This window comes from Apium graveolens, chromosome 6 (assembly GCF_009905375.1).
Source record: "Apium graveolens cultivar Ventura chromosome 6, ASM990537v1, whole genome shotgun sequence".
NCBI classification, from domain to species: domain Eukaryota; kingdom Viridiplantae; phylum Streptophyta; class Magnoliopsida; order Apiales; family Apiaceae; genus Apium; species Apium graveolens.
In genome coordinates, this window is record NC_133652.1 from 12,971,270 (window position 1) to 13,034,851 (window position 63,582).

At 34.5% G+C, this 63,582-nt stretch overlaps 6 protein-coding genes across 9 annotated transcripts; 5 read left to right on the forward strand and 1 right to left on the reverse strand.

The window, feature by feature from the left end:
* Positions 1-4,871: 4,871 nt before the first annotated feature.
* LOC141664177 (uncharacterized) lies at positions 4,872-11,734 on the forward strand. Its single transcript, XM_074470076.1, has 7 exons — positions 4,872-5,109; positions 8,637-8,882; positions 8,978-9,145; positions 9,435-9,651; positions 10,639-10,866; positions 10,938-11,062; positions 11,227-11,734. Exons 2-7 carry the CDS (start codon positions 8,720-8,722, stop codon positions 11,292-11,294), a joined length of 969 nt encoding a protein of 322 aa, XP_074326177.1. The 5' UTR covers positions 4,872-5,109; positions 8,637-8,719; the 3' UTR covers positions 11,295-11,734.
* An 820-nt stretch (positions 11,735-12,554) lies between these two features.
* Positions 12,555-18,372, reverse strand: LOC141663790 (protein root UVB sensitive 3). Of its 2 annotated transcripts, XM_074469613.1 has the most exons (15): positions 18,190-18,372; positions 17,785-17,844; positions 17,660-17,698; positions 17,503-17,565; positions 17,340-17,396; positions 17,085-17,148; positions 16,840-16,923; positions 16,618-16,671; positions 16,179-16,261; positions 15,878-16,007; positions 15,339-15,431; positions 14,649-14,787; positions 14,272-14,312; positions 14,005-14,189; positions 12,555-12,966 (listed from the first exon to the last, which is right to left on the reverse strand). In XM_074469613.1, the coding sequence occupies exons 1-15, from the start codon at positions 18,370-18,372 to the stop codon at positions 12,868-12,870; spliced, it is 1,374 nt and encodes a 457-aa protein (XP_074325714.1). In that variant the 3' UTR covers positions 12,555-12,867. The 2 variants fall into 2 exon arrangements, with proteins under 2 accessions (XP_074325714.1, XP_074325715.1); XM_074469614.1 differs by lacking the exon at positions 16,618-16,671.
* Positions 18,373-18,500: 128 nt separating this feature from the next.
* LOC141663789 (pentatricopeptide repeat-containing protein At1g69290) lies at positions 18,501-20,856 on the forward strand. The gene has a single exon (XM_074469612.1). The coding sequence runs from the start codon at positions 18,501-18,503 to the stop codon at positions 20,502-20,504; it is 2,004 nt and encodes a 667-aa protein (XP_074325713.1). The 3' UTR covers positions 20,505-20,856.
* Positions 20,857-24,331: 3,475 nt separating this feature from the next.
* On the forward strand, positions 24,332-28,077 carry LOC141667606 (LRR receptor-like serine/threonine-protein kinase RPK2). Its single transcript, XM_074474155.1, has one exon. The coding sequence runs from the start codon at positions 24,501-24,503 to the stop codon at positions 27,822-27,824; it is 3,324 nt and encodes a 1,107-aa protein (XP_074330256.1). The 5' UTR covers positions 24,332-24,500; the 3' UTR covers positions 27,825-28,077.
* Positions 28,078-37,358: 9,281 nt separating this feature from the next.
* LOC141667119 (pre-mRNA-splicing factor ATP-dependent RNA helicase DEAH10) lies at positions 37,359-44,361 on the forward strand. 2 transcript variants are annotated; one of them, XR_012552511.1, is made up of 13 exons: positions 37,359-37,578; positions 37,791-37,871; positions 37,971-38,187; positions 38,593-39,010; positions 39,428-39,631; positions 40,114-40,274; positions 41,053-41,238; positions 42,162-42,393; positions 42,525-42,724; positions 42,937-43,071; positions 43,344-43,549; positions 43,788-43,911; positions 44,015-44,361. XR_012552511.1 is itself a non-coding variant. In XM_074473487.1 (12 exons), exons 1-11 carry the CDS (start codon positions 37,482-37,484, stop codon positions 43,525-43,527), a joined length of 2,115 nt encoding a protein of 704 aa, XP_074329588.1. In that variant the 5' UTR covers positions 37,359-37,481; the 3' UTR covers positions 43,528-43,549; positions 43,788-44,361. The 2 variants fall into 2 exon arrangements, 1 of the variants encoding a protein (XP_074329588.1); XM_074473487.1 differs by having other exon boundaries at positions 43,788-44,361.
* A 3,301-nt stretch (positions 44,362-47,662) lies between these two features.
* On the forward strand, positions 47,663-49,495 carry LOC141667331 (protein SPIRAL1-like 1). 2 transcript variants are annotated; one of them, XM_074473771.1, is made up of 3 exons: positions 47,663-47,820; positions 48,794-49,065; positions 49,248-49,495. In XM_074473771.1, the coding sequence occupies exons 2-3, from the start codon at positions 48,829-48,831 to the stop codon at positions 49,326-49,328; spliced, it is 318 nt and encodes a 105-aa protein (XP_074329872.1). In that variant the 5' UTR covers positions 47,663-47,820; positions 48,794-48,828; the 3' UTR covers positions 49,329-49,495. The 2 variants fall into 2 exon arrangements, with proteins under 2 accessions (XP_074329872.1, XP_074329873.1); XM_074473772.1 differs by having other exon boundaries at positions 47,783-47,932.
* The last annotated feature ends 14,087 nt before the right edge of the window (positions 49,496-63,582 follow it).

Here is a 63,582-nt window from a genome sequence, read left to right on the forward strand (position 1 = left end):
TTTCTTTTCACCATCAGCTTTGTCAGGCTTCTTAGACTAGGACTAAGGCTGTTGATGTTAAGAATCTTAGACTAGGACTATCTTGTAATTTTTGCATGTAATCGATAAATTTTATGAAATGTACTCATTTGATATATTAATGAAATTTCCTTTAATTGCAAGATTCAGTCTCTGTTTCTCAAATTATGTGACTGTGCATGTTTTAATTGCAATTTGTTAATCTTTACTTAATCTATTTTTAACTTTATTCTATGATGAATGTTTTGATTACAATTATGGTCAATAATAAATTTTGTTAATTTGAGGATGAAATATTTGAAGCACAGGTTCCTGCATCAGAACATGTGATAAATGAAGCTGAGAATGTTACTTCTCAGAAAGAAACAACAGCTCAAAGTTCTGATACTTTGACAAAGAAATTTGTAAATTCTGATGCTTCAACAACAACTTCTTCTTTGGCAAGGAGATTGAAGAAAATGAAGGCTATGAGGTATTTGGCTAAATCTTCATCAGAAGATAATGAAGAAGCAGAGGAAGGGGATCAGGAATCTCCGATCTCACAAGAACCAATCATTATTGAAGCTCTGATTTTTCCAGCTCAAGCCACATACACTGCTACTGATACAGTGGTAACACCTCATGACTCTCCAATAAAAGCTACAGATGATGCTAAAGAACAAACTGACAACTCTGAGATAGATATTAACAATTTGAATATACCTCAAGTTCTTTATCTGGAAGCTCCAACTACTGAAGCTCAGCCATCTACAGTCAAATCTCCAATCTTAGATGCTGAGATACCATCTACATCAAAGAGACCAGCTCTGGAGATAAATTCTGATGATCAAAATTTAGATGATGTTATTCTTGAATCTCCAGTTGCATCACACACTCTTGTACTGTCAGAAAATGATGATACTTCCTCAAGTTCTGGAGACAGTATTTTTTTGAAACTCCGGTTCCTTTTCTGGGAAAGGAAGCTTTGGTGAAGAAATTTGTTAGACAGGATGCTCCTGTACCTTGGGAAGAAACTCACAGGGGGGTTGCGTGGACCAAGAAGTGGAATGAATCAGATTTTATTACATGCACCAAAATTCTGACAGAGCATGTATCAAAAGCTGATGAGTTATTATCAAATTCTGATTTCAAGACTCAACTCAAGGTTACAGCTATGAGTACAAGAAGTCTTCATGGTCTACATTCTATTACTCATGCTAAGGTTGATACACTAAAGGAACAAGCTGATAAGCTAGATCTACAGCTCAAGCTTGACAAGAATAGGTATGCCAGACCTACTCTTGAGAAAATTGAAGCCATTGAGAAGGTTCAAGAGGAGCAACAAGCCCAAATTGTTGAGGTTCTGGTTAATCAAGCTTCTCAGAAAGCTCAATTTGATGAAATCCAATCTTCAGTTGAACTTCTTCTTCTCTCTCTCTCTCTCTTACTTCCCGATGATGCCAAAAAGGGGGAGAAAGTAGTTAAGTCCAAATGCTCACCTACTCAAGTACTGAAGAAGAATGATGATAAAGGTGATGACCAGGGAAACTCTGAAAAGAACAGAGGTCAAAGAAAAGTTCAAAGAAAATCTTCTATACAGAACAAGTCAAGTTCTGATGCTGTGAATGCTCAAAGTCTGAAGTCAAGTGCTGATAAATAAAGTCTGATGTCAAGTTCTGATATTCTGATTCAGTCAGGATCAAAAGACTCTCAGAATTCTATGCAAACTCTGAAGCTAAAAGGGAAGCAGACTACTGTTTATTACAAAGATCCTAAAATCCAGACACTTGATGAGGAGATAGCAAGAAGATTATTTCTGAAACACAATCCAGGAATGGATTTAGAAGCTCTCAAGGAGGAAGAAGCTAGATTTGCAACTGAGAAGATAAATCTTAAGTCTAAAGCTTCTGATGCAAAGAAACCTCCAAGGCCTAAGAAAAAAGGCATTATGATCAAGGAAAAGTCAAATTCTGAAATATCAAAGTTCAAGACTAGATCACAGACTGAGAGTGATCCCAAAGACAAAGGGAAAGGAAAAGTTGATGAACCAACCAAGTCACTAGAGATGAAAATTCCTCAAGTTCTAATGAAACCAGTGTACAAAATGGTTCAAGTAACTGATGATAATCTTGTTGAAGATGAAACTGTTCAAATTATGAAAAGAAGAAAGATAATTGAAGAATCTAAAACAACCTCTGACACTGCTCAAGTTGTTCAGAATGAAGGACAACAAGTTATAGAAGAAACAACAAATTCTGATCAAGCTATCAAGACATCAACTACTGACAATGTTCAAGTTGATTTGAATAAAATGACAATTGCTGATAAGAAGAAGCTGATATGGAAGAAAGCTACTCCAGTTGAACCAAAATCCAATCTCATGATTAATCAACTCGTAACATTTGGGTTGAGAGCCAAACAACCTAGAGATAGAGCTGGATTAGGTGCCGACGAAGAGAAGATTCAAACAGGAGTAGAAGTTACTCTAAGAGATCTTTTCATGTTGACAGACAAACCATATGAATAAATCAAACAAAAGCACCTTGACAAAGTGTTGTCTGCTCAAGTTGTGATAGATGCTCATGATAAGGAGAATCTAAAAGATAAATTGATCTTATTTCTCAATGATGGAAGGACTTATACACTAGCTGATACTGATGTACTAAAGAAGTCTGTCAGAGAACTTCAACATATTCACTATCTTCTGGAAGTAAAATCTGATGTTACAAGAAGATGGTCAGAATACATTTTGAAGGCTATAAGAGATCTACTCAGAATCTCTGGTACAAAGACTTCTCATTACAGTCCAATGATTAATGAAGATGATGGAAGAGAAATTCCTATGCTGAAGAATTCTGCCAAGGTGGAAGTTATTCTGAAAGGAAGATGCTTATGTTATAATGAAAACTCTTCACATCCTAGAGTTATCAGACTTGGTGATGGACTTGAAAGAACATCCATTCAAGCTCTCAGAACAGCCATTTATCAGATTGGTGATAGTAAAGAAGAAGAACTGATGCAGTTCAAAGCACAGTTAGTTGAAGTTCTGAGGAAAGCTGAAGACAAGCTGGTAAAAGATTTTGTTAAGAATCATTATGGATTCAGATTGATCCAGTGATGTTGGTAAAGCTGGATGTTCTGTAAGTTGTAATTGATAGTCTTATTAAACTCTTATTGCATTTGAAATTAAATGTTTTTGACATCATCAAATCTATTAACTTGTATATTCTTGCATAATTTACAAGTTGGGGGAGATTGTTGGATATATTTGAGATGTCATGTCTAATGTGTTTCATATTTAGTTTTCAGATCTTAATAAACAGGAAATATCAGTTCTTACTGGAATCAGTACTTACTAGAAGTCAGGACTTAATGTCATATCAGGACTTAAGATCATATCAGAACTTAAGTACGGGAGGACTAATAGTTAAGAAAGGAAGCTGATTAACAGTAGAAAATCGAGACTAATACAGAAGAAGATATGCAAGGAAATAGTTAGAGGACTAGAAGAATTATATAAGATATCTGATTGATATATTTTAGGAGACAGAATTATATTCTATATCAATTAGAAGTTATCTTGTAACTGTGTACTATATAAACACAGACATAGGTTTACACTATATGTGTTATCATTATCGAGAAGATCATACATTGTAACCTAGCAGCTCTCGTGATATTTGTTCATCACTGAGAGAGAACAGTTCCATTGTAACAGAGTTTATTATATCGAATACATCTGTTTTCTGTTACTTGTGTTCTAAAATCGATTTGATTTTATTAAACACTGTATTCAACCCCCTCCTACAATGTTGTGTGACCTAACATATTTATTACATAATTTAAATTTTTGAATAATTATAAATATATGTTATTTAAGTAATCAATTGTCTCACTAGATGTTAATAATGATTATAGATGTACATAAATCAGATATTTAGTATATAAATAAGTGAAACCTTCATAATTTACTAAGAAATGTAACATACGATAATTTACATGTTAACAGACACACATATAACTTAATCTTACTTTACTAACAATAGTGTAAATAAAAAAAAACTAACATTTTTCCATACATACATATGTTGAACTTCAAAAAACTAACATTTTTCATTAAAATCAACTTTTATATAATTTTATATTATTGTATATTATGATTGCAAGTCATTCTTACTTCAGTTATGCATTTTTTATCTTTTTAAATTGAGTATGTTAATTGTAAGTTAGTAGTGAACTTAGTAATAATATAGACCAATAAATTATTGTTCATATTCAATAATTATGTTAAATAAGTGTTTTAAAAATAATAAATAAAAGATGAATATTATTGTCCCGATTTTATATTTTGACAATTAACAATTTATTTAACATGATTGAACAAAATTTAAATTTTGATTGATGAATAAAAAAATCGGGACGGAATAACAAAATTTTCAAAATTAATTTTTTTAGTTATGATGCAAGTTCGAATCCTACTTGGTAATATAATTTAAATAAAATATGTGATTTAAACTTTGAGAGCAAATAGCTTAGCTCATAAATTTTGTAAATTTGAAAACCAGATCAAAAGTTGAAATTCTCAATTGATCAATTATTCATGCTCACCTCAATATAAAAATAATCTTTATTTCTATACTTTAATATTAAAGTTAGTTTAATTATAAAAAATGTTGCAAAATATAACAAATCATAAAAAAGTTGTGTTAATAATAACATTACAAATTTACAGTACAATAAAATGCAAACAAAATGTGCAGAAAACCAAGACAACCATATCATATCACACTCACACACCATGACCAAAACTAATGTAGAACATATGAACGGAACCGAGAAATACATGGCATTTTTTTTTTAAAATAAATACATGGCATTTTAATTTAATTACATTGTGTGTATACATGTAACTAATTTATGTCGTTGTATTCCTTATTTATCTCTTGTCTTAAATTAAACAAAGACAAATCACCTATTTTATTTCTCTTTTTGTTACGAGTCTTTTCAGTTTCTTCATACAAGTCAAAAACAGTGAGGTGAAAAAAGTGAATACTTTTAATTTTTCTCTGGCAATCCACGCAAAAATATTTATTTGCCCTTTTGGATGATTGGGTATGTCATTTATTTTTTGATTTTTTTTTTGTAATTAATTCTTGTGGGGTTTTAAAAGCCATTTTTCATGTTTTAATGGTTCTTGAGTTCTTGATTTTGAGTTATTTAGTGTAATGTTGGGCTATAAATTGGAATGCACATCATGATCACTATGGATATGCTATATATGTATTTACCTAATGATCATGTAGAAGTTATTGATTTTCTTGAAAAATATGCATTTGATCTTTACCATGTGAAAGTCTGTATAATTATTTTATAAGTTCTTTGAATTCATATGTTGAAGGCGGAAGTGGTAAATTTGAAAGGCGTTAGGGTTTATCCCTGAAGATATAATTTGATTTCTTATGTCAAGTGCCACTTAAATTAATTTAGGGAGTTTTAAGATTTAGTATACTATAACAATCTTCGCGTATATCAGGTTCCTAGTGAAAAAGTTCGAACATGATCACTATAACTATCAGATGAAGGAAAAAGGAGAAGAATTTATTATGTATATAATCAAATTATATACCCCTCAAGTGTCTACCGATAGAGCCCTAGGATTGACCTCCAGGTTCAAGCTAGTCCTTAGTTCCTTAATCTTATGTCTCCCGACAGATGCTATGTCTATAGCTTTTTGCTGCCAAGACTTACACTTAATTTTTTTGTAATCAGATATATATTTTATTCCAAAAAGCCGTGTTCTTCAATCACGATAATTCACAGTTTTTGTTCTCCTATTTCATGTGCTGCTAACAGAAGATACGAGTGTGTGTAATGCTTTTGGTGTAATGGTGTAATGATGTAATCTCTGGTTAGATACATTGTGAAGCTTGACAGTACATGTGCACCTAGGAAGCATGGGTGCAGTGGCGGACCCAGAGAGTTTAAGCGAGGGCCAAAAGCCATTAAGATTTTTTTTCCTGCCTGAGGCTTTTTGATTGCTATAAATTTTTCGGACTTCAATTTTCTCAGCACAAAGTAGAGAACAGAGACTTTACCTTTGTTTCTCTGTGTGTTTTAAGCAGTGGAGAATAGATGCAATCATATTGTAGTAATTAGTAACAAAGCGAAGTACTAATGAAGTAGATGGCTTAGGCTGTGTAAGCAATGGCCTGAGCTGTGACTTTTGGACTTCGATACGGTAATATAAAAAATAAGTTCCAGGCCCAAAAAATTGAGCATGGGCCAAGACATACTATGGCCATGTTGGTCCGCTACGACATGGGTGTGAGTGCGCGGTATAGGGATACAAGAATTCGGGTGCGGGGATACTATGTAAATGTCTATGGAAAATATTAAGATATGATAAATATATATTAGTCATATAATTCAAGAGTTACATTTAATTAAACTAAAAAGTCCATCATTTCAATTGAGATGATGAAAAATCATTTCATATATTTAGTTGGAACTTTACTTTTAAGTTGGAACTTTAGGCGGTTCTCTAAAAAAGATAGCGAAAAAAATTATACCTAGAATCGACTGTCGAGACTAAGAGGAATGTATAGATGTCTAGTAAATAACGAGCTGGTGGGAAAGAGTCGGAGATCATGAAAAGCATTTCCACACAAGGAGGCAGGCGGCTCCATAGTTCTCTTTGTAGCCATACTTATGAGATCCCTAAGATAAGAAAAGGAGAAGGCGCTTAATGATATAAAGACCTAATATTAAACATAATGAATTCAATAATCTTGAACGGGAGCGCCGTACTTTGACGGGGACGGGAGCTGAACCAGTCGTCTCCTTTGTAATTAGGGCAAATCTTCAATAAGGGAAAGTCTTCGTATATGTAAATCCCGTTTTTTTAATATTGTAAGCACAATTAAACTTGTTTCTTATGCTCCCCTCAAACCCATCACTAAAATACTGTGTCAGGGGCCCACCCTGGCGCGCCCCTGCACTACATGGTACTGAAATGAAGAATCCATGCTTCCTAGTAGTGCACATATTTGTGAAATTTGTGCCTTTTTGTATATTGTTCTTGTTGTATTTCACGATCTTGAAAATTGGCATCTGAAAAGATGTTACCGAAGGGATCTATCGGTAGACATTTGAGGGGTATATAATTGGATTTAAATAGTATAAAACATATATTTTGGGGGACACGTAATGTTGCTTTTAGACATATATATTGATTGGAGTAAGCCATTGTTGTCACGGCAGTAAGTAAAGCCGATTCGATGGAGGTCCAGCTAGTCGACAAATTAATAATAATAGCAACAAGTTATATAATATATACTGTATAATTATATGTTCTATAAATCTAGTTTTTAAGACTTACCAGCATTCCACATTGTTGTGCAATTCTGTTTTGGTATTCAAGTAATTAATCTGCTTTACATTCACATTTCTGTCCATAATAGCAACTTACCTCAATGCAGAAAACAAGAAGCCATAAATAGGGATATAAACGAACATAGCTGAGCCGAGTTTTGCCCGAGTAGAGCCGAATTTGATTTTTTTTTAAAAACGAGCTGAATGGAGCTTTCTAGTCGAACGAAAAGTGATGTTCAAGATCGGTTCGTTAATAGACGAGCTGAGCACGAGCTTGATCACAAACATTTCGAGTCGAGTTGAATGTGAACCGAATTTGAGCGGAGTTGTTCACTACTAGTTCACACATTTTTGTACTCAACCAAATTCAATTTTTAAAATAACTTACACGATCCACATTCTCGCACACAAGTCACATTTTTAAATCACACTATTTACATGAAAATCACATTCACTTACTTTTTTCTACAGATTTGAAGAAAACAGAATGCAAAATGCAGGATGCATTCTACAGATTAATGCCATGAAAAATGTGTCCTGCAGATTTATAACATGCACAATGCAGAATGCAGAATGCAGAATTGTAACATGCAGAGTGCAGATTTGTACTAATTTAGTATAATGGAATGTGAATGAAGATTGCATAAATTAAATTTAAATGAATAATAAATTATATTACCCAAAAGGATTTGAGTTAAATCAAAATAAGTAGTTTCTGTGGAATTCCACAGAGTATCATGTTGAAATTGAATCTGGAAGTCTTTATTAATTGTTCTGCCGAGGAATGTTTTCTATTTGCTATATTTAGTTAATGAACTATTATTTAACATTTTTTTGCTAAATTCTTCAATTATGTTTGTCTGCGGTGCTGTTAATGTTATATTTGTACATTCCATGTGTTGGACTTGGGATGTTTATTTTTGGAGTCAAAAATCTGACTTTGCCATCTTTAACAACTTTGTGTGTGGTTCCAAGTTCTAACAAATGTAGATTTTTGAACTGAGATTATGCTGTCACATGTGTCTTGTATCTTGTTAATTGAGAAATTTCTTATATTTATGGACTATTTAGAAACAATTATTAGATTTTGGTAACTTTTTGAATCACATGTTGCATCCTCCTTATATCTGTCATGTGTTTCCTGTGTTTTTTATATAAAACTGTGTACCAAATTATCCTCCTAATGTACTTTCTTGCATTGCAAATATGTACATACATGTGTGTGTGTTATTGTCTTGTTCTTAAATTGTTCATTTCCTCTTTTTCAGGAATATCATAATAGCGATTCAAAGGGCATTGCACTAGCGTGGAAACAGATAGAGCCTGAAATTTCACAACTTAAACAATTTCCATGGTTAACCAATCAATGTCAACTCGCAAACGAGTTCAGGACTGTTTGCCTATAAAACCCACATTGAAGAAAAGATCAACCACTGAAGTATCAGAAGATAGACCCCGCAAGCGTGTTTCATTTTCTGTTCAGTTGACAGAACCATCAAAAAGTCATCACGATGGTTAGACACTGGATAATAATCAATCACAGATTCTGTGTTTTTTTTATCTTGTTTTTTTTTTCTTGATCATAGTGATGGTGTTTTCCACTATGCAGGAATTGAAGTCTCAATCTGTAGACAGGAGTCATGTGATACAGTTATTGAACATGGAAATAAAAATGATGTTCATTCACTGGTCTTGGAAGCATCATTGAGTATAACCAACAACAGAGAAAAAAGTTCATCATTGCCATTCTTGAAGGCTTTGCCTATTTATTCAAGAGGTTTTACATCTGTATAATTTTTGTATAATTTCTCTTCTTTGTTCTTGTACTAGTATGGGTCAATCAACATAACCTTTTATTAAATAGTTTATGAAAATGTCTCTTTGTCTTTAAGATACTCTTCACTAAGCTTTATACATAACACTAGGTGCATATAATATATAGTTTTGAGGTCTACAAATATCCTAATTTTAAAGTTCATTTTTTTTGTGAAGAGTTTCCTAGATGGTTGTACAAAAATTCTGTCTTTAAAAACAGTACACTAATTCCTGCATGGTTGATTGATTAGGAGTCAAATCTCAAGCTCAGTTCAATCATGACAGTACTAAGAGTGCGGAAGGTGTCAGATCTCGACGTGACTTCAATCATGACAGTATTAAGAGTGCAGAATCTGTCAAATCTCAAACTGAGTTCAATTATGACAGTAAGATTACAAATGGCAGGCAGCAAAGGGTTTTGCTTACTCCATGCCACAAGAATGGTCCCGTAAAAGATATTACATGGAGGTGAATTTTAGTAAATAACGCATACCATGGGCATTATGCTTTGCATTCTCTATATCGCAATACATTTAAGCAACTCTTCTATGTCTTTGCTTCTTAACTCAAGTTTTGCTTCGCTAGTCATCTTAATGAAACCATTTTTGTTATGTCTATATGCCAATGTATATTCTGCACATATGCTCCTCAGAAAAACATGGGTGCTTGATCAGACCATTAAAATTTACTCTCAAGTAACACATGTTTACCATTGGCCGTTAAGGAACCAAGCTGCTGATAGACATGTCTACCCAGACTTTAGTTTGGTTGTTAAGGAACAAGGTGCCAATTAACACGTCTAGCCAGACTTTTGTTCGCATCATGAGTCGACTGCAATCAAAAAATTGTAAATTGCATACATAATCAAGTCTGTCCAGTTCTGTCAGACTTGGCAGCAGTTTGACATCTTGTTATGTACAATTTATATTGTACTTCAGTTGGTTTAACAAAATTGTGATATAAAAAGAAAGAAGAAAGGCATTTATATATCCGAACTCAACTTCGCTTGAGACTGATCCGGCTTGGTATCAAATTTTCAGCTTCCCCTGTATTGCTCGAGATAATTCTTATACCTTAAAGCTTGTTTACTTCTTGATCCACCTCAAACTTGAATATACAGAAAATGCATCATTAGGCGAAACAGGCTTTTACTTGATTCTATGTATTTAGGGAAAGGGGGAAGCATAAAAAGGAAATTAGGAGGGAAATTGAAAGTCATGGTTTGACAGATCAAGTTGCAAAAAAGTACAAAAATAACTGCCTAACTAGTAAAAATTTAAAGCACTATAGGCATATACATTCACTTAGGTGACTTGTGGGATGTTTAACAAAGATCAGAAGCAAACCAGACTGTGATGGTTTAGCAAGTTCTGTTTCTGTGCTGCCCATGCTTGTTTTATAATATTCACTTGTGATTGAGTATGAATGCCATGTGCAATTTTTTGTTCTTTGTAGGGGCACTGTTGAGGTAGTTGACTGTGGTAAAATAAGAATGTGTGAAGAAATGATAGCTCACCTATCTGCCAAAGTTTCCCGGAAAGCTTTGGCATTCTCAAAGAAGATCGATTTAGAGCTGCAATTTAAGCTGTTACCTCGAAGTGATTTGTATCCAAAAATCTTTCAGGATGCATGCCCTGACAGGGATGACATTGCACTATATTTTTATCCCACCATAGCTGAGAGGTAAATTTGGACTTATATGTAAAATTCTAGCAGAATGTTCCAACAATTTAAGTTGTTTCTTCTGATTGTAGGTCAAGGAAGCATTATTCTCGACTGGTAAAAGACATGGAACTTAAGGATTTAATGATGTGGACTCAAATTGATGGTAGAGAGCTGCTAGTGTATCCTTCTACAATCCTGCCACCAGATTCCCAGAGTGAGCTATTTTAATTTTTGTAATACTATTATGTGCCAATTCTGATGTATTAGTTTAGCAACTGATTATTACAATTTTTCCAATCCCTGCCTAATTTGTCGTTCCTTTAAATTATAGTATATAATGCTTTTACGCACCTGATAATGTGTATAAATACATGACAGAGTTGGAAAATAGTTACTTCATGTGGGGCGTCTTTGGTCGTAGAAAGAGTGAAGTCGATTTCTGGTAATCAGCAGGGTACATCAAAGTTACTGAAGACAGATGCGGGAGATGTTAACAGTTGATGTTAAAGAGTAGTTCTTACCTGACAAATAGATCAACCTCTCTCGCTTAGGTAGCATAGAATACCCGAACTATTGCATCATGGAGATTTAATGCAAGAATAAGATGAATGATTAGGTAGAAGTTGGCAGCATAAGAAAATTATGTGTACCATTTATGCTGTACTTTTTAGTTTTTCAAAGTTGCTTGTATTAGTGGCATTTCTTTCATCTGGGCAAAGTAAACTAGATGTACCTGTGTCATCTCATATGCAATAAGCGAGGGTTAGATTATGGGCATGTTTGGCTGCACAAAATAAATTACTTATTAGCTTATAAGCCTGTAAATACTTATCGACGAGTGTTTGTCTACCCGGCTCTTAAGTCGAATTTATAACTTATAAGCTTATAAGGTCTCGTTAGCAAGATATACTTTTTTTCAACTTTTTTTTTTATTTTTTGCTTTTTTATTAATTTTTATTTTTAATTTTATGTTTTTACATGTCTTATTGATTTAAAATTTACGAATTAAGATAATTGTATTTTAAATTTATTTATTATAGATCAGTTAAGTAAAAAATATTCTAACATTTAACCAAACACTTATTTAACTTATATAAATATTATTTATTTATCACTAATAAGTCCCTTATTCATTTTAAGATATTTTAAATGAAAGATTGGGCGAAAACATTTTTTAAAAATAATGAAGAGATGACGAACATAAATAGGATGGGTGATGGGATAAAATTTCAGTATCGAAATAAAATATATGCAGGTTAAAAGAACTAATGGCCCGTTCGGCAAACTGGATTTCATTTGAAATTCTGGATTTGATTAAACAAGCTGTTTAGGAATTTGGATTTCATTTGAGAAATCCAGAACATTCAAATATTAGTATAAACATGAGAATTTGAAGTGACAACTCAAATCATGTCGTTTGAAATGAAATGACAGTTTTCAAACACCGTCTAAATTAATTCAAGTGCCATTGTCTAAGAATGTAGGCCATGTTTTTATAGCTTTTTCTACAACAACCTGTTCTATTGGGTAGCTGAATTTTAAATTGTTAAATGGTGTTTTTTTACTTCAAAACTTGAGAGAGCAAGAGATAATTATAATTTGTTTGGTTACTAGTAGGAATTGACTTCCATCGGAGCATCCTGGGAAGTACAGAATCATGTTTTGTTAATCTGAAAAGATGATTGAATCAATTTAGAGAACTCCTCTACATAAAAACAAAGGATTATCTTAACGAATACATTGACATTTAAGTGGAATCATAAGAAGGCGCCAAGTCAGTTAAGACTGCATTGACATTTAAGTGGAATCATAAGAAGCCGCCAAGTCAGTTAAGTCTGCCTCTCCATCTCCAAAACTTTTCTATTTAGCTTCTAGTGTAATCCTGTCTGTAACGATCTCTTTACATCAATCATACAAGATTAAGAATTTTCGGTTTCCTTGTATAGCTGTTTGATCAGCTTCTAATTCCATTGGAGATGGCTGCAGCGGCAGTCTGGACTATAACTTGACACACTTTTTTTAGTCAACCTTTTTATCCAAAGAATCATGTGTCCAGTTCGCTCTCCATATAATCGATGGTGTCAAAAGACGCTCCGATTTCCAGCCTGATGATTGTAGCTGCCAAATGAAAATTGCATGATACATATTTAAGCACAAATGCACTTGTTGAAAGATACAAAGCATCTGATAGATTCATACCGTCATTAAATTTTTCTAGTAGAGAAGATACAGTAGTCAAGTGTAAGGTACTAAATTTAGGTTTCATACCGTCATTAAATTTTCAAATTTACTATAAAGCTATGTTACTCGGACTCGCCTAAAAGTGTCCGCCACGGATACATGTCCAAGTATCGGATGCGGCAACATTATGAAAATGATACATGTTTTTAGCTTAAAATAAGTGTCCTAGTCCAAGTGTCATGGTGTCCGACTCGGGTACTCGACGGTAAAATAAAAAGTCCGAGTAACATAGCCTAAAAGATTTACAAGATCACATAGCCATATAGTTTCAAGCTTTGTGATTATACAGAAATCTGACTCGGTAGGAATATCCAGGTGCATTAGTTCACTGCATATGGGGCCACATACTATACATGTCTTTAATGTTGTGAAAATGGTGAATAAATCGTGGTACAAGTATTTGGGAGAAAAGCATCAGCAAAACAATGCAAAACAAATTAGTTACCAGTTCATACAACTGTTTAATCATATTATCCATACTTTTCAGGTTTTATCCTTTATGTGACTTATATTTCTCTTACCAGCACTACAGCCTGCTTTTCTACCATCATTTATCTAATGTAGCTGTAAATGAATAAAGGCCCCTCACCTTGTGCTATCGACTACAGTTATCCTAGAATATTAATACTCAACAAAGATTGTTCATAAAACTAATGTTTGAGCTACGAACAGATTCACCATTCAGTCCCTAAAGTAGGCACTGCTAGAGTTGCAGCATTTCGGGGTTAGTCATTAGCTACTCCCTGTTTCATTTACTCACACACATCTGGGATATATATTACATATTGAACCCCTAATTCTCCAACAAGATAACTGCTTAAGTTGAGAGAGATAAACTGTAGATAAAGTATGCTTGGTGATGGACGAACCACATATCTTCATATATCCAAAGTTATGTGTGTATTAATGAGGTACCTGCAAGGAAAACTCTTTGTAATGTTTATCCACCCATGACTGACTCTCCAAGTGAACAGAGCTTTTGTCAACAAGATTTGCCATGACAAGTGCATGAATGTATGCCTGCAAGACATCTCCAGCGGTCGAGTCTTTATGCATATATATTCTAATGAATCCTTTCTTTTCATGCAGCAAGTACTTGGCTGAAAAGTCCAGGAAAGAAAGGTTTAATATTCTAAGTTTGTTGATTGTATATTAATGCACAAGAACATATAAAATTCCAACCATTCTTGTAATGCGACCCAGCTGCTTGTATAATCTCTTGCCTGTTTTACGTAAAAAAAGGTTATTTATTCAGCCAATACAAACAAATAAAATTGATATGGTATACTGACTGACAGAGGAACCAGCTCAGATTAATTAGGCAAGAGAATCAACCCAAAAGTTGAGATATCTATTCTAAACAGTATGCTTTCTGGTGACGTATGAAGGATTTGTGACATGCAGAACTACAATCCAACAGCTCCAAACACGTTAGGTTACTGCTTACTTATTAAACTATTAAATGACTATAATCCCCATAGAAGTAAATTATGATATATCTATGTCTTGGAGGTCTATGACTATCAAAGGGACAGAATTGACAGGAATTGGAAACTTACAATTCAATGCCGTCAACAGAGGAGATCCTGGCACCTAAGTATACGCGCGTGTACAAGTGGGTAGCTTTCCTTGATGTCCAGGAGGTGATCCATAGTGGTAAAACATGCTCTGTGATTGATACCTGTTTTGGAGTAAGAACTGACAACCAGTTCACATAGCTGCATTCAGTATCTTGTATCCAATTGAAAGAAAACAATATATAGAGATGTTATACGTTGCTCTTTTTATTACTGTGGATGTTTGATGTTGTATGACGGAAATTGTAAAGCATATGTGTACAAAGTAGACGATAATAACAAACTATAATTATAAAGGAACAGGCTTTCAATTACCAAACAACAGTAACAAAAATATCTCAATGTTTGCAGAGAAATTTCAAAGTACCAAAAAAAGAATAGAAGTTGCTTTATTCATACAAGGTATCCAATTTACCCCAAAATCAGATGAGATATAGACCATCTGAATGTAAGCAATGCTGATATTCTAAAATGCTGGAAATGCTAAAAGCAGATTTGACTATTGCAGCCATCAGAATTTAGACACCAATGATTGGTTGGTTTGCCATGGGTGCGGTGAAATATTCATCTGAATTATATTAAGCTTTAATAGTGCTACTGTATAAACGACTATACATTGGACCAGCGAATAAAAAAACAAAGAACACTATAAAGTAAAGAAAGTGTACTAACTTTGCCCCGTCTCCATATAATGTAGTAGAAGAATTGAGCTTCTTTCACAATTTAATGTAGTTAGTGACAGGCACCTGACAGCCTTGTAGTTTGCTGTAATAGGCAGAGGAATATTATAAAAAAAGAAGTACAGAGAATATATGATTAAAAAAACAGTGGCCAGTTCGGACCCTGAAATTTAAAAGCGTGCACTAAAGAGCGAGTCTATTATTTTTAGGTATAAGCATGTGAAAGTTTTTTTTATATTGGAGGAGACCAGCATGCATTTCATTATGGCATACTAGTAAAGAAAAGGAATTTTTGAATAAGGGACATAATCGTGAAAATTGAGAACACTAATACATACTTGAGGGACACACTTGCAGTTTGCGGTATATTAAATGTCCTGTTAGGACTTTATGTGCATAAATAATTTTCAAAACATATAGAAAAATATTCCCAAACCAAAAATAATGATGGAAGTGGAACCCGTACTGACCATACATATGGAACACGGTAAGAGACAAAAAAGAAAACCATATAGCTATTGAGTTACTGACCATACATATGGAACACGGTAAGAGACAAAAAAGAAAACCATATAGCTATTGAGTGTCCCATTGTAATGTGGGCAAGGAGCATTCCTAAAGCCATCCCAACCATCGTCGCAACTGTTTCTTGGCTTCCTTCCTGTCAATAATCACAAGTAGGAGGGTCAACAACAGAAAAATTAAGATATTGTATTGATGAATTTCCCTTTGTCCTTCCTAACATATATAGATTACAGACAGTGTGGAGTGAGGGTGTGAGAGAGCGGGGCGGGGAATGAATGGAGTTCTCTTTCAAACAGAAATAACATACCTTGGCAGATATATCTGCTGCATTATTCTGGAGGGCGAAATGCTGGGTTAAAGCAGCCCGAGTTGCTCCACTCGCAACACCAGCTAAAATTAAACATATCAGAACTATGAACCATTATAGAAAAATACGAAGATGATCATCATCTTTTTTTAGAAGAGGGGATAATACATTATACGACTACATTCTAACCTTTTTATGGATGTTGACAAGAAAAGGGAAAGGAGACTTGAGACTTAAGAGAAAATTGGGGACAATCAAAAATTGGCCTAACATGTTCAGCTATTAGATTACTAAATGCAGATCAATGATACAATTTTATAGTCTACAAGAGGTTGAAATCTTGCAAAATCAAAGTTTTATGACCATGGTGTATCAGTTCCCCACGTGAAAGATATCACTATAGTTATTTAGTTCACACCAGTGCTGGATGAATACCTACAGTTATTCAGTTCCCAGCAGCGAGGTAGTCTGGTAGATCTTGTGACATTTGTACCTAAAGGATCATGGGTAGGTTGCTTGTCACTTGTAAAAATAGTCCATTTATGTATGCATGATTGGTTTTAGGATTCAAACTTTGAAATGGAAAAATTCCCCTTCAGCCAATCAAATGTTCACCGAAAAAGTAACTTCCAGAATTTATTATCTGAATGTAATAACTTACTGAATGATCTTGATAAGCTCCCTATGCAGACAATAAAAACAAAAGCCGAAGGAAATAGAGGAGAAACAAGATCCATCAACATTCCTGCACCAATTCCAGGGTTCCATATCATTCCATAGAATTGGCATTTATTGTTCATGCAATGAGAACTGCTGCAGAGAGTCGTTCTCTGAGAACTATAAAGCGGCATTAATGTGTGTAATGTGTGTGTGTGAGAGAGAGATGGTTATAATGTAGACTAGTACCAAGGTCATTCATGAGATCTGCAACCAAACGCCACATCTTGGCATTGCTATCCAAGTTAGAACCCTGAAGAAAGTAGTAAAAACAAAAAACCAACTTGTAAGAAGCAATGATTGGACTATTCCACTCAATCACAATCTAAGGATGAAAGCTCTATAGCCCATAAAATAAGTCAGGATATAAATGGTAAGTATACTGCATAAATTTTCCGTAAACTAAACATTGCCAGAAAAATAAATTAATACAGAACAGCAGACCTGATAGAATGTGAATAAGATACCTCCAAGCATTCCACTTAAATCCCTTAAAAACCACTGGAAAAATTTTAGAAGCTCATAAGATTTGTGCCCATGTAAATTACAGGATGACATCAATACTAGTTGCTCTGTATCCTACGTATGAGTAGATAGTCTGATTCACCTGAAACGTGGCCCCTAATACGGTAGCCGTTTTTTCACCAACTCCAATAGCACTCAAAAGAGCCTATAGCATTGAAACAGCATAACATTTACCAAATCATATCCATCAACTCCAAATTAACAAAGGGGATAAACTGATGCACTTAATATAGACCTACTTGCGTAGAAAGCATTGTCCTCACATAAGTTGAAAGACCCTGTCAAATACATTGTGAATTTCGACAATTAAGAATAACAAATCATTTCAATGGCAAATTAACAAATATGATTTCAACTTACGAACCTGTAACAAATCCCAAACTTGAAAAGGCACATAATCAGGTGTCACACTGCTTGGAAACCCCTGCATTACATTTCAGCTAACAGTAATTACATGCCTAAATCGAAAACATGAAGAGGGACATTTTATTAAATACTCCAATCTTGCCTCTCTCTTTTTCTCTCAGTTTCATGATCAAGCTAAGTCGCCTTTAACAATGCAATCAGAACTACAATCTCTCTCTCTCTCTCTCTCTCTCTCTCTCTCTCACACACACACACACTCCCACTCTCTCTCCTCTCTCTCTCTCTCTCTCTCTCTCTCTCTCTCTCTCTCCCTCTCTCCCTCTTTCTCTTTCTCACAGACACACAAAAACACACATGAAGTGAACTATCATGGGGAGGGGAAATTGAAAAGATCAAAAATTACCTCAGGGACAAAAGCTTGAATAAACCTCTTGGAAACCTGATCAAATTGAGACCCATGTCTACTAATTGTAAACTGAGCAGAAGAAACGGCTGTAATAGTAGCAGTTTTCGAGAGCTTAGACGACGCCGTTCCACTCCATTCCTCCACTACAATCTTCGATGGAGCTTCCATTTTCACAGCCATCAAGTCAAGAAGTGACCTGGGTTTTGACTATTTTATTCTTTAAGCCCACAAAAAAACTTAAATATAACACTACTGTATTTCTTTATTTTAGGCAAAAAAAAACTTTTTAATACTATATACACAGTCTTATGTTCACTGTAGTATGTAACAAGTTTAGCAAGAAAATGTGGAGAAGAGGGTTTTTTGCAGCAAGAAAATTCTCATCATCATCATCATCTGAAATCCCAAAATTATATTCATTTCTACAACCATCAATTTTTGCTCTAAAAAGGCCTGACCCAGCATCTGTAGAGCTACCAAAAGCCCAAGATCAAAACCCTTGTAGAACTTTGAGCCAAGATTCTCAAGCCACTCTTGAATCTACTCTTCAAAAATCACTTCTTTCAAACAATACAGATGAGGCCTGGAAGTCTTTTAAGGCACTTACTAATGGTTCTGCTTACCCAAGTAAGGTTCTTGCTAATTCTTTAATTACCCATTTGTGTTTGATTAGTGATACTCATAATCTTAAAAGGGCTTTTGCTTCTATTGTGTTTTTGTTGGAGAAAAACCCAAGATTGGTAGATTGTAAAAGTGTTGAAGCCCTTTTGAATTCGATGAAAGTTGCGAATACTGCTGCCCCGGCTTTTGAGTTGATTAAATGTATGTTTAAGAATAGGTATTTTGTGCCGTGTGAGGTGTGGAGTAATGTGCTTATTGATATTAGTAGGAAAAATGGTAGCTTTAAGGCGTTTGTTAAGGTTTTTAATGAGAATTGTAGGATTGCCAAGGAGGAGAAGTTGGATTTTATGACACCGGATTTGGTTGCTTGTAATGCTGCTTTGGAGGGGTGCTGTCGTCATCTTGAATCTGTGGTTGATGCTGACAATGTTGTTGAGACGATGTCGGTTTTTAGAGTTCGTCCTGATGAAACTAGTTTTGGATTTCTTGCTTATGTATATGCTCTAAAGGGACTTGATAAAAAGATTGCTGAAATTGAGGGTTTGGTCTCTGGGTTTGGTTTTAGTGACAGGAGAGTGTTTTTTAGTAATTTGATAAGTGGGTATGTGAAATGTGGTCATATGGAATCTGTTTCACAGGCTTTCCTTCGATTTTTAAGAGAAGGGAATGGAAAAGATTCAAACTTTGCCCAAGAAACATACTGTGAGGTGGTGCAAGGATTTCTTAAGCATGGAGGGATAAAAGATTTAGCAACTTTGATAATTGAAGCTCAAAAGTTGGAATCTTCTGTTATCACAATGGAGCATTCTGTTGGATATGGCATTGTAAGTGCTTGTGTTAGTCTTGGGTTATTGGATAGGGCGCATATCATTCTCGATGAAATGAATGCACAAGGAGGTTCTGTGGGGCTTGGAGTCTATGTATCAATCTTAAAGGCTTACTGCAAAGAGCAGCGTACAGCTGAAGCTGCACAATTGGTTACTGAAATTAGTAGTTCTGGGCTCCAACTGGATAGTGGTAGCTTTGATTCCCTAATAGATGCATCCATGTCATGCCAGGATTTTCAGTCAGCTTTTTCCCTTTTCAGAGACATGCGAGAAGCAAGAGCACATGATTTGATGGGGAGTTATTTAACCATAATGACTGGTCTAACAGAGAATCATCGTCCTGAGCTTATGGCAGCATTCTTAGATGAGGTTGTCGAGGATCCCCGAATCGAAGTTGGCACCCACGACTGGAATTCTATTATCCACTCCTTTTGTAAAGCTGGACGGCTGGAAGATGCTAGGAGGACTTTTAGAAGGATGACCTTTCTCCAATTTGAACCGAATGAGCAAACTTATTTATCTCTCATTAATGGGTATGCAACGGCACAGCAGTACTTCAGCATATTAATGTTGTGGAATGAGGTTAAGAGAAAGGTTTCAGTTGATGGACCACAAAGGTTAAGGTTTGATACTAGCCTAGTTGATGCTTTCTTGTACACACTGGTGAAAGGAGGCTTCTTTGATGCCGTAATGCAAGTAGTGGAAAAATCTCAAGAGATGAAAATCTTTGTTGACAAATGGAGGTACAAGCAAGCATTCATGGAAAATCACAAGAAGCTTAAAGTTGCTAAATTAAGAAAGAGAAACTATAAGAAAATGGAAGCCCTCATTGCTTTTAGAAATTGGGCTGGTCTCAATACGTAATGCAACTTGAATCAAAAAAATTACATTATGCATATCTTTCACTTCAGCTGTCCTAGTAGTTGCTGATCATGTTGGTTGGCCAATAGCTGCTCAGTTTATACTGGGCTTCTACATTATGTAAATACGTCAGCTTCCAGTCCTCTCTTTGGCATTTTTTTTAGCATCTCTTTTTATAGAATTAGAAGCTGATGTGTTTTGCATTACTGGACACGCCCCTATTTGTAATAAACATATAAGGGTGGCATTCCTTCCTGGCAACAAGGGGAGAAATGGCTGTGTGGTCTAAATACCGAATATGTGTATTTAAAATTTTGTTTTTGTTTATTTTACCAAAATAGTTTTAACTGCTCAACTTTTATATTAACATTTCATACTACATGTGATGATCTAGCTTTAAGAACAAAGTATCTTGATCCACAATCTGTAGCATTTTGCTTACTTTTTGAAATCAAATGTGTGTCAAACTAAACGCGAAGCGAGCTAAAAAGTGATAGTTATATGGAAGATGAAAATATTTACTACAAATGTGTGTAAGCCTTCTGTCTATTAGATTCAATTTGTTCCCCAAAACCCTAGTATTTCGGGATTTGAGCTTGATTCATCTTCAAAAGCAAATCAAGTTTCAGTTGCGCTCTTCCCTGAAGTCAATCCAAGGTAAAAAGATTCATATTAGACCTTACACCAATTTTCTATAAATTAAGAGTATTAGTACATGACTTTATTGAAGTTTTGTTTTATAATGTGTAGGTGAAGGGTGGTAAAAGGCTCTGTTGCTCCATATTGGCTCCAGGGAAGAAAGGTTATGAAGGTTCATACTAGGCAAGGTTTATAACTACTATCTAGTTCCTTGTTTGTAGCGTAATATAAACCATATGAATCCGACCATTACTTGCAATTGCAAATAAAAGTTATTTCATTAATATGTTTTAAAGAAACTTGTTAATGTATTAAAACTACTTGGCTTGGACCAAACACCTCTTGGTGTAGCGGTGTCGCCGACACCTCGCTGTCTGAGTGTGTTTAACTAGCAAAAAAAACTACTTGGGCTTGGTATATGTGAAATTATATCTTTTATCGACTAGAAGACTAATCCAAAGAAGTTATTGACAAAACTGATCCTTCAATTCTCTAAGTTGATGTTCGTTCGCAAAAAGTATAATCTTGATTATTTACATTTGTACTTCTTCAATTACATTTAGTCCTTTAATATAATCTCATGGACTAGTTTTGTTAGTTTTTAGTACATTTTTGGGGACTATTTATTATCCGGTAAAAACCAATTGTAATTTAGTACATGGAATAATTTAGATGAAATATAGTAAAAAATTAGAGTATATATGCAGATAAGTTTGCAATTATAATGCTGTGGAACAAAAATGGCCTATATGAAGTTCCTATAATGATATTCCGTAGTATTTACTCGACGTTGATTAAACTGTATTCAATCTGGAATTTTCATTTTATAGTAAGAGTAAAGACAAAAAACTTTTATGTAAAAATTAAGCTGTAATGTCAACTGTCAAGGTCACCCTTTCCTGGACTAGCCTCGAGTTTTTCAGAAAATGAACAAATTGTCAAGATGATTTAGCTAATAATCTTAGCAATTCACCAGTAAAGTAATAGCACGTGTATGAAAGTTGCAAGCTAATTTCTGGTTCATAGAACCTGGATAACTGTTTACTAAATGTATCTTGTTTGTGTTTGCAAGAGTCTAGATACATATATTTTTTGGAACGATATATTTGTTTCAACTTGAAGTTGTGGAGTCTGAAGATATGGAAGGACCATCACCCAAGCAAAGATGCCGGTACCCCACTGAAGAAAGATGAGAAAGTTGACTCGGCCAATTATTCAAAAATCTTTAAGCTCTCATTCTTCTTCACCGGTCAGTTGCTCACCCATAAATTTTCTTTGTAGACCATTTTTAGTACAATTACCTGTATTCACGACATGGAAAGTCTTAGAGATTTTACATCCGACAGGAACCCAAATTCTGTATATGATAGTAAATAGCCATCAATCTGATGAAAGTTGAAATAGCTGTCAACCCTTTCAAGAAATTACCCCTCGTGTTTCATTAACAAAATGGCTGGATGAGCATTGTTCCCCTGTTCTGGTTGTAGCGGGATTTTTGCCTCTGTATATGATCAGCCATTAGGAATAATTGGCTATGCTGGCAAAGGTTCTGTTTTACGTGGCCAAGCACTTTGATGACTCAATTTTGCAACTTTTAATTGAGTATGGAATGACTTGACGGAAGTCGTTTAAGTGGCTGAAACAATGATTATGAGCCATCAAAGTATTATTTTGCAGGCCATCTAAATGCAATTTACTCTAAAACTAATGATGATGAGAAGTTTTGCAGATTATATTAGAGTCTATGAGATCATTATATATTTTGAAAATATGTAAGTCTTCTTTTTCTGAATCTTTGCGCGGCGTTGTTATACAGAAAACAGAATTCTGAAGGTTCTCCTTTGGCTTAGGTCCTAATTTTCCAAGTAGAAACATGATAATGTGGTTGCAAGTATTTGACAATTTACAATAGTTTTACAGTAGTTGTAGGTCTAGTATCAAGGAGTCATGGTCATTATATTTATTTTCTACTTATAAACTAACCCAGCATAAGTAGTGGAGTTTGAGCTTTGTTTTGAATCACAGAATTTAAACTTTTAGCTAGGCAATCAATGAAATGTTCAGCACCAACCACTTTGAAATTATTGTAACAAATAACAATTTCTTTTCTTTCTTTGACCAACTTTAGTGTCTGAACTAAGCATTCTTTGACTTGCTTACATAGTTACATTGCAACTGAGTCCTTCTGGTCAACTTCTTTGATAAACGAATATAGTGCACATTTAGAAAATCTTAAAATAAGTCATTTATGATTTAAGATGAATAATTGAATTATAAGTGGTAAGTTTATAAATACTTATAAGTTGTATAAGTATTTGAATAATTTTAATTATAAGCCAGAATATTTTTTACTTGAATAAACAAAACTAAATAATTTTTTTTTCTTAATTCGTGAAATTTAAATTAGATTAACATTTTGAAATATATATTTTAAAACTAAAGTTATAAAAAAATGGAAATTCAAAATAAGTTGAGAAAAAGTACATCGTTATTAACATTCAACTTATCAGCTTATAAGTTAAATTTACAACTTTTAAGTTGGGTCGACAAACACTCGTCGATAATTACGCTTATAAGTCAATAAGTTGTTTTTTATCAAGCATCCCAAACTTTAAAAAATATAACTCATCCAAATTCAGCAGGGAGTTCAAATTTTAATCCTGAATCCTTTATATTGAACGATGCAAATTCAGTTAAACAAGGACTGTCAAATTTGCAACTATATCTACAGAAAAATCACTAGATCTGTTTCGTAAAAATATGATTAAAAATTAAAATTAATCGCCCAATTTAATTTATTCCGACGTGGTTTCGTAGTAACTATTTTTCCTAAACTTATGTCCCTTCCCTGAAATTATATGGTTGGTTTCCGATCAAGATTTCGAGTTCTGGTGTGTAATTATTTTTTTTTTTTAAAATATCGACAGTAAGGCCACGTGGCAGAAGTCCATTGGATGTAGTAGAGTACCCTGCACAAGTAGGCTTCGTGTTAAACAAATTCGAATTCAGAGCCGCCATGTGTGAAAAAAACAGCATAACAGCCGTATATATCCTCCGCATTCATTGACTGACTGCCAACTGGATCAGTGGGCCCGACAACACTAGCGCACACACTACGCGTATTACACGCAATCAGAACAAAAAAACTGTACATACAACTACACTTAAACATAGTACTACACCTAGTACATAGATGTTTAGATTACATTGAGAACACGCAAATGCCTAGATAAAGATTAAAACTACCCAACCCTTTGTCATTTTCTCTACTATTTCAACAAACTAAAAACCCCATCATTTTATTGTTAATTTGCAGTTTTTTTTTATTTTCTGGGGGGTTTAAGTTTGATTATTATAATTATGATCAAGAAAATGAGAAGCTTGATATATGTGATTATTTTGTTATTGTATTCTGTTTATGCAGTTTCAGGACATGATAAAATGGTTTTATTGGAGTTCAAGAACTTAATTTCTGACCCTTCTGGGATTTTATCCAGCTGGAGAAGTGAAAGTTTGAACTATTGTTCATGGGCTGGAGTTACATGCAGTTCAGATTCTAGGGTGGTGGAGCTGAAGATACCTGGTGGGAATGGAGGTAATGTTTCTGATGATTATTGTTCGAAATCTTCGGATTTTTTATTGCATGGATATGGAAATAAAAGAAATTGTTCTGATAGGATTGGCAAGTTAGGTGGGAAGTTACCTTATGTTATTGGGAAGTTGTCTATGCTTAGGGTTTTATCGCTTCCGTTTAATGAATTTAGTGGTGAACTTCCGAGAGAAATGTGGGGTTTAAGGCATATTGAAGTACTTGATCTTGAAGGGAATTTGATTACTGGGAATTTGTCTGGTGATTTTGTTAGGTTTAGGAAGTTGAGGGTTTTGAACCTTGGTTTTAATAGGATTGGTGGGGAGATTCCGAAATCTCTTTCAAAATGCGGGGATTTGCAAGTTTTGAATTTAGCGAGGAATAAGTTAGAGGGTCAGATTCCGGAGTATTTTGGTGACTTTTCAAAGTTAAAAGTGCTTTGTTTGTCGTTTAATTTGTTGAGGGGATCAGTTTCAGATGAATTATTGAAAAATTGTGGGAGTCTTGAGTATGCGGATATTGCTGGTAATTATCTAAATGGGAGCATTCCTAGAAGATTTGGCAAATGTGGCCAATTGAGAACACTTCTGTTGTTTTCTAATGCATTTGAAGGTGTTATCCCTCCTGAACTTGGTGGTCTTCAGAAACTTGAAGTTTTGGATGTATCACAAAACAGGCTTCATGGTCATATTCCAAGAATGCTTGGAAACTGTGTTAGCTTGTCAGTAATTGTCCTCTCAGGTAACTTTGATCATGCATCATCTGGATTACCTGATGCCCCTTTCCAAAAGTATAATGTTTTTGAAGGCTCTATCCCCGAGGAAGTTACGACTTTACCTCATTTAAAGATTCTTTGGGCTCCAGACGCAAATTTAGAAGGCAGATTTCCCAGCAATTGGGGCCATTGTGACAACTTAGAGATGGTGAACCTGGCGGAAAATCTATTTACGGGAAAAATATATGGGCTATTTGGAGGATGCAAGAACCTGCACTTTCTAAATCTGAGTTCAAACAGCATAAGTGGGGGTCTTGATGAAAAACTTCGAGTTCCCTGCATGACTGTGTTTGATATTAGTTCAAACCTATTGTCAGGGTCAATTCCTACCTTCCACAACATTACTTGCAGTTCTATACCCTCTTCCAGTTCAGGCCTTCTTGAATCTTCCAGCCCATCCTTAGCGTATGTGTCATCCTTTACATGTAAGACACTTTCAGAAATCCCTCTACCATTTTCAAGTAGAGGCTTTCCAGTTGTTCATGACTTCAGTCAGAATAACTTCAGCAGTTCAGTACCAATGCTTCCAGTAACCCGTGGAAGTCTAGGCAAAGATATCGAATATGCATTTCTTGCTGCTGAAAATAATCTCACTGGACAGTTACATGAGAACTTATTTGGTAAGTGTAACGAGTTTTTTAGAATCCTCATCAATGTAAGCAGCAACAGACTTTCTGGTCCACTTCCATCTGCTATTGGTGTCGCATGCAGATCTCTAAAAGTTTTGGACGTCTCCAAGAATCAGATTTCAGGGATAATCCCATACAGTATTGGATATTTACATTCACTTGTTAAGCTTGACTTGAGCTGGAACAAGTTGCAGGGTATGCTGCTACTTGATCTCAGTCGCATGAAGAATCTGAAGTATCTATCCTTGGCAGGAAACCAGCTGAACGGAAATATACCTTCTACATTCTCACAGTTAACCGCTCTCCAATGTTTAGAACTTTCATCAAACTCTTTTTCTGGTGAAATACCCCAGGGTCTAGTAAACTTGGGTAACCTAGCTGTTTTATTGCTCGATAACAATAAACTGTCAGGTAATATCCCCACAAAGTTTTCAAATATAACATCACTCAACAACTGTTACATCTCAGATGATAATTTGTCTAGACAGTTCTTGTTAGGCAGTAAGAAAATGACTTGTATCAACTTTCTTAGAAATCGTTTCCTCCCTGTAGCTCATTTAGCTATACCTCCAGGTGAAGGGACAAATGACTCTGTGGCCTATCCAGCAGTAAGTGGTTCTAAAAGCTCAAGAAAAGGATTTAGTTCTATCGAGTTGGCGTCCATAGTATCTGTATCTGCAATTGTTTGTATTCTTTTATGTCTAGTTATCCTCTTCTATTTTATAAGAAGAAAGACTCCAAATACGAGAGCTCATGTTTCAGAATCTTCTGAGAGAAAGGAAGTAGTGGTTTTCAAGGATATAGGGGTCCCGTTGACTTATGAAAGTATTGTTGAAGCAACAGGAAATTTTAATGGAATCCATTGCATTGGATATGGGGGTTTTGGTGCCACTTTCAAGGCTGAAGTCGCACCAGGAACCATAGTGGCAGTGAAGAGGCTTACTTTAGAAAGATACCAAGGTATTCCACAGTTTGATGCTGAGGTAGGCATCCTTGGAAGGATAAAACACCCGAACCTCATAACTTTAATTGGTTACCATGCCAGTGAAGCAGAGATGTTCCTCATATACAATTTTCTTTCCAGAGGTAATTTGGAGCAGTATATCCAAAACAGATCTGAAAGGGATGTTGACTGGAGAGTACTTCACAAGATTGCTTTGAATGTTGCCAATGCACTGGCTTTTCTTCATGACAAATGTAATCCACGAGTTCTACATCGTGACATTAAGCCAAGCAATATATTGTTGGATGATGAGTATAATGCTTATTTATCTGATTTTGGATTGTCGAGGCTTTTAGGAATTTCTGAAACCCATGCAACTACAAGTGTTGCGGGAACCTATGGTTATGTAGCACCAGAATATGCTTTAACTTGTCGTGTATCTGAGAAAGCTGATGTTTACAGCTATGGTGTAGTGCTTCTTGAGTTGCTATCCGATAAAAAATGTCTGGATCTTTCTTTTTCTTCATATGGAAATGGTTTTAATATCATTTCGTGGGCCGTAATGCTACGGGAAAGTAGTCGGGAAAAGGAGTTTTTCACTAGTGGTCTATGGGAGACAGCTCCCCGGAATCATCTTGTTGAAATTCTAAAGTTGGCAGTAGGTTGTACAGCTGAGGTCAAAACTACCAGGCCTATGATGAGACAAGTTGTCCACATACTAAGGAGATATCGACCTCCTCCAGGATAGCTTATACAGTTTGTTACTAATATGTTTTACTTATGAGGTAGGGGCTGTTGTTTTCAAGACATTGGTTTTAGTTGTTTCGGCCAATTTTTTAGTTTTTGGCCGATCATTGATGTAAGCTGAGAAATCTCTCTCTCTCAGGATTTAACCATGAATCCCATTCTTCCTTCAATTCTGTGTATAGTCAAGTACAATTTGACTGTGTTTGTTGGCAAGAAATACAGTTCTCTAACTATTTAAAATTTTGCAGTTCATACTTAATTTATTGAAGTTTTTATATATCGCTTTATTTTTCAGTAGTCTACATAATCCCACATTCCCAATAATCAAAGGTTCAAAGCTACAATAATATGTAGACAAGGCCTTGTATATCATTTTACTTTTTCAAATTTATATTAAAATCTACAACATTTGATACTAATCATAAAATCAGGGGGAGTGTTGAGCCACTGCTCAGTTATCAGTGGTAATCTAATGGTTTAATTACTCAATTCTTAAAGCAAGAACATTTAAAAAAAAGAGACCTTGATATAAAATACAAAAAACCAGAGCTGGCACTTCAAGATTGTCTTGTTGTTGCACCTCTCTTAGGGGGATCCTGTAAACATTTGGAACTACTATGGAATAATTAAATGTCCCAGGCTTCTGTACCCCTCCAAGGTGGAAATATAGTGGTTTTCTGGATGGAGGATTGAGTGGTTCGGGGGATACATATAGGTGGCCTCGTTTTAGCAGTCATAACGTCTTGCAATTCTAGAAAATTTCCTAGTATTGATGGTGAATATGAGCTATCCACAAGTTTCATCAGTTAAGAATCTAAGAGCTTTCAATGCAGTAAACATAGTTCTTTTAAAAGTCTATACCTAGCGTTGAAATTAATTTTCCCACCGCCTGCATCAAAAAGGAAGTCTAATACAAATATTGCTAAACAACGATTGCAGATTATTCTATTCTCTGACCGATGTGCAGTTAGTAATGAGGCAAAACAAAATATTCTGAGCTATCTATCAGATTTTCTGGAAATCGAGTCCCAAGATAAAGTTGAGCTGAGTGTTTCTCCTGATGCAGAACTTTGGACCATTTATTCGGTTACAGTGCCTGTACGAGCAAAACTACAATATGAAGAAGATGATGAAACTGGTACAATCACAAATATTGATTACAAGACTCTGGTGAAACTTCTGGTTCCATTGATGTCAAGTTTGATTTTTATGTTCCAGATAGATTATTCCCAAGTGATGATGGCTTCTTCCAACATGTTTGTAATTTATCTGATGCTCTAGCAGACCTTTAACTTTGTAAATTAGTGGTGTTTAATCTGCTAATATATTATCTTATTCTCAAAAGTGACAGCTACGTTCTACTTAATAAGAAATCTACGGTAACTATATTGATCCATGGACCCGCGTGATCATACATCCTCTCGGAAAATATGGGTATAAGTCTCATATTGGTAAGTTATATTTTTGAGTATTATGACTAAAAGATGTGTGAGATATGATGATATTCTCTTAATAATGGAAATTATTATTTTCCATTAGAATTTGGCTCAAATATTATGGCATAAATTAATTTAATTTTGTTTCAGATTAATTGATATGGTGTATGTCTTGATATATTTAATCTGATTCTGTTTCAGATTATTTATGGAATAGAGTAGCTTGCAAGTATTACACCGATTCCATAATTAATGATATTTAATTATGGAAAAGAGTAGCGCACAAGTCTATCTACACCTATATAAACACCTCTAAGGCGTTAGGGTTAGACACACCAAAAACATATTCGCCTTTAAATACAAAACTCTCTCTCTCTCGGTGATAGTTTCGTACCCGTTCAAGCTCGCTGAAGGTGCTCGTTATCCGTAATGTCGTCGCTACCTCGTTTTATCCTGGGAGGCTATCGACTCGCACATACGGTGAGAGGCGAAATAGCTTTAAGGAGACAGTTTCAACTGGACTCGAGGATCTCTCTTCTGTTTATATCTTTTCTTCCTCCGTTTGATTTCATTTACTCACGCACACATTTGTTTGATTATATGTATTAATCGCAGATTGTATTCACAATCTTAAAGTTATTTATTTTATATACATCTGTGACTGATACATCTGTGACTGATACATCTGTGACTGATACATCTGTATCTGCTTGTTTTGTTGAGTAACAGATCGATGGAGAACCAAACTGTGAACGATTCGATGAACATGACGGCTGATCCCAACGCACAGATCACTGGATCTGATGGGGTTCACCAGCAGCCGATTAACCCTAACGCACGGATCGTACGATCTGATGGGGATCAAACGCCTGTTGGACATGTGCCTTCGGGACATGTGCCTGTGGGACACACTGTCATTGGACAGTTTAGTGTTCCTCTTGGACAGATATCGGCAGGATTCACTCCTCCGATCATACCTGCGGTGCCTACTGGTGTGCATACACCTGTAGTACAGACGCACGTACCATCTGTTCCACCTGTGGTGCCTGCTACACCTGTTATGCCAACTGTGCCTGCTGCACATGCTGAAAAACCTGAGAAATTCAACGGAACGAACTTCAAACGTTGGCAACAAAAGATGCACTTTTATCTGACCACGTTGCATATGGATCGCTTCCTTAAGGAAGAACCACCGTTGCTCACTGCTGAGAGTAACATGCAGACTGTGTATGCTGCTGATGCTTGGAAGCACTCCGACTACATCTGTAGGAACTATGTGTTAAATTATTTGTCTGACCCGTTGTATAACGTATACAGCGCGAAGCCAACAACTAAGGTCTTATGGGAGTCACTTGACCATAAGTATAAAACCGAGGACACTGGGGCAAAGAAGTGGATTGTTGGTCGCTTTCTTGATTATAAGATGGCAGACTCTAAGACTGTGGTCAGTCAGGTGCAGGAACTGCAGGTGATCATTCATGACATTCATGTTGAGGGAATGGTCATAAGTGAGTCTTTCCAAGTTGCTGCTGTTATTGAAAAGCTTCCACCTGGATGGAAAGATTTCAAGAACTACCTTAAGCACAAGCGAAAGGAGATGTCTATGGAGGATCTTATTGTTAGACTTCGTATTGAAGAAGACAATAGAGGGTCCGAGAAGAAAGTTAATGTTGCCACTGAGAAGGCAAACATGGTGGAGCATGCTCAAAGCTCCAAGCCCAAGAAGACTAATTCTAGTAAAGGGGCAAAGCTGGCACCCAAAGGAGGGATTTCGAAGTCGAAATTTCAGGGGAAGTGCTACAAATGTGATAAAGTTGGTCATAGGTCTTCTGACTGCAAGAAGCCCAAGAAGCCCAACAAGAAGAAAGAAGCAAACATGGTAGAGAATATCTCCAAGGATATGGGTGATATAGACCTTTGTGCTACGGTCTCTGAAGTGAACCTGGTCGGTTCTAATCCACGTGAATGGTGGATTGATACTGGTGCTACTAGGCATGTTTGCTCAGACAAGGCGATTTTCTCTAGCCTCAAAGCTTCTGATGCTGGTGAGAAGCTCTACATGGGGAATTCAGCAACTTCTACCATTGAGGGTGAAGGCACGGTGATCCTGAAGATGACCTCTGGGAAGAATATGACTTTGAAGAATGTACTTTATGTGCCTGATATTCGCAAGAACCTTGTGTCTGGTTCTCTGTTGAGTAAGCATGGCTTTCGCATTGTAATAGAGTCGGATAAAGTAATTTTGTCTAAGAGTGGTATGTTTGTAGGCAAGGGTTATTTAACCGATGGGCTTTTTAAGCTCAATGTAATGTCCGTTAAGGACGATAATGAAATGAAGAATTCTCCTGCTTACTTGCTTGAGTCTCCTAATTTATGGCATGCTAGATTAGGACATGTAAATTATGACACTTTATGACGTTTAAGTGCAAAAGAATACATACCTAAACTTACTATCGATTCAAAACATAAGTGTGAGACTTGTGTTGAGGCAAAATTAACGAGATCATCATTTAAGCGTGTGGAAAGGAACACCAAAGTGCTAGACCTAATACATAGCGACATATGTGATTTAAAATTCGCTCCAACAAGAGGAGGAAACAAGTATTTTATTACATTCATTGATGATTGTACAAAATACTGCTATGTATATTTGTTGAAAAACAAAGACAAAGCTATAGATAAATTTAAAATTTATAAGGAAGAAGTTGAGACACAACAGACTGAGAAAATCAAAGCGATACGAAGTGATCGTGGAGGTGAATATGTTGAACCATTTGGAGAATTCTGTTCACAACATGGTATAATCCACGAGGTCACTGCACCATACTCCCCTCAGTCAGATGGTGTGGCTGAAAGGAAGAATCACACTCTGAAAGAAATGATGAATGCGATGTTGTTAAACTATGGGCTTCCACAATCGATGTGGGGAGAAGCCATCTTAAGCGCAAATAATATTTTAAATATTACGATGCGCAAGAATAAGGATGTAAGTCCTTATGAAATGTGGAAGAAAAAGAAACCAAGTTACCAACACCTGAAAGTGTGGGGGTGCCTTGCAAAGGTACTGATCCCTACACCGAAGAAGGTGAAGATAGGTCCTAAGACTGTGGATTGTATTTTCATCGGATATCCTCCACATAGTACTGCATATCGGTTTCTTGTTCATGAATCCAAGATTCCTGATATTCAAAAGAATACCATTATGGAATCAAGGAATGCCTCATTCTTTGAGACGATGTTTCCCTGTAATTCAGGAAACCAACAACCTATGACGTCTAAACGATCTCATGAGTCTGTAGATGACGATAATGAGAGTGACGAAAGTGAAGACGAAAATGTGGGGTAGTGAGAAGGAGCAAAAGACAATGAACGGAGAAATCCTATGGGTATGATTTTATGACCTATTTGCTCGAAGAAGGTGACCCAAAAACCTATAAGAAGGCGGTTACCTCACCTGATGGACCTATGTGGAAAGAGGCCATCAAGAATGAAGTTGATTCAATTATGCAAAATCATACTTGGGAATTAGTGGACTTGCCAACTGGTTGCAAACCATTAGGTAGCAATTGGGTTTTTAAGAAGAAGTTGAAAACTGATGGCACTATTGATAAGTATAAGGCCAGACTTGTAATTAAAGGATACAAGCAACAAAAAGGCCTTGATTACTTTGATACATATTCTCCTGTAACGAGAATAACGTCCATAAGGATGATGTTTGCTATTGCTGCAATGCGTAATCTAACTGTACATCAAATGGATGTGAAAACAGCCTTCCTAAATGGAGACATAGATGAGGAAATCTATATGGAACAACCCGAAGGGTTTGTTGTCCCAGGACAAGAAAGGAAAGTTTGTAGATTGGTGAAATCATTGTATGGTTTGAAACAAGCGCCTATGAAATGGCATGAAAAATTTGATGAGGTCGTGTTGACCAATGGCTTCAAAATCAATGAATGTGTTAGTTGTGCCTATTACAAGGATAACGAGAACAGTTATGTCAAGGAGAATGACAATGGCTATGTCATGATGACACTATATGTAGATGATTTACTTATTGCCGGAAGCAATGATAAAGTGATCAAATCTACCAAGGACATGTTGAAATCAAGATTCGACATGAAAGACATGGGACTAGCAAATGTAATTCTGGGAATTCAAATTTCTAGAACATCAGAGGGTCTCGCATTAAGTCAACCACATTATGTTGACAAGATCCTTGAGAAGTTTCTTAAGGATGACCTTGCGAAAGCTAGGACACCTGTGGATATGACTTTGCACCTATCCAAGAACAAAGGTGTAGCTGTTTCCCAATTGGAATACTCGAGGATAATTGGTAGTCCGGTGTACCTCATGAGTTGTACAAGACCAGACATTGCATACTCAATTAGCAAGTTGAGTAGGTTTACGAGTAATCCGGGAGCTGATCACTGGAAAGCGATCATAAGGGTACTAAGGTACTTGAGGGGAACTCGAGACTATGGACTGCACTATGGCAGATACCCAGCAGTATTTGAAGGATATACTGACGCAAATTGGATATCTAGCAAGAAAGCACTTAAGTCTACGAGTGGCTATGTGTTTACATTAGCTGGAGCGGCAATATCATGGAAATCCTCAAAACAAACGGTGATAACTCATTCCACGATGGAAGCTGAGTTTGTGGCACTAGATAAATGCGCCGAAGAGGCTGAATATCTACGTCAGTTTCTGGAGGATATTCCAAGATGGCAAAAGCCTGTAATTGTAATAGGGATTCACTGTGATAGTCAATCCGCTATTGGCAGAGCACAGAGCACGATGTATAATGGAAAGTCTCGTCATATACGACGACGACACAGTTCCATTAGACAATTGATCTCAACCGGAATTATCACTGTTGATTATATACCGTCAAAAGATAATATCGCGGATCCACTAACCAAAGGGTTATCAAGAGAAGTGGTTGAGAAATCATCGAGAGGGATGGGCCTTAAGCCTATTGCTTAACGACATCATGGTGGACACCCAACCATTGCTGACTGGAGATCCCAAGAACTTGGTTCAATGAGACAACTAAATCATGATGACCAAATCACTGTGGGGGTAACCCCTGGCCTGTTCCTATGATGAGGAAACAGTGAGACCCGTAAGGTACGAGGTTAAGCTTTGAGCTTTTAATGATCTTTGATGAATACATGGAGCTCAGGAGTGAACGCATGAAATTCAGTTGAGTAAACGCGGGTTACTCTATAAGATAAAGATCACCTATGTGGGAGAGAAGTGGGGCCGCTTCAAAGGAGAATTGCGAGGCACAATTCTTTAGAAACTTCTGCAGAACCAGGACGATGTTCCATGGCCAAAATGGACATACTCATGAGAGCTGAACGAGTCAGAAACGATATAGTGATAAGTATATCATCGTTTACACAAACGGTCGAACAGTTCAAGGACAAGCACGTCTACTGTCTACCAGTAAAGTCAATATGCTTACTCGAGCGAAGGTTTAAGGAGCATTCTCTACCTATCGTATGCTATATCTGATCGAAGAAACTATCACCAAGTCAAACTCCGTGTCTGTCTGTCTGTCTGGTGTGTGCTACTAAGATCACCAATCTCACCCATGTGGGGGGTTGTTGGAAAATATGGGTATAAGTCCCATATTGGTAAGTCATATTTTTGAGCATTATGACTAAAAGATGTGTGAGATATGATGATATTCTCTTAATAATGGAAATTATTATTTTCCATTAGAATTTGGCTCAAATATTATGGCATAAATTAATTTGATTTTGTTTCAGATTAATTGATATGGTGTATGTCTTGATATATTTAATCTGATTCTGTTTCAGATTATTTATGGAATAGAGTAGCTTGCAAGTATTACACCAATTCCATAATTAATGATATTTAATTATGGAAAAGAGTAGCGCACAAGTCTATCTACACCTATATAAACACCTCTAAGGCGTTAGGGTTAGACACACAAAAAACATATTCGCCTTTAAACACAAAACTCTCTCTCTCTCGGTGATAGTTTCGTACCCGTTCAAGCTCCTGAAGGTGCTCGTTATCCGTAACGCCGCCGCTACCTCGTTTTATCCTGGGAGGCTATCGACTCGCACATACGGTGAGAAGCGAAATAGCTTTAAGGAGACAGTTTCAACTGGACTCGAGGATCTCTCTTCTGTTTATATCTTTTCTTCCTCCGTTTGATTTCGTTTACTCACGCACACATTTGTTTGATTATATGTATTAAGCGCAGATTGTATTCACACATCCAAGGTGAGTTTTTTAATTTATATATGCTATGCAGCAGGTACGTATATTCTAAGATGATACCTCGCGGAGGAAATTGTAAGTGAATGCAGTTTCTTCCTTTTTGAATGTTGTTCACTTGTCCCTGCTTGGCTGCTTCTAATTCAAATGAGTAAGAACTTGACAAGTACCACAGTCAAGTTTGGTATCATTATCAAGGTAAGTTGAAATGCTTCAGTTTTATCGCGCTGCTAACTGACTTGCAACTTATTTTAGTCAGTTAAGGTGCACCACTTGTTAGTTGCAGCTCAAGGCAGAGTATATTTTAGTCATAATAATTTAGGAATGATTTGGAGGTTTTAGAAAAGCAAAGTTTCTTTACTTGTAGTCATTTTGTTTTTCCTATTACATTATTTCATGGTTCTCTAATATGCATCGTAGAAATGCACAAAGATTCTAGTAGTCGAGCTTGTTTTGTGTCATATTTTTTTGTCAGAAGTTCACCGGAATGGAGTTGTCAATTGCGCTCTGGTTTTGAAACTCGGTTTCATAAGGCTTGTAACTCTAGCATATATTGCTGATTTTGATCTTCATTTTTCAATGCTTGGATGTTGGTTCTTTTTCTTTTGACATTGTTAACACAGTTTCCTACTTTCAAAAGCAATGTTTTTCTGCTGCAAAGATGCTACAACTGTAGTCTGTTACAGTGATGGAAGGATATTTGAAAAGTAGATTTATAAAAATCTGCATTTCGAGTTCAAATAAAAAAATCTGCATTTGTTGTGAATTTGTTTGTATAAATTTCAAAAAGAGGACTGTTTCCAATGCTAAAAATCTGAGCTCTTTGGTGGTTGGCCTCAAGAATCAATGGTGAATGATCTAACTAAATGTTTTTCTTTTTCTATAGGAGGAAAGCTTAAAAGTATTTCAAACTATTGTAAAACGAATAATTATATTGTAGACCAAAGCTTAAAATTATCAAAAAAAAAAAATTAATTTTTTTGTGATTTTGTTTGCACCTATTTTGCATTTAGTGTTTTCACAAAAGTAAAAACTAAAAACTTATTTTTACCAAAAATAATCACATTTCTCAAAAAATCTTATTTAAATATTTTGTTTTTAACTTTTGAATTGTCTTAGGATATTTTAATTAAACCCAAATCATTTGAAATATGAAGTTGTAATAGTAATAATATCTTTAATTTTTAATTTTAACTGAAATTTTCAATTAAACTTTTTTTGACATTTATTATACTTTAAATACGTAGAATAATATTATCAGAAGATATGTAACGATGTTGTTAAATTTACGCTTAATTATAATATCTAATTTTGTTTATCTATACTATATTATTATAAGCTAAACATATTTTCGTTTGTTCGGTTGGTTAACACTTTTCTAAAAAGTATGTTTCAAAATAAAGTTTAAAAAATATTATATAGTTAAAAAAAATCATGTATATAATATAACTACAAATTATGTAAATTATTAAGTTGCACTTAACTTTTTTTTACTTCTTTTGTTAGGGAATCAAATATTTTTAAAATTAATTTTGAAAATTTAAATTATAATATAACAAATAATTAATAAATTAAGAAAAAAAATTAAATAAATAAAACCAAGTCATGCAAATATAAGGTCAAGGCTCCCAATTTCCCCAATTTCCTATAGGCTGTCTACCCGGTCTCTAAGATTTTAATAATCTAAATTTTGAATTCATCAATAATATTATATATATCAAATAATACGTAAATTTTTAATTTTATTCATCTTAATAATATGTTATTATTTTTTTTAATTTTTTATATAAAATAATAAAATTGCAAATATTAAATTCTAACTAATTAATCCACAAAACCAACAACCAGAAATTCAACTCCAGCAGCCAAACTGAGCGGCTGAACAAAACAGCTTCAGTTCTGTCTAGGGTTAAAACATCTTGAATGCTCTAACTGACAAACAAAATCAAAACCTAGGCTTTAAGGTAATGGTCGGTATTGCTGCAACCTCAATGGTTGTTGATTCCCCTTCACAAAAGAGGCAACAGATTTTGCAACAGAGAAAATCTTTACCTATTGCTACAGGTCTTATCCCTTACATTTACTTGTGTTTATATTATGTCTTTATCTAAATTCTTGCAATAAAAATTGAATCTTTTTGTTTTTCATTATCTGCATTACTTTTGTTTCAGTTTGTGTCAAGATTTGTTCTTTATTGTTTATATATGTGTTTATGGAATTAATTATGTTGGGTTTTGATTTTAGCTGAAATTATTATGTGCCCTTTTGAATTCTAGTTGAAAAGAGGCTTTTGGAGGAGGTTAGGAAGAATGATACATTGATTATTGTTGGCGAAACCGGAAGTGGAAAAACCACTCGTAAGTTAACTTTTGCTGATTATTATTGCTAGTTGAGTTAAGTTGAATTTAGAACATTGGAAAGATGCTAACTTTAGTGAGTGATTGTTGTTTTCCTAGAGTTACCGCAGTATCTTTTTAATGGGGGGTTTTGCCGGGATGGTGGATTAATTGGGATCACTCAACCTAGACGTGTTGCGGCAGTGACTGTTGCTAAGAGGGTAGCGGAGGAATGTGGAAGTCAGGTGGGTCAACGAGTTGGTTATGCAATTAGATTTGAGGATGTGACCTCCAACTCGACGAAAATCAAATATATGACTGATGGGCTGCTGTTAAGGTATATTTGTGTGAATATGTTAAGGGCTAGGTACATCTTGAAGTTTAGGGGGTTCAAAAGTATCTGGGTTTGCTTAACAAGTATTGGTATAACATATATTGTGGTCTTGAAGTAATTTCGCCTGTTCATGATTTGCTTTAACACATAAAATAGTCCAGGCGGGTATTAGTATATGACGATTAATGAGCTTATAAAAAATGCATATCTTTGTTCATTATTATTTCCCCTTTTATCTGCTCTAATGATGTATTATGGATTTCTATAGCCTAAATTTGTTTAATTTTAAGAGCTATTACAATTTTAATGGACCATGGATTAAACATAAGTATGCTTGTTGTGTTTCACGCATTACAATACTATCATTAGGCTGACTGCATCTTGAATTCTTTGTCATCAATGCTTTAGGGAAGCACTATTGGACCCTTATCTCTCCAAGTACTCGGTTATAATCATAGATGAGGCTCACGAGAGAACTGTTCATACTGATGTTTTGCTTGGATTGCTGAAAAGAGTACAAAAGACAAGGTCACAATATGTCGACAAGCAACTAAATGTTGACTCAATGAAGGCCAATTTTAATACACTTGTAAAGAAAGAAGGCAATGGTCCAGGTGCTGGTAAGCTACATCAGTGCCAAAAGAGAAATTCTAATCCGTTGAAATTGATTATCATGTCTGCTAGTTTGGATGCGCGAGGCTTTTCTGAGTTCTTTGATAATGCAAAAGCTTTTCATGTTCAAGGGCGACAATTTCCGGTCGACATATACTATACTTATCAGCCCCAGACAGATTGTGTAGATGCAGCTTTACTTACCATATTTCAGGTATTTATCTTACGTCTTTTAGGATTTTTCTACTCATGTTTACTAGCTGGCTGGATCTGTTGGATTAAGAAGTCATTAGGATTGATTATAGTTCGTATGTAGGCAGATTTCATACTGCTTACTTAGCCATTGTATATCCCAGCCAGATTTCATGTTCATCTGGCAAAAGATTTGATCTTTTGTTTAGAAAATGAAGTCTAAAATTACTTCCTAGAGAAAATATTGAATACTGATGGAAGAATTCTTGTGCTCTATGTTAACCATCTATTTTCTCTAATGAAAATTTAAGGCACATATTTTTTTTCTAATCCAGATCTATTCGACGTCTATGTTATATGTATGTTAGTCATTATAATCTGTCCTCTATGGTAGTTACAGTTACAACTTCTTTATTAATTGGTTGACTAAGCTCATCAGATACATTTGGAGGAGGGTCCTGGGGACATACTCGTCTTCTTGACTGGCCAAGAAGAGATTGAATCTGTTGAAAGGCTTGTTCGCAACCGCATCCGGCAGTTACCTGAAGGCAACCAAAACCTAGTTACTTTTCCTATTTTTTCATCTCTTCCCTCGGAAAAGCAGTTGAAGGTGTTCTCGCCTGCCCCATCTGGATTTCGCAAGGTACAATAGATCTTTATGTTAAAAAAAAATTGGTCACTGAAGTGCTTCTTGAATTACATCTATACCAAAATGTGTGTGTATGTAAACTGATATTTGGTATTGTGTGCTCTAGCTATCTAATAAGTAACTTCACTGAAAGAAATGTACAGTAATAGGATAGTGTAGCCAACAGAGATTCTACAATATAGCTTCTCTTCTAACAATCATAGAGTTGAGTGTATTATTACTATATGTAGGTACTAGTGCTACTGAACTGAACAACTATGTAAAGGAACTCGATATTTTTATTGAGTACAAGGAGTTAATCTTTAGTGTAGCACTTTGTAAATAGAGATGTTCAGAAACTCTGCTAATATATATCCAGAAGTCTGAGCTTTACAAACCTATTTAGGAGAATCACTTTTCAGTAATCTGTCAGTCAATACACTTTCTTAGATTGTTTTGTGGCCATGTATGTTTAATTGCCTGTTTGCTCTGCTTAGGTGATACTGGCAACTAATATTGCCGAGACCTCAGTGACAATACCTGGAATCAAGTATGTTGTTGACCCTGGTTTGGTGAAGGTGCGAAGTTACTCTTCTGAATCTGGCATAGACTCCTTGATAACTGTTGAAACTTCGAAGTCCCAGGCTCACCAGAGGAGGTAGGTTGCTTTCACTAGAACTGTGCTGCCTAATGTCTTTGGACAGTTATTGATAATCATATCACATTGAACATAATGTAGCTGAGCTAATGATTTTGAATTTTGTAAAAAAGGAACTTCTTTTTGTTAAACAGCATTTTTCATTGGTATTTTTAAAGCACTAAATGCAATTTTATTTTTGTATTTGCTATTATGAGAGAAATTAGAAAGTCGATGTTCTGTTCTGTGTGCTTTTGCATACTTTTGTATCCCCTTTCCCTTTTCAGGGGTTGAAAAGATTGGAACTGAAAATTTCTCTGGGCCATTCTAGTTTTAGTCTATATCGGGCGAAGGATATAATGACTTGTCATTTGCTCATGTGAAAGAGCTGCATAACCTTTTTTTTCCTGTTCTGTTAACCTAGATATAGTGGCGGCTAGAAATGACATCAGTTTTTAGCCTGCTAGATTTTAAGATTTGGGGTATGCTTGTAGGTATTTAACTTCACTTCATTAAACGAAAATCGAGTTCTGAACAACTGAAACGTCGTCCAAAGGAAAAGGAAACAAGTTGCGGGTGTGTGTTGGGGGGGGGGGGGGGTTCTAAGTATCGCACAATGAGTAGCATCATTATTTTCAAAGTTAATTGACAAATTTCTCTTAATTCTCATGTATAGATGCATGAAGAAGCTTCCTTACATCTTTACTGAGATTATTAGTAATATACCTAAAAAGAAAGTGAAAGATGATGTGGTTTCGGGTTTTTGATGGGCTGTTCTAACTTCTCACATGTATTGCAGTGGGCGTGCTGGACGTGAAGGACCTGGGAAATGCTTCCGTCTTTATCAAGAAAGTTTATTTGACAAGCTTCCTGATTCTACAGTACCAGAGATCAAGAGGTTGGACCTCTCAAATGTTATATTGCAGCTTAAAGCTCTGGGCGTTGACGACATTTTTGGATTTGACTTCATGGAAAAACCAGATGAGTATGTGTAGTAAATCATATTTTTTGGTCGAAATATGCTTATACTTGCTACAAAAACTTGTAGATCTTCATTTTTTTGGATAAATATAACATCTTTGTATTGATTATGTAAAAATAAACCTACAGATGCTGCATATAAGATCGTCTGTTTAGTATTTTTGTCATGGAAGTGTTATGTTTAATTAGTTATTATTATTATTATTATTATTATTATTATTATTATTATTATTATTATTATTATTATTATTATTTATATTTTTGGTTATGCAGCATATAGGCTTGATTGTATTTTATCACTCTCCAACTCATTTGTCAGGAGTTAGGTTGACAGAGTACAGAATAGACAATTAATATTGGTTGCTGGAAGCTTTGGAGAAATCGAAGAGAAAGCAGTGTTTAGTGGAATGAGTATCCCATTTTTTAATATTAAATATACCTTCTAAAAATACTGCTGATAACCTGATAGTATGTATAATATTAAAAGTCAACACCGGATGATTTCTCTACATAGTCAACATGGTTCAAGCACACACTTAAATACTATAATGCAGAGGAAGGTAGTCTTATCATAATATCATAAATTATTTCTTGTCTTTAGTGCCTTTTACGACTCTCTGTGTTTTTCTGTGTATATGTCTTAAATTTTAGCATCCTCTGTGTTTATTTATTTTTGCCATGATTGTTGTCATTGACATCTAGAGTAACTGGGTTATCTTTTGATATGAACTTTGATAAAATGGCAAGCTATATTACTTAATAAAGAGTGTGCAGTACATACGAGATATGTAATGCTAAAAAGGACTGATAAGAAGAGTATATGGTATCTATTTTTGCTTGTTACTGCTTAATTATTACAATCCACTTATTTTCTTTAAATAATACACCAAATGAGGAGCTCTAATTTAATCTCACTCGTTTGAACAGAAAGGCCGTCATAAGATCACTGGAAACATTGTTCTTGCTAGGTGCTTTAACAGACGAAGCAAAACTATCGGATCCAGTTGGGCAGCAGATGGCCCGGCTGCCATTGGATCCTATGGATTCAAAGGCAATCCTCCTTGGTAGTCAGTTTAATTGCTTAAAAGAGATGTTAATAGCTGTTTCTATGCTTTCAGTGGAGTCCATCTTTTATGCACCCCCTGACAAGCTTGAACAGGTATGTTTCTCTTAACGATTAAGCATGTGTAATGTATTAAAAAGTCACTATTAATACTAAGGCTAAACAGAATCGCCCAAAGGTAGAATTATTTATCATTCTGTGTACATTTTAATTTTTTTTTATGCCAGTCACGTACAGCAATGAGATGCTTTTCGAGTCCAGAAGGAGACCATCTGACTTTGATTAATGTCTACTGCACTGCGGACGAGTTCTATGAGAAGAGCAAGGCAAGTAATAGTAAAGAAAATGCTGAAAAAAAATTGAGGAATTGGTGCAAGGAAAATTTTATCAATAGCCGCTCACTGAAGCATGCTCGGGATATTCACAGGTGCAACTATAGTTGTTTTCTTGACTCAAAATTATATTTGAAAATTTGATATTAGTTTTCTATTACTGTGGGTTTATTATGATGTCTTGTATGCTATTAAAAAAAGGTATATCAACTGATTGTGGTTATTAGACTGTATTTGCCTTGATTACGGTTCCCTCTTAATGTTGTTTTTCTTTTTTTGTATGGTTCGCTGCACTCTTTGTTTGCAGTCAAATTCTCGATAATGTCACTCGAATGGGCCTTCATGTTATGTCATGCGGGGATGACAAGATTCAGTTCCGCAGATGTCTTGCTGCATCCTTTTTCTTGAATGCTGCTCTGAAGCAGCCTGATGGCATTTACAGGTACTCCTCTGCCTTAACTAAATTCCTATTACCGTCGTTTGCTTCTGATTTATAAGGATACTTGTCAGTTTTCGACTTTCGAGAAATTCTGATTTTTATGTTATACATATAGTTTATTTCAAGTATAAGCTTACTCTTCACTTTTTTTAACGTTTCTCTTGTGTGTCGTATAATTATGTTAACACTCTTCCTTCCCAGTACTGTCTCTTCCATCTGTGCTTATCCTGGATTTTAATGCACATCTTTTCTTATTATGGATTTTTAATATACAGGGTTTATAGAAGTGGTCAAATGGCACAAATCCACCCATCCTCTGTGTTATTTAGGAGTAAACCAGAGTGCATAATATTCAAAGAATTAGTCCAAACTACTCAAAGCTATGTTCGCAATGTCACTAGAATTGATCCCCTGTGGTTGTCGGAGCTAGCTCCTCAGTACTTTGGGGTTCAACAATAGAGTTTGGTGTCGATCTATAAGGGTAAGAGATAATCTAAGATTATGATTCTGCTTTGCTGTTTACAACTATCTCTTGTTGTGTGTTTGGTTGGGATGAATGAAATTGGAGCTATATTTATGGCTACATGTTCCAACTTCAGTGAACTATGTATTGTATTATAATATTTTGAAGTATATCGTATTATAATAATTTAAACATTTAACTATATTGTGTTATAATATCTTTACTTCTTCTCTTATACTGTATTTATACTTATCAGGATGACTGAAAGGGACGAAAGTACAATGGTCTAAGGCGTTTGCTTGTGCTTACTCAAAAATGGTGGGGTTCAACTTCTGTTTACCTTCTGGGAGGGTGTGGTGGTAACTGTTTTTGCTCTACAGGTGCCTATACAAATATTTACATATCTGCGGAAAGGCACACCATGATTTCATGGTTCACCCTATCGACACTAATTCTTCATGCTGGATCATTCCATATCTACAGAAAGACACATCACAACTGAATTGTATCTGGTGCCTAACAGAGGGACAACATGGACACGAAAATGCTGCTCTGAGAATTTTGTGATCCAAAGTATTTTTGACACTAGGGGCAACTTTAAGGGAGTTTCTGAAGCCTCGATACTATCGTTTAAGGTTAAGTTAGTAGATGTCGGTGCGATTTTTGTGAAGATATGAGCTTGAGCGTATTAGTACATAAATTAGATGGGTAAGAACTACATGTTTCCTTGGGATGGAAAACTCAAATACAGAGCACACCGCTTCTTATTAGATTTAAGTATATTTAAGTGTGGTTCACTGGTTTGAGTCATGAAATTTGAGCCTTTAAGATGAGAATGGAAATGAAATCTTAATACTAAAATTATTAGAATCTCATTCTTATTTATCAGATTTAAATCCGGTCAAAGAAAATGGCAATTTAGTGTTTGGTAATAAATTTTGAAATTCAAGATTGAATTATGAAAGTTAACAAAGAAGTATGAAAAAGTTAACAAAGAATTGTCGAAATTTCTGTCTTTCAAGGGAGGCTAAGGCCTTGGGCCTGTTTGGGTACTAACAAATAAGTCGTTTATTGACTTATAATCCCGTAAGTACTTATTGACGAGTGTTTGTCGACCCAACTTATAAGTTGGATTTATAATTTATAAGCTGATAAGATAAGCTGAATGTTAGTAACGAAGTACTTTGTTCAACTTATTTGGATTTTTTGCTTTTTTGTTAATTTTAATTTTAAAAAATATATATTTATAAATGTTATTTAAATTTAAAATTCGTGAATTAAAATAGTTGTATTTAAAAAATTATTTATTTTAGTTCATTTAAGTAAAAAAAATCTGACATATAAGTAAATTATCCAAACACTTATACAACTTATAAGTTTTCATCTACTTATCACTTATAAGTCACTTATAAGTCACTTATGTATTTTAAGTGATAAGTTACTTATTTTAAAATTTCTCAAACGGACACTTTGTTTGGACGAGGTTGAGAAATAAAGGGTTGGGTTGGGTTATGATAGTTTGAACCCTTACCTTATTTGGACAGCAGGGTTGATGAATAAGGAGTTCAACCTTACCTCATTTGTATGGAGGGTTACGGGTGGAGGTTGGATAAGAGAGAGATAAGAGAGAGAATACCTACGAATGTATATCGGAGAGAAAGTAATTATGCTGACACAATCAACACCCCAATCTATTAATTTTTACATTAGGAAACAAGACTCTTCAACCCCTTTAAAAACCCAACCCTTACTTTAAATCTATTTCTTAGAGAGGTTTTATCATGTCACCCCAACTCACCCCATCCCAACCCCCAACCTGTTAATTTTTACATTAGGAAACAAGACTCTTCAATCCCTTTAAAAACCCAACCCTTGCTTTAAATCTATTTCCGAAAGAGGTTTTATCAGGTCACCCCAACTCACCCCATCCCAACCCCAACCAAATACAGCCTAATAGTTACTCTGGTGCAGGGGATTTTAATGCACTAATTTATATGTTTTGTATATGTATTCAGGTAAAACATTATGATTTTTAATTCAACAGTTTTAAAATAATTTATATTAGTATTTATATCTTTTAATTTTTCAAAATTTTAAACTGCGAGGTGTCGCCGTAAGGCGACGCCGAGTAATATTACACCATTTTTTTATATTTAAGTTATATATATAGTAATACAGTTAGAGAGTAATTGTTCAAATTCACACGTGTAAGCAATATATGTAGAAATGTAACATTATAATTTTCAATTCAACTGTTTTAAAATAACTTATACTGAATATTTTCATTTTTTAATTTTTCAAATTTTAAACTACGAGATGTCGTCGTAAGGCGATGCCGAGTAATATAAAACTAATTTTTTATATTTAAGTTATATATATAGAAATACAGTTAGAGAGTAATTGACACAAATTAATTTCAAATTCATATATTTAAGCAATATATATAGAAATGTAACATTGCAGTTTTCAATTCAATGGTTTTAAAATAACTCATATTAAGTATTTACAATTTTTTAGTTTTCCTCTCTTTAACCAACTGAGCCAACCCTTACGGGCGACAAAAATTGATTTCGAATTCACATGTTTAAGCAATATATGTAGAAAAACATATATGTGAAAATTAACTTTCATAGATTTTTTTAATCTCAATATACAAATATAATCCACTGTCAACTTTTATTATTGAAGTAGACACTTTTGTATAATACTATACAAAAATGAAATATCTGATTAGTAATGTTTAGACAGTAATAAAAATCAACCAAATTTTTCTATATGCCAAATCTATTCACATACTTTGTACCAATCTAATGCAAAGTTTAAGTAGGAACAAGATTGATAAAAATATTCTCATATTTTAAAGAATCCTCATGGTGTACTATTTATGTTATGTAATATTTACTGGATTTTTTTAAAGGTATTTGATTAAAAAAAATATTTACTCAGTTTTGTTGTACAAATTATTAAAATATTGACTACTAAAAATGTAAAAGAGAAATGTTAAAATATGAGTTAAAAGACTTTTAATTGGTTAAAATGAGAGAGAAAGAAAACTAAATTAAAATACTGATATTTAACGTTAAACTATAATATCAATTTTATATTTCAAAATAAACGGAACCTAAATAACTGTAATAAATAAATTAAATAAAATTAGAAGATAACCGTTTATGTTATAAAAATTACAAACTTCGTGAAAAAAATTAAAATTGAAGAAATTTGGAGTGCGAGTAGCGCGGACAAAAAGTCCCTAGTACAGCCTAATAGTTACTCTGGTGCAGGTGTAGTTAAAAGAAAAATTGGAGTATGATAACTATATTTAGGCTTTCCTAAAAAGTCATAATAATAAATTTATTATAATTTAGAATGAATCAATAAAATATTGACGAATATATTTTTTTTCAATTTTGTTAATATGTAATTGAGTCTTACTGGGCACAGTAACTGATAATATATATTTTTAGGAAAATTAATGCGAATGCTCACTTATTTTAAAATAATATAACAAACAAGTGTCGGAAAATTAATAAAACAAACCAGTGTTAGTTTTTAAAAAACATTTACCCAACAGATAAACAAACATTCCATTGTTTGGCCCAACAGTTCATGATAAAAGTAGTAAAAACAGAAGTGAGGCAAGTAGACCCGAAAATAATGTTGTACCATACGTGAATACGATATGAAACGACACGAATAATTAGTGTTTGGATTCGAAAATTTGGTACACGAACATGAAAGTACACGAACACGAAAAAACACGAATATAATTAGTGGCGGGTTTGAGTTTTTGATATAAATACACGACACGAAACGAAAATACACGAAATAAATAAATAATTAATTATACACACACAATATATATGTGTGTATTTACTCTAAATACCAAATATTAATTATCTATTTTAAATAACATATATAAAAAGAAACGAGTAAGACCAAGTCGTTATTTTATATTTTTAGTTTTATTCGATGTTGAGCAATTTGTAGTTTGTTGTACTTCCAAAAATATTTTTACTTGTTTTATGTAATTATATTCGAAAATTTGTTGTTTACGATTCAAGACTATATTATTATCTATTGTATTATTATCACCCCGGATGTTTGCCGGTTACAGAGTCAAGTGACAGCGAGTCAAGTGACATTTAAACAGTTTAAACTTTAAAGTAAAAACATTTAAACTGTTAAAGTGCAACTAAAAACTAGTCTAGTTGAGTACAGCATCGTTTTCTCTGTCTGCTTTTTAGCTCAACAGGAGCTCTGCTAGATCCCCACCTCCAATCAATCACAAGGTTCACCAAACCCTAACTCTCATCTTATTATCCTATTTGATCATCTCTCTGTTTATTTGTGAATCTGATTAGCCCCTAATACACTCTGTAATCTTCTTAATTGTCTGTTTAGGTTGAGATCTCTCTCTCTCTCTCTCTCTCTCTCTCTCTCTCTCTCGCTCTCTCTCTCTCTCCATCTCTCTCTCCCCTCTCTCCATCTCTCTCTCTCTCTCTCAATATGTTTAATGTCAGTTTTACTGCCTAGCTATCTTGTGAATTGTAGTAAATTAGTAGATTTGATTTTATTTATCTGTTTCTATAATTTGTGTGCTTGTTTAACGATTCAATAAATTTCGGGGATAGTTGATTTACTGAAGTGAACTATACTTTCTAATAAGCTTTGGAGGAACACGTGTGTTTCAATTATGTATTAGTGTTGGAATGCGGTATTTTCTTGCTTTAAGTCGAGTTTGTTTAGTGATTTACCGAATTATGTACTTGGAACTTGATGTTGTTAAACTGGTTCAACATTTAATTGTGCATCTTTAGAAAGTTTGGTCTAATTATATGACATGTAAGAATGACAAAACTGCTTGTAGTGTTATGCTTAAATTGTACGAGAACTTGGACTCAATAGGAATTGCTTTGCAAAAGTTTACGGATTTAATGTAGTGGATCTTGTGATTACTAAAGAAACTTTGGTCGATGTATATGACATGTTAGAATGACAGAACTGCTTGTAGTGTTATGGTCAAATTGTATGAGAACTTGGACTCGATAGGAATTGCTTTGAAAAAGTTTTCGGATTTAATGTAGTGGATCTTGTGATTATAGTATTCTTTGTATGTTTGTAGAACGATTTGCTGTGTATTCATACTTGTTTGCTTGTTCGTGATCTATTCTAATTACGGCGCTTGCATATTATGAATGATAATGTCTTCAAATTCTTATACTTTTATTTTATATGCCATTGCCTTCATTGTCTGATGGACAGAATTGGAGTCACGAATCTAGAAAGAGGTCAGATATATGGGTCGTGGAGTCAGCAGCGGTGGGGGTCAGAGTTCGTTGAATTACTTGTTTGGAAGCGGAGAGGCTCCAAAGCCATCCACAAAAGAGGCAGAGGCTTCACTGAGTGATGTGCAGGCTGTAAATCATTCACCCAAACCTAGTACTGCTCCCAAATCTGTTGATGCTAGTAAGCAAATTCCTGCTGGTATAAACAGTACAGCTGCAAGTGGGCAGAACACAGGCAATTTCCTCACGGTAGGTCCTAGTATAGAAAGAGAAGAAGAAAATTTACTTGTTTTTTGCTCATCAAGTGAAAATCCCCATCTTTAGATATACGTGTTATATAAAGATGCAACTTCTTACCTGGTTCAGTCGTACATGATTTTTTTTTCTTGATGCATTGATGTATGATTTAAATATTTATCTTCCCAATGCAGGATAGGCCATCAACTAAGGTCCACTCAGCGCCTGGTGGTGGTTCTTCCCTGGGTTATCTCTTTGGTGGGAACGACAAGTAACTCTACCTAAGGATGCTGTTTTCCATAAACAATGAAGTCATGAAATGTTTGTTGTAATATGTAAATGGCTGAGGATATTCCAGCCGAGTGTGTATTTGGTTATTGGCATGTTTAATGGTTTGTAACAAGCTATCTGAATTCTAAACAAAGAGACATTTCTCCGTTCATGTTCTTCTCTTGTGAGACAGTACAAATGTGTAACTGAGCAGTATGTACCTTATATCATGATTTGTTAGCAAATAGGCACGGATATTGATATAAGCTTTTTTATTTTGCCGCAAGAAATTTGTAAATGGGAACCTCGGAAGAATTGGAATACTTATGTCCTGCAAAATGACCAAAAACTCTTAACTCCCCTGTAGTAGCATGGATGTTTCGGAAACAATGGAAGAATGCCAGATTTGTAGTTTCATATTCTCCCTCCTGCAGTGAATGATGGTGCGTTAGCCTGGGTGACTGTTAAAGTGAACATCCATGCTGCTATCTTCGAGGCTCGGGATGGCAGGGGCTTGCTAGTGGAAGCTCGAAGTTTCACGGTATGGTGTGGTGACACCTGCATTGGCAGAGCAATGGGAATCTATAAGGCTCTCAGCTTGATTAAGGAAAAACGATTGGGTCAAGTATTGTTAGAATCCGATTGCGTGGTTGCTATACAAGCAATAAGCATGAGCTTTCCTCAGTTTTCTTAATTTGGCTAAGTGATTACTGATTGTCAATCTATGACTGTATGAGTAAGATTGCTACTCCGAGTGGTTGGTCAGAATATCTCCAACCACGTTACCTATATTCATTAACTAAAATATTATAAAATATTAATTAGCTAAATTATACATGACCAAAAAGGTGCTTTTCTCCAACCATGTTAGCTATAACCGTTAGCTATATTTAAAAAATAATATTTTTTTTTTTTTTTAAAATTCAAATTTATAACGGCTATATTACAACGGACATTTTCTAACGGCTATATTATAATGCCTATGTTCTAATGGTTCTATTACCGCAACTCTTTTTTTATATATAAATAAACCATATAACTGGGAACTGGAGAACACACAAAATTATATTCACTTTCATTATAAAATTCAATCCAATGGCAAACTCTATGCGAATTATTAACGAAATAATGCAGGTGGAAGAAGAAGAACTTGAAGCAATGACGACGATGGTCGGTACTGTTCACCTTCATCGCAGACGTCAAAGAGAAAATTCGGTCGCACGTCATGGTGGATCTATAATGAACCACTGTGTCATTGATCTCATTAGAGAAGAAGGGCACAATAGGTTGTATCATGATTATTTTTCAGTTAATCCTTCCCCACATATACAGAAGCACAATTCCGTCGAAGATTCCGGATAAGCCGATCATTGTTCTTACGAATTGAAGAAGCAATTACAGTTCATGATAATTATTTTACTCAAAGAATTGATGTTGTGGGTGCTCGCGGATTATCATCTCTTCAGAAAATTACTGTTGCAGTGAGAATGCTTGCATATGGAACAACCGCTGAAGCTGTTGATGATTATGTAAGAATTGGTGAAAGTACAACAATAAAGTCTAAAAAGATTTGTTAAAGCAGTCGTCGATATATTTGGTACAAAATATTTGAAACGTCCAAATGGTAGAGACGTGGCTAGATTATTGGCAAAAAATGAAGCACGTGGATTTCCTGGAATATTGGGCAGTTGTGATTGTAGAGCTGCAAATGAACAGAGTCGTTAGTGAACAAAACTCGGGATCGGCTCGTTTAAGTGAACTCGGCTCAACTCATTTTCTTAAACGAGCCGATCGCGGACAAAAAAATAAGTTCGGATAATTAAACAAGCCGCCCGAGTTTTTTGTATGTTCGGCTCGGACTCGGCTCGTTTAGCTCGGACTCGGCTCGAACTCGGTAACTCGGTAACTCGGCTCGGCTCAGATAAATTTTTTATTTATAACATATAATAAATATTTACTAATCACTTGTATAAAGATTTTAAATTTTTTAATTAAAATTTAATAATAATTTTAAGGTAAAATGATTAATTTAATAAAAATTTAATACATATTTTAACAATAAATAATTTAATTAATTTCATACATATCACTAGAGCTTGATTACTTTAACAAATAATTTCTAATTAAACTTAACCCTAAATTTCACCAAGCACTTTTATTAGAGAAGTCTATGATAAAATCGACCAAAATTACGATTTCGAATAAATTAAAATAGTGAGTTGTTAAAATAAATTAAAACATTATAATATTTTTTAAAAAACATAAATTAATTTTTAATAATTATATTTTTCAACCACTTAAAGGGGCTTGCTTCATTTATTTTATTTTATGTCTTTTCTAATCTAAACCAATTTAACTGAAATATAAAAAATTACTAAATCTTTGAAAATCGACATCAATAATTTAAAAGTAATGCACGATTTCCAAAGTTATGAATGTTTCAATAATTTATAATAAAAATGTTTTCGTTCTTAAAACTCGGCTTGTTAATAAATTGATAAAATTATATGAATTAAGAAACAAGTGTAGAGTGTGAGTGTGCGTATATAATTATAAGATAAAATTAGTATTTGATCTCAATATAACTTATAAAATTACAAATTATACTTTAAGCTTGGTCGATTATAAAATATATGCGAACTATTAGTGGACAACTCGACTCGGCTCGAGTTCGGCTTGGCTCGGTTGTTCGTGAGCAAACTCATGTTCGGCTCGGCTCGGCTCGTTTATAAACGAGCCAATCGTGACCATTTTTTTGGCTCGGTTTTTAAACTCGGCTCGGCTCATTTTAAAAAAAAAATATGCTCGGCTCGGCTCGGACATAACTCGGCTCGGTTCTGTTCGTTTGCAGCTCTAATTGATTGTATGCACTGGAAATGGAAAGATTGTCCAACCGGATGACAAGGTATGTATACTGGTCATATTAATGAACCAACTATCATTTTAGAATCAATAGCTTCAAAAGACCTTTGGATTTGGCATTCTTTCTTTGGATTGCCGGGATCGTTAATTGATATTAATGTATTAGATCGATCTGATATATTTTAAGATTTGGTAGAAGGTCGTGGACCTGATGTGGGGTATACCGTCAACGGGCATGAGTATAATATGGGATATTATCTTGCCGATGGTATATATCCTTCTTGGCCAACTTTTGTCAAACAGCAGCAAGACGTGCTTCTTTTTTCATTTTTTTAAAAATCTGGACAAATTCATCATCACTTGTTTCGTCTCTGGATCTTTTCAGCTTCTTTGCAATTTTCTTGCCAATCGCTCTTTCCATCCTGTCTTCATATTCAGTGATGCTCATTGGACTTTCAATAAAAGGAGAAGATTGTTGATTATCCTTAGTAGTTGCCTTGCTTTCTTTGGTAATATTCGATGCAAATTGTGGTGTATCCTTCAACTTCATCCAACAACGCATATAAGGAAATGGAACTTTCATGAAAGTCTCGTACATCTGCATTGCTTCTCCAATCTGTATTAATAACAGTACTTAGCAAGCTGTATAAAAAACAGAACATAAATGAACTTAGCCTGATACTCACAGATACAGTACTTGAGGCAGTGATATGTTTATGGTGTAAACTTGTTCAGTAACAGATAACTTTCCTATTCGACTTCACGCAGTCTTAATTTTAGGTTCTAAACAACAACATTCGTATCTTACAGTAGGCATCCATGGACTGAGAAGTTTAAGTTCACGCAAATACTACCTCTCCATATATTAAGACAAATAGCATAACAAAGCCCAAAATTCAAAATTGTTCTAAGTAACAAAACTAAAAGTCATAAATGCGAACATGATCTCTAGTTTACATCACACTAGCTCAGTTAGCACAATGCATCCTAAGTGTATTGTAATGACTATAGATTATGTCAAACAGATAAGAGAAACCAAACCAAACAGATAAGCAAATAATATAAATTATGTCCAAAGCATATTTCCTTTGAATAATTTCTACTTTACACTATCATATGAAGTTTATAGACCAGTTTGACATAAAATATGTAACCTAGTTAAAGCGTTTTTAAGAAACTTCCTTTTACAACCTATTAATAAAAAATGAGTTGCACCATGCACAATATAAGCTATACTATTGAAATACAATTTTCCAGAAAACTTACCCTGATTAGGCTTGCAACTAAAGCTCTTCACAGCCAGTTCAGAAGATAAAGAGAGACCATTTACATATAGAATGAAGTCGAGATCATGATTTTTTTATAATCAGTCAACCTTCATCATCATTAGAAAGTAAATTTACAAATAATTGATTGAATACAAAGCTATAAGACATTTGTTGTTGATACCTGTGAAGATCGGAATAATTGTCCGCAAGAATCGGGCAACTCCAAAAAAAGCTACAGACCCTGCCTATAAATTCCTATATACTCTAAGAGAATGTAACAAGCTCTAACATTGTTATTTTCCTTGTGCATAATATACTACAAGATATGGTAATCGTACTTGTGCATTTTAAACTAGAAGTGCATATACACCTGTTACATCAGTTACAGACACAATCAGTCTATGTAACAGAAAGCCAATTAATACAACAAGTAAAACAAAAAGTATATCAACATAATCATGAAACATTGCAGCTTGTATAAGCATGATTATATTTAAATTAGTAGTACCTTATTATGTTCGGTCATGCCACTTTGATTCTTTTCAAGCACTTGATTATAGTATCCGACGAATTTGCTTATGGACATTTCCATCGATTACACAAAGAAGCATGAGTACGATCACTTGCAAAAATTTTGTGCTCGTTAAAGTAGTTCCAGATCCTACTCCAATAAAATAAATGCATTTGATTTGTTCCCTGTACCGGATCAAAACTAACTTTTAACCAAACGGATATCAGTAACATATCCTCTTCCATTGTAAAATTCTTTGACCTGGGACATTTTTTCTATTTGGTTGGATCTTTTTGTTGGCTTGGTTGAGAACAAAGTTCTTCAACATCATCATATATTCCATTATTAAGCAGAGACAGAAAAGATGAATCCATGACCTATAAACAGACCAATTTATAAAATATTTTTTTTTCATAATCAAATTGATAAAAATCTGAGAGCAATCTTATTCTACACTACACAGATCAAATTCATAATCAACTTCTCGTGCAAATTATAAATTGATACTCACAAATCGAAAAGTTATAGAAGATTAAAACCAACAAAAAGAATTCAACTGCGCACACACTACACAACAATTATCATATTATAGCAAAAATAAAATCACAAATTATAAATCAAAATCACAACATCATGGAGTTATAATAGATGATACTGGTTGAAGTAACGAAAGATTTGTTTGCTGAAAAAACATTTATTTTCTAAATTTACATATTTTCATTACCAATACATCATTATAGAATATGGATAATATAGTAGATTGTTGTGTAAGACATGCCTGCACTATAACAAGACTAAGTCAAATTGACAACCCTAAGAAAGTTGTGTGATAATCTAAGTTTGCATTTGTATTGTATCACTTAAGTCTATAAAAATGAAAATAGATTAGACTGGATTATTTTTCTGTAAACAGTCTCAAGCCAAAGAATAAACTCTGGAAGAAGATCATGCCTCAAAGAAAGTGTGAAGAAGCTTGGAGTTGAATAAATCTATTTTGGGGAAACATTTTAAGTCAAGAAATTTACAAGTCACAGATTAAGTGTTATAGAGAAGTCATTAGAGAACTCCAAAATGACTCATCGAGAAGTCAAGAAAAGCTTATAGACAAGTCTCAGAGATATCGACAAGCCAAATTGAAGATATGAAGATTGGAGATATCGACAAGTCATTTCTTTACTAGAAGACTCTGAGATATCGACAAGTCAACTTCACTCGAGGACCCAGAGATCTCGATAAGTCAAAGCTACACTGGAGGACTCAGAGATCTCGATAGGTCAAAGCTACACTCGAGAACTCAGAGACCTCGATAAGTCAAGTTCACTAGAGGACTCAGAGATCTCGATTAGTCAAAGCTACACTCGAGAACTCAGAGATCTCGATAAGTCAAGATTATACTCGAGAACTAAGAGATCTCAACAAGTCAATTTCACATTCGAGAACTCAAAGACTTCGATAAGTCAAATCAACTATAGAGTAATACGAGATCTCGATAAGCCATTATACTTATCGAGATGTCTAGTTCTCTATATACCAAACTGGAGATCTCGAGATAAAACTCAAAGTACAAAGTAAAGACCAGTTAAATATCCAAGATTATGAATCAACAAACAAATCAATCAATGATTTGAAAAGTCTACAAAAGCAGCTTGAAGAGTACAAGATCAAAGGCCAAGATTAACTAACAAAATAAAATCACAGACATGCACGATTTGCAAAGATACACTAAGCCGGAAATAGAAAGTTTTAGTTAACTTAAAGTAAGGTTTAGTACATGTTATTGCATATTGTGTAAAACCAGTGGTTACTGTTCTATAAAGTAAACACTAGATGCTTTGTTTTAAGTGTAACAAATAGATCTAAATTCTTGTAACTCTCAAGAGAGAAGCTGAGTTCTTAACATAACAAGAACCCAGAAATTTGTGGCAAAACACATACTTGATTTTAATATAAAATTAAGTGAGTTTTGAAAGATAGTGTGTTTCTGTGCATGTTTTATTATTCCTGTTGATACATATTATCTCTATAAGTTAAATTACTTTGTTCACCATCCAAAAACAGTTCAAAAAAAAGTTTAAAATTGTCTATAACACATTCACCCCCCCCCCTCTGTGTTGTATTCATTACCTAACAAGTAGTATCAGAGCAAAATCTGAAATCAAACAATTAAAGATCTTGGAAGAATGAATACACAGAAGCTAAGCAGTATCAAGATCCTCACCTTTGACAGATCTAACTATACATTATGGAAGAAGAAAATGCTGCTGTTTTTTAGGATGGCCAATCCACTATACATTCAGATCCTCAAAACTGGGCCTTTCACTCCCATAGTAAGAGTTGAGGAATCTACAGATGGGGACATGATTATTCCAGCACATTATGCTCCTAAAGATCCTTCATAATATAATGAAACTGAAAAACAAAAGTCTCTCTGGATAGTGGCTTACAGTTGATCTTAATAGAGTCACTTGACAATGTAATGTACAACAACATTGTCAACTGTGACACATCCAAACTGTTGGATTTTTAAACGCAGCGGGGCGTGGAAAAACATTTTTACACACACAAAATCCAAATAAAAGCAAATAAATCGGGAATAAAAATTCGAGGGATCGAATCTAACCTTTAAAAATAATTCGGAGACAACGATCAGAGATCCTTAGCGGTTGCTCCTCAAGTATGAAGCACTCCACCGGTATCCACCAAGAAAACGACTTTTAGGAGGAGGAGGAGGTGGAGAGAATTTGGTTTTCTGAAACTTTTGGGTTTCTGGGGTTCGAATAAAATAGGGTCTATAATAGTGTATTTATAGGCAAAATTTTCAGCTGAAATTTTCCCATAAATAATATTATTATTATCCCATTTATTATTCTCATTAATAATTAAAACACCTTTTAATTATTAATCCTTTTTCTAAACACTTTAGAAATAATTCTCTCTCTTGATTTAATTTCCAAAAATTAAATCCTTTAATTAATAATATTAAGAACTTTTCTTAATTAATTTATAATCAATTAAATCTCATTTAATCAATTATTAAATTTGCCAATTAATTATTTATTTCATAAATAAATAATTATTTAGCCATTATTAATTAATTCCTCCACCATTAAATCATTCTCTTTTTATGGTGTGACCCTGTAGGTTCAATATTAAGCCGGTAGTAGAAATAAATAATAATAAAACTATTTTATCATTATTTATATAAATTCTCTAATTTATTAAATATGATTAATTAATTAATCACATTTATTCTACATCGTGAGGGATACTTCTCAACATATCGCGACTATCCGGATAATATGAATTCACTGCTTAGAATACCAAGAACCTATTCAGTGAATAGTTACCGTACAATAAACTCCTTCTACCCTACAATGTTCTGATTAAATACAAGGCATGGATCTCGTGTCAAGCCTATCTAATTCAATCACTTGCTTACCATTTACTATGCGTAGTTCTATGCAAATTAGAAACTCCTTTCTAATTTCATTCACTCTGGCCAGAGATTCCTGAACTAGCATAAGTGGATCAGCCTTGCACATTCGCTTCCTTTACTGGAAGGGGTAGATCCTTTATTGATCATACACTATCTTTGTGTACAAATTCCTATACCCAGAAGAGCCCTAATAATTGTCCCTGGAGACTAAGAACTAAACCAAAACATAGTTCAGTGTACACAAGATGACTATGATGACCTCAAGTCTAAGGATACTTGTACAACTATCACTAAGCGAACAACTGCTGACACGTGAGTGAACTCCATCAGTTGTTCAGCTGGGCGAGTCATGTTCAGTGAACTTATTCCATAATAAGCACCTACATACTAGCTATAGTGTCACCACACAAATGTCTATGAGAACAGACATCCTTCATAATGAAGCAAGCATAGTATGTACCGATCTTTGCGGATTATTAATTACCAGTTAGTAATCCTATGACCAGGAACTATTTAAGTTTAGAGTTATCATCTTTTTAGGTCTCACTATTATGATCTCATCATAATCCATAAAAGCTTTACTCTAAACTATGGCATATCTTATTTAAACACTTAAATAGATAAAGCCCGTAATAAAAACAAAACAAGTCTTTATTAATATCAATGAAATCAAAACAGATTACATAAAAGTTATTCCTAAATCCTAATACATGATTGGACTTAGGACATATTCCTTTCACAAACAGATCTGGGAGACAATGGAGATCTTATATGAAGGAACAGAGGAGGTTAGGTCAAACCAAAGGAGGATTCTGGTTTCTCAGTATGAGGTATTTAGGACTAAACCAAAAGAAGGAATCACTGAAGTTTTTGAAAGGTTTAATAAATTGATTAACGACTTGTAGCTACATGATAAGTATTATGAAGCTGAGGAGGTTAACCTAAAGTTTCTGTTAGCTCTTCCTGACCATCTTGAACAAAAAATATCAGCCATCAGAGAATGAAGAGATTTAAGTAGAATAACTTTGGAAGTTCTATATGGAATCTTGAAATCTTATGAACTGGAAATGATGCAAATAAAGTCATTTAAATCACACCATGGTCATGTTGTTGATGGTTCAAGTGCTTTGATTGTGAATGATAGAGAAGAAAGTGAAGATGAGCAATATGATCAAGTTTCAGTTGTTCAAGCCATGGAACAAAAGATCAAAGGACCTCAGAAGCAAGTTGTATTAGAGCTGGAGAAAGATGAATATTACACCTTGGATGAGCTAGATAAAATGAATCAATCCATGGCTTATTTGGCTAGAAAATTTTCCAACATAAGAGTCAAAAATCCAAGGTTTTTCAAAAGCAAGGGATAATCTTCCAACAACAATAATTGGAAACCAAAAGCTCAGTACAATTAAGCTAGCAAAGGTGGCTACAAAACAGGATCTGTGGACAGATCAAATATAAGGTGCTTCAACTGTGATGAGTTGAGTCACTTTGCTACTGAAGGCAGAAAGCCTAAAAAGGTGAAGAAAGACAGGGCCTATCTTGAGCTGGAAGCAAATTATGAAGCTCTCTTGAAGAAGCAGTCTAGAAAAGCTTATATTGCAGAAGGAAAGAGTTGGGATGATACTGATGTTGATGATGAGGATGAAGAAGTTGGAAACTATGCACTCATGGCTTTTGAGCAAGGAGAAACATCTACTTCAAAATCAAAGGTACCAACTCTAACCACTGTTGATTTAAATGCTAGTCAATATAAGGAGACTGTGGAAAAGATGAGTGTGGAGATATTTCATATACACACTAGCTTAGTGGCAGCTATTGCGGAAGTCAGTAGGCTAACAAAAGCCAATGAGAACCTTGAGAGTGAAAAGCAAAAGATAGACCTACTGCTTATGGAGCTCGAGTCAGTCAAGCAAGAAAATGAATATCTGAAAAACAAGCTAAAGTGTGCTGCTGAAATTGAAGCTGTGTTGAGGGAAAAGTTTGAAAAGAATGAAGTTAAGTTGAAATCTTTCAGGAATACATCTGAGTTGGTTGGACAATTCCATGAGAAGAATAAGCCATGTGCTAACATAACTATTGGTATTGATTATTGATGCTTTGAACAACAAGAAGAAAGATATAGGTGGCAAGGAAAAAGCAACAGAAAATGAAGATGTTCCAGCAATGCTGAAAAAGGTTGATTCACTTATGTTCAAAGCATGTGAAGTAAATTTCAGTGAAGAGGAGTTGATCATAAAGCAAGAAATTGATGATGAAGACAATGAGAAGAAAAATGCAGAAACAACTCTATCTTCCAAAACTGAAAAGAAGCCCATGGCCAACCAAGGTTCCAAGACACCTGTCAAGGAAATGAAAACTGAAGATGCAAGAAAGAAGAAGAAGAAGAATAGAAATGGAAAGATTGAGATAAACAAAATCAACAATCACTACCAAATATATGGTCTTCAGCAACATCCCATAAAAAATGTTGCCTTATGTGATCTACAACTTAAAAATATGATATATGCCAACATCATAACCAAATGTTGGTATACATGTTGCCTTAGATTACCTATGTCAACCACCTTTTTTGGTGTTACCTTAAACCTGCTAAAAAATTGAAATAGAAAAAAGCGGGGGAATAATCCCGCTCGGAGTTAAATTGAAAGCCCGCACAAAATAAAACAAAAAAATAAAATAGAAAACATAGCTCTTGTCTCGGTCTCTTCGCACAAAATCAAACACAAAGCATACTCTCCCCATAAACCCTCATCTCCGTCAATATATCCTGGCCACCACCATAAACTGAAACATAAAACATGACTCTCTTGTCCTAGTCTCTCCGTACGAATCCTTATCGCTATTCATCTCCCTTACCGCCGCGCGTCAAATCTTGGTTTTAAAGCTTAGTCTCGAAGCTCTGCCCAAATTTAAAGCTTGATTTCAAAGTTTCACTCTAACTAAAGGTACACAACCTAATTATAATTTATTTATAAACTCTAATTTTGGGGTTTTTTATTTTGTTAATTTTTGAGGTTTTTAGAATTTGTTTACAAACCCTAAATTTTGGGGGTTTCACTTTTTTGCATTTATGTGTGTGCTTTGTTTTTAATTTTTAATTTATCAATTTTCAGGTGGGTTTTTATATGTAATTTGATTCATATGTTTATGTATGTATATGTGTGCCCCGTATCTTTACAATGTTGTTGATCAAATACTTACAATTTTTTCTTTAATTTCTTGTCGGGAAGTATTGTGTAATCTTTATATACATTGACACAGGGTTTTTTGCTTTCTATGTATGAATAAAAGATGATTAGAAAATCATCTTTTTGGGTTTCTCGTAGGAATGATTCAAGTGGTGCTAGTAGTAATGGTATGGGGTGGCCCACTAATGTTCAACATGTGGCTCATGTTACTTTTGATAGGTTCAATGGCTTCTTGGGCTTGCCTGTTGAGTTTGAACTTGAAGTGCCCTTGAGAGCTCCTAGTGGAAGGTATAAAATTATCCCTTTTGATTATATATGTCTAATGTATGTTTCTGTGTGAATTCAAGATTATGAGTATTCGATTTTTGGGATTATTTTTTTATGAGTTGAGTTTTTTGATTGATGGGGAGTGGTGGTATTTATTAAAAGGTATTTAGAAAATGAGTAATGATGGTTATAACTACTTGGAAAAGGGGTACTTTCTCTGTGCTATAGGAGTTTATATATTTGGAAGTACCTAACTTTTTGTGCTTAATTGATCTAACCTTTTAGGTTTAGCGAGAGTCAGGGTAACTATACTCGATCGTAGTTATTAGTTTGTGAATTTAAACATTACATCCAATAGGGCATAGAACTAATATATTAAAGACATCCTTAAGGACTAAACATTGTATGCTTTATTACAGTTTGCGTAGAAATAAGCATCAGTTTGCAAATATGCTCATTACTCATAACCAACTTATGTCAAGTAGAAGCTGACCCATTAATGCGTTACTGCTATTTTTTGTATTATGTGTTATCATTTTGGATGTTGAATAAAGCTGTGTTAAATGGTAACAAAGCGTTATAGTTAAATGGAGGAAGTTCTTGCATTAAGGTTAAGAAGAGGGATTAAACTTGTATGCATTTCAACAATCTCACTGAGACTATTTGTTTGGTTTGTTAATCATTGATATATCAGCATCACATTTGAATTAACAGATGATCAGCTCTTATCTATGTTGTTTTTGACATTTAACTATAAGCTACACATTTACTTTTATATACAGCACATATGTGTAGAACTTATGGTAAGGATATGATGGAGGATCTGAAGTATCCAATGAAGGACAACACAGTGCCTGTATGGAAGCTGTTCCGGTGAGTTTATTTTGTACTGTGGTGTAAGATATTTTTCATTTTAATATAGCAATCCTCTGCTGATGATTATATTTCTTCCTCATTTATATTGCTTTACTTCAACATAATTTCATATTAAGAGCTGCACAATAATAAGTCTTTATTTTCATGCCAGTTGATCGGCTATTACGAGCAACATTTGAACCATAATACTACAACATGACCACCGAGGCTTGAGAGAGACAGTACCCTATGAAAATTTAGCTTTTGTAGTGCAGTTGTATTTTGTAGCTGGAGGCACATGTGGTAAGTACTGTAAATCAGAAGTTCTATAACGCATATAATGCTTTCCAGTATTTCGAATTGGAGGAGTATCGGCCGATGCTATTTTTTATTTACTGTGGCAATTAAAACGCATATAAATTCTGTTTTAATTTATTGACCAAACCTAGAGAAGGTGGATTTAGAGCCACCCTTTTCATCTTTGATATGGAAACATATTGCACTATGCACTTGTAATTAATGGCTAAAATACTTATTTTTAGTAGTATCAGAACATCAAATAGAGCTTCATTTCTAATACTTTATTTATGTTACAAGAGTGACGGGGTTGGATAATATAGAATTTGTGGCAAACATGGTGAGCCTGGTGTTGTATATCTTGAATGTCATGTACTTAAGTATATCTGGCTCTACAAACACCACTACCAACTACTTGGGCACTGTTTTCATGCTTACATTACTTTGAGGGCTAATCTTTGACTCGTATATGAGCCGCCTCAACACTTCCTAGTGTTTGGAGGATTCGAGTTACTGGTAACTAGATACATTTATCCTTGCTGATTTTATCAATTATAAAGATTTTGGAAACAGAACATATCTAATTATTTTTAGAAAAAAATAATATTTTTCCGGGCTATTTGTTGATGATCATTTAGTCTCATTATTCTAAGCTGCAACCTGAAGCATGTGGGATCAAACTGCGGGATCATCAAAAATCAAAATTTTTATTGTACTTAAGTTATATGTGGATGCTTTGCAGGTACTCCTTTGGTTGAAACAATGGGACTCTTGTGTCTTTGGATCTGAAATCAAAACTACAACAGAAGATGTATTGTCTTCACTGAGAAGGCATACATCAGTTGCTCAGCATCAGAAGTCTAATAAGAGTTATTTTGGAAAGAATCAAGAATCTTGGCAAAATACAGAAACTTTTAGAAAGTATAAAAAGCCAGATCAGGAAAACAATTACTTGAAAGGCTCTCAGGATTTATGGAATAAAAACCGCAAAGGTTATGAAACTCCAGAGCAGAAGGTTAGTTATCATATGTTTCAAGCAAGTATTCACAGAATGGTTGACATTATAATTTGATGGACTTGCACATTCAAATGTCTTTCTTGTATATTTTTTCCCTAATATTTTCTATGATAAATTTTGAGAAAATAATTTGCATTCAGTTAATATAATTTTAAGTCTTAGTCCAAATTAACAAATGATGCATGCAGTAGTTTTCTGTTAAATTTTAGTTGTAATAAATTAATAAACAGGGAGTTTCTGTTAAATTTCAGTTGTAATAAATTTGCATTCGGTTAATATATTTTTTCACTATTTTTACAACAAGCTAGTACCTTAATTGTTGCTGAAGGGTTTACTGGATGGGAGTCGGAAGTTGCAAAAAAGGTGGGAATTAAGATAGTTGCATTCAATCCCGTATCTGCCTCTACTGTTTCCTTGGCATGGAGTATCCCTAAACTGATTGAGGATGGATTTATTGACGGAACCGATGGTGATTACAGATTTCCAAATATTTTATTAGTTTTAGAATAACTTCATATAGGTTGCACTGTCGATAATTCCTGAGTTGCTTGACATTA

Coding starts and splice junctions, on each gene's coding strand:
- LOC141664177 (XM_074470076.1), top strand. CDS start 8,720: ATGGTTAACCAATCAATGTCAACTCGCAAACGAGTTCAGGACTGTTTG. Junction 9,146..9,434: donor TTTGCCTATTTATTCAAGAG/GTTTTACATCTG, acceptor TTGATTGATTAG/GAGTCAAATCTCAAGCTCAG. Junction 9,652..10,638: donor GTAAAAGATATTACATGGAG/GTGAATTTTAGT, acceptor TGTTCTTTGTAG/GGGCACTGTTGAGGTAGTTG.
- LOC141663790 (XM_074469613.1), bottom strand. CDS start 18,372: ATGGCTGTGAAAATGGAAGCTCCATCGAAGATTGTAGTGGAGGAATGG. Junction 17,566..17,659: donor GGACAATGCTTTCTACGCAA/GTAGGTCTATAT, acceptor TCAATGCTATAG/GCTCTTTTGAGTGCTATTGG. Junction 16,924..17,084: donor AGATCTCATGAATGACCTTG/GTACTAGTCTAC, acceptor GAATTGGTGCAG/GAATGTTGATGGATCTTGTT.
- LOC141663789 (XM_074469612.1), top strand. CDS start 18,501: ATGTTCACTGTAGTATGTAACAAGTTTAGCAAGAAAATGTGGAGAAGA.
- LOC141667606 (XM_074474155.1), top strand. CDS start 24,501: ATGATCAAGAAAATGAGAAGCTTGATATATGTGATTATTTTGTTATTG.
- LOC141667119 (XM_074473487.1), top strand. CDS start 37,482: ATGGTCGGTATTGCTGCAACCTCAATGGTTGTTGATTCCCCTTCACAA. Junction 40,275..41,052: donor TCCCAGGCTCACCAGAGGAG/GTAGGTTGCTTT, acceptor CATGTATTGCAG/TGGGCGTGCTGGACGTGAAG. Junction 41,239..42,161: donor TTCATGGAAAAACCAGATGA/GTATGTGTAGTA, acceptor TCGTTTGAACAG/AAAGGCCGTCATAAGATCAC.
- LOC141667331 (XM_074473771.1), top strand. CDS start 48,829: ATGGGTCGTGGAGTCAGCAGCGGTGGGGGTCAGAGTTCGTTGAATTAC. Junction 49,066..49,247: donor ACACAGGCAATTTCCTCACG/GTAGGTCCTAGT, acceptor TTCCCAATGCAG/GATAGGCCATCAACTAAGGT.